This window comes from Aplidium turbinatum, chromosome 11 (genome assembly GCF_918807975.1).
Source record: "Aplidium turbinatum chromosome 11, kaAplTurb1.1, whole genome shotgun sequence".
In the NCBI taxonomy this organism is placed as follows: Eukaryota; Metazoa; Chordata; class Ascidiacea; order Aplousobranchia; family Polyclinidae; genus Aplidium; species Aplidium turbinatum.
The window spans coordinates 17189168-17261256 of record NC_137482.1 but is presented as its reverse complement, the minus strand read 5'-3'; the positions used below and the strand labels follow the sequence as shown (position 1 = coordinate 17261256).

The following is a 72089-nucleotide window of genomic DNA, read 5'->3' as shown; positions in this document are numbered from 1 at the left end:
ACTGAGCTATCGGGGCTATTCGAAAGTGACTTCCGAAGTGAGCATTTGGATCATTGCGATATTTGATAGCCCATCCATTCAAGCCTATCTCTGCGTTATGATTATGACAAAATTGTGGTGTCGCCCATTAAATGACAGACCTCCTTTTCTCTGTGACTGTGATGCTATAATAACATTTCAAAAATTGAGTTCTACAGTATGTCTATGTTCTACACTAGTCCACTGGTATGAGAACTTGTTAAATTTGATCAAAAACTTTTTAAATCCAACTTTTGTAGAAATCTAGCTTTGATGGTTAGTCTATGGTGGATAATATGAAGGGTGTGTGAAAACATTAGGCTATTGTTCTCTACTTAGTTCAAACTTTTATCACATTTGCCTCGTGTTAAAGAATAAAGACATGTCCATTGAAGTGAATCAGATTGTTTCTGCTAGTTTTGCTGATATAGATGTTTCAGATGATGGAAAATTAACATGTGTGAAATGGGAAGATGGACATTGTAGCAGGTAGGCTAAACGTTTAATTCTAATGTGTAATTCCTACTCGTATGGTCATCTAGTGGCTATGATCAGAGTTATTTTATCTCATCTGCTTCTTTTGGCTTCAAACTCATGATCTTATAGCTATAGTATCGCCTGTGAGGATGTTCGATTTCCAAAGTGGTTTATCATGAGGATTCGTTTTCTTGTAAGTAGACAACATACAGTAATGCAATCATTTTATTCTAGTCGAAGCTTCACTGAGGCACCTAAAAGAAATGTAAGTCGACGTGCCTGATGAATCACGCATATCGGACCAGCAACTTCTGAAACATTTTTTTACAAAAAGCTGAAACAAAATTGTTTTTCAAATGTAGTTTAATTAATATTATGATTCTTGATGAGAACAGCGTTCTGTAGAAAACATTCCATCTACTCCTTTGTTACGGACAATTTTCAAATCAAACGTCACATAGAACCGTTGTCTACTGAACCTGACGTCTTACGTCATGGACTGTTGGCTGTTGCTAGAAATAAGCAAAGATTGCATCACCTTTGTCACACCTGTGAAACATTACATAATCGTTAAATCTTGAATTACGAGATATGGTGAAGCCAAATTCAACAGGTGTTTGAATAGCTTCATCCTTTACATATCTGTTTTGTATATGCACAATATGTTAAATCCGATTCCTTGTTCATAAGTTTTAAAGCAAGTGTGACAAAAATAAGAGGCCACTGCTGCCTTTCTCATGTCTCACTTGAGTGGCAATCAGACATTCACAAATGCACAAATGATTTTAAGGTTTACGTTTTTGAGCTTGTCAACTTAAGTAGAACAAGCCCACTTGAAAGTTTTAAAAAAAATTTTTTTTTTGTAAACGTATGTTCTGATTATGATGCTTGCTGTGCTTATATATTTCAGATATCATGCAAAATGGCTCCGATTTAATTGCCACTGTGAGCGCTGTTTACCTGATGTGCACAGCAAGTATCATCTTCGGATCTCCGATTTTCCATTAGATCTTGGTATTAAAAGCATGCAAGTCAAAAGTGAGTCGTGCTACTGCTAGTGTAACTAAATTGATTTTCATACTTTCTACGTTTACAATTGAAAATAAGAAATCTACAACCTCTTTAGCACGTGTAACTCCACAGTTGAATAGGCTAAATTGTTTGGTTAAACCTTGTTAAAAAGTGAAGCTTCTGAAGTTAAAAGAGCCTCACTCTGAATTGGGTAGTGTATGGTTCATTTTTCCCTCTGACTAATGTAGAAGACTGCAAGGTATGGGCTAAATCAGTGATTTTCAACCGGTGTTCCACGGAATACTAGTGTTCCGTGAAAGATCGTCGGGTGTTCCGCAGGAAGTTTATTAATTTAACTATGTTTCATTAGTCACTTAGTGTAACGCAAAAAGTGCTTCGTAGCTCAGTAAAAGTCGAAAAACACTGCGCTAAAGAATTGAGTAGTAGATTGACAATGTTGCATTTTTGCAGATGCATTTTTACATGTTTCTGTTAAAAATAAGACTTATGCTGACCACGTGACCATCCTTCCCATTGATTGGTTGCGAAAATATTGCTATTGCAACGATTGTTTTGAAGCTAAGATATCATGTCGCGATGTCATAACAACGTATTTAAAGAACAAGAAAGACTGTGCTGAGATTCCAACATGGAGCTATTCTGATGTGCACAAAGACAAAGAATTATTCAGGTAGGCTACTTTTGGTACACCAAGGCTGGGTGGTCTCGAACGGGTTATACCCAGGTAGATGTTTAACGTAGCAGCAACGAAAATTAATAATTAGAATTGAGATTTCAGAATCGACAAATCACTAGATTAGCAAAAGAAGTTATATATAGAACTAACGAATGTCTAAAGTCCATCAATTAAAAAATTAATCAGAACTATTCCATAAAAGCAATTATGAAAGTGTCATCAATCATCAAAGCGACTACCAGTACTGAATGCATTGGGCCTTGCCCTTGCTGTTCTAAACGCTTCGTAGAAGTTCTGGTTAGAGTAGGGTCAAATTGACAGTGGAGCAGATGCAGTGAATGTTGGTTTTAATTTACCACAAAATCGGTACAACCTATATTGACATGACCATACGAAGGGTCATATCATTGAATAAACAGCGACCTGATTTAGTCTACTTTAAAGAGATTTTTTGACCATTTTTATGTATTTAATTTCCACAAAAATTGCTATCAAGTTAAGTTCTATATCAAACAAATCAAACATGTTTGTGCTAGGATACTACAATCGATGTTTGCTGTTGGATATTGTTTGGTGAAAAATGCTCCTACGATTCCGGGTACAGTTATTGAGGTAAGAAACATTCTTTATTGACTATAGATTATTCAAGTCAGCCAGAGAGTCTCATGGCCTATAAGTGTATCTGTAAGCTAAAAATATCGGTCATAAAACACTTTCGAGAGGATGATATTTTTTTCAAGTAGCCTACTCTTAAAGCACAGTGGTATCATCTACCGCAAAGGTGGTGTGTAATAAAATCGAAATTTTGCCTACAGCCGATAATACAATGCAAACTAGTATATGATGATAATTTGTCGGTCGTACACTTTGAATTATAGCCTACTTTGGAAATTTGTTCAGGCAGCAAAGTGGATTGCTCCAATACAAAGCAACCATGTGGACCAGGTAAAGTGTAACGCTAAGAATATATATCACTGTTCAAGTTTGAATTAGCTGAAGATTCTATTTGAATAAGGTGAAGATGCTATAATAGCTAAATGGATTCTTAATAAATTACACTAAGAGGTTAGATTGTTGTGTAAATGCCAGCATTTGATGAATGCAAAATAGCAGTACCATCGAATTCGAATTGCATTAAGCAACGAACCAAGATGCAATTTTATACCTGAAAATCTCAGCCAGCAAAATCCGCCCTTTACATGGATCCAATGTCTGCAGACATTGAATCAATGCAAAAATAACAGTTTTTGCAAGCTGTGAGTATATCTTTACCTCTTCGCTCTTCTCTGGTAACAAGTTTGTTACTGTACAATTACTACCCAATGCACAAGTTTGAGTTAAAAAAAAAAGGATTTTTTTGGAAGCTTAACTTAATTATATGATTTGGTCTAGTCCTATGGACTATATATACGCTAAGGCTAAGCTATCGCACTATATCTGTAAAAATCTTGCATTGCAGAAATTTTCGGCTAAACAAGTTTGACGTGAGGTTTCATACATAAAATAATTATTTGAATCTTGAAGGGGAGCACTAGTTCCCATATCTCCAAGTTGAAGAAAACTTTTCCAAGTCAGATTTAACAAATATATTAAGTTATAGTACCGGTAGGCCTAAAGTAGGTTTTCTTTTCGAAATACAGTTATTTGAAATCAAACCAAACGAGGACAAACAAAAAGAAGGAGTCGCTTTCACCGCGGAAGAGTTACCTGCTCATATGGACCAATCGATGTATGAGGTTGAGCCCGGTATACAACTATTGCATTGCATAAGGTAATACGAATCAATACAACAAGCGCATTGTTTTATAACTCAAGCAAAAATACAGAAAATTTTATTTACGTTTAGTTTGAATACAGAAAAAAAAACACGTGCAACAGCTGATTTTCTTGAATCAGATTTGATTCTTGTGTTACTGGAGGAGAGACTTCAATTGTAGATGCATTTGAAGCAGCATCGATTCTACGAGACGAGTCACCAAATCTTTTTGAGACGCTAACTAGGGTTCCTGCTACATTTTCCTCATCAAATAAACCAAACATTGAAAGGGGATACTTCGAACACCAAAAGACACATATTGTTCTTGACTACAATAAAAAGGTAACCTTGGTTCTTGCGTGTGCGTAACACTTGGAAATTCAAAGAGTGACCGACTTAATGTACTTCAACTACTCTTTAAATCTCACAATATTTCCGGTCAGTGAGGTAAATAGCCAGAAAGAAGATTTTAAGGGGGTAAAGGCAACTGTTGGAGAAGCCAATATTTTAATATTTGAAATAAAGTTTAAAAACATTGACATAAAGTTTGTTTAAAAATGTAAGTACTGAATTTAGTCAAACATTTAAGGAACGTCATTCAACATGTAATATAATGCGATTAAAACGTTGTGATAGCAATAAAAAGCTTTTTTTGCTCGGGGCAAGATCTTTTTTTTGGGAAAAGGGGGACAATTCCTTTCCCACACTCCCTCTCCCGTGCCTACGTCTCTGCTTTCGGCTTTAGCAGATAGATCTCTGTGTTAATCCATGTGTAGACAAACCTATAAGTTACAACACCACATTCAAAATAGGTTTTGAATTAGGTGACACTACACACTCGAACTACTACATTTATACTTCATGGATTCTTACCAACTCTGCTGACTCTACAGATGTATAGCACTAGCGTACTTGTCACAACCAGACAACAATGGTAAAATCCGTGATATCTATTAGATTGTAGCAGTGCACTGGAACCCTGTATTGCAAACAACTCTTCAGGTAAAGGAAGAAGATGTTGAAAAATACTATGAAGCTTATAATGGATTCATGGAAATCCTCAACCGAGAGAGAATAAAGGTAAAGAAGTATCATAAAAGTATTAGAAACTTTTTAATTTTTTTTTACGACTTGTATTAAACATATGTGTAATAAGAATCATGCTTTAAACGCATTGGATTAAATTTTGTCAAATGAGTTGAAAGCACAATCAATTGGTCTGAAATATCTACTTTCCAGTCACTAGATAGTGGAGGCAGGAGCGTAACTGACACTTAGTGACAGAAGGTATGTGCAGTAGCCTAATAATGTCACGGAAAACAGCTTTGTTATTTATTAAGAACACTATTGTTTTCGTCACACCATACTGCTCTGTAACCATTGTTGTTGAGACAAAACTAACACCACCACTACAGAATACACAGCAACAACCATAAACTCTCAGCGACAAGCGTTGAGGTTTGACCCTCGAATACAGTTTTAAATGTCAGCACGCATTTGTCTAAACTCTAGATTAAAGTATTATAAACATAGGATAAACTGTAAACAACCTAGATGAAACTCCAAACCCGAGTTAATTTGTTTTCAGCAGTCAACGCGATCAATGGCAATGGCTAATGGAGCCAAATACAACGAGCTACTTAACAAAAAGCAACCAAATAAACAACCTCATGTTATCAATTATAAATTGGAATTAGTTTTGCCCTTGCCAGATGTTCTTCCAGGTGTAAATCGAAAGCTATCAAAACCATCCCAATCTTTGTACAGCAATTTTATCCGTATTTAATACTTTCGCCTTAGCCACCCCTTAAGTTAGACCAGCTTTAGAGTTGAATGTTTAGCAACTTTTCCGTAACCGTAATACATCCAGCGAAAAAGTTTGAAAACAATTAAAATAAGCCATGCAAAATCATTGAATAAATTCGGAAATAATTTGGCAATCGTCAGCTTCGATGGTGCATGGTTGAGAGTCATTTAAGCTTCATTGCTTAATGCATGACCCAAAAACTGCGCTGACCTAAAAAAAAGTATTTGTTAAACTTTTGCGACCATTTAGACTCGACTTCGTCTCGAAGAAGGAGACATCTTGTTCATTAACAACCGTCGTTGTACTCATGCAAGATCCAGTTTCAACCTTAATGGAGGAAAACGGCATATGCAGGTAATTTGTTTTTATTTGGTCAATGATTTTTCATGGCTTATTGTGGTGGTTCTCAAACTTTTCCGCTTGAAGCATTACGAAAAGTTGCTAAACATGCGATGCATCAGTGATAACCAATTTGTAAAGAATAAACAGCAGTTGGAATAGACATTAAAGTTTGCATTTCTACACTACTTTACTCAACCAAACAGCACGTCTTTTAATTGCTTGTTTTGCCTCGGCTCTAGCACTAGCGCATCTTACAATCTGTAAATACCCAAATATTATTCTCTGATGTCCAAAAAAATCTAAATTGGAGCTTTTTTTCTAGGTTGCTTACATCAATGCTGATTACGTGAAAAACAAATACGTCACTCTAGGGAAGAAACTGGAGATTGATGTAATTCCGCCGAAGATTGGGAATTCATCTTCGTATTAAAATTCTCCAGTAGCCTGCAGTTTTTCAGCTACCGTATAACCATAGCCTATAGCCAGTATCATGCAATTTATCATATCCACCCATGGTTTTCATCAGCGATTTTTTACGTGCATTAATCCTTGCGGTTAATTTTGCCCTCTTAACCGTAAACCAGCTTCTTTTTTTTGATTCACGACAATAAAGTGAATATTGAATAGGATTGTTTGAAGCTCTCAGTGACAAGAGGAAATGACACCCAGACAGAGTTTTGCGTTAAAGCAAAACGAAATATTTCAAGATAACTTGTTTCAAACAACCTTAAAATGGAAGCAATTCAATTGAATAATATGAGGTGTTCTACTGGTGCAAATTAAGCTGAACTATCACCAGATGTATACAGTGACAATCTGCTTTTATTCCGACGTTTCGTCAATCAGACACGACTGACTTCTTCAGGGGGCTAGACCAGGTAGTAACACCTGTCTAGCATGGCAAAACACAGGACCATGTTGCTGAAATCAACTAAACATGCAAAATGAAAATTCAATTTCTAGACAAAAAACTATCTTTCAACTTTTAGAGTTGCTCCAAGTTATTTTATGATCTGAAGTTATGGCATGTATGCAAGGAGCAGAATGTTCCGGGCGTTGATATTTGAAAGCTCTTTTGTGTTCAATAATGCGAGATTTAAGATCTCGCTTTGTTTGGCCAACATAAATTAAATTGCAATCATCACAAGAAACTTGGCACACTATACCTGAGATTTCGCTTTGTTTCAAGGGGTCTTTTAACAACGACAAAAATTTACTTATTGTCAAGAAAATCAGTATGATATTATTTTTTACTTTTCCCTTGGAAATTTTTTAGAAGTTTTTTACTCAAATGCATGGCCTAAGTGTGAAAAGTTTCTCAATTGGAAAATTAGTTAATATACACCTGCGCAGTGAACATACAAGTGGACAACTGCACAGTGGACAGTTTTCTTTTGGTAAAGGCCACGTTTATAAACAATGTTTGTTATTTTTGAGCTACTTGCAGTCCATGTGCATTCAATGTCTACTGTCGAATTTCAAACAACGAGCTGTTAATGTTGATCCAACGGCTTGTAACGTAAAGTTATATCGAATGTGAAATTGTAAAACGTGAACTTGAAGTTTCTAGTTTGAGGCGCTTTTGCATTTTCGTCAGTGACGTTCACAAATACAACACATTGCGCCGATCGAAGAAGTTCTTCAATTTCAAAAAGTTTTAAAGTCCTACTTACTACGATAAGCAGTATCAGTTGAAAGTAGGCTATTGTAGAAGCAGTCACTGTGGAGAGTGGTAAGGCGTTGGAGAAAAGTGTCACCCTGTACCAGGTTATTGTAAAAGAGTGAATATATTATTGACTGGTCATGTCTGATAAAATTGCTTGTTACCTTCTCGTTTTGACAACTCTATGGATTTTTAATCAAGCAACAAGTCAAGGTAAGTCTTTGCACTGACGTGTGGAATAGACTCGCCAACTTACTCCATCAATCACTGTAGCAATTTAACGTTAGTGTGATTTCATTCAGTTGAAATAAGTAAAAACAAAGTATTACCCAAAAAGCAAATCATCCCCTTTTTACATTGATTCAACGTCTACAGACGTTGGTTTGCTGGCTGGGATTGCTGAAGAGGCTGATTTGCTGGCTGGGTAATTACTCATCCGGTTAATCAGTGCGTGTTTACATTGACCCGTGGCCATGATTGACCCAACGTCTGTAGACGCTGTACAAAGGTATGGTTTGTAAACTGGGTTGCTCAATGATCACGTTTCTATAAACAAGTTGTCTTTTTTTCAATGCTACTTGTACAAAAGAATTCTTTTTAATGCCAACCTTTGCCATCAAGTTGACGCTTATGTCTTTCTTTTTGTATGGGCACTGTGTATGATGAAACCGCAACTTCGTAATCAAAAGATTAAATCAGGTTTTCGCCTATAGGCATAGAAGTTGCATTAATACTTCAAAACACATCTTTTAGGAAGTTGATAAGAACTTGATAAGTAGGATACTATAGAATTCCGCGAATGAGTCACCCCACCCACACTATTCGTTATTTAAAGTATTAAACCATGGTAACAACTCATAAAACAAAGACTTTTTCGGAATATTAATACAACACAACAACGCGAATCAGGGGATTTGCAACTTTTACGGCAGAGCTTAAATAACCGCTAAATGACAAATAATATTTTTAATGTTTTTGCATTTTCATCTTTGCTGATAAGCTATAGTGAGACATTTCTAAATCCAAGCGGATTGTTGTGCGTTTTGCTTCCTTGGAAAACTAACTTGTAAACACAGTTTGTAGGAGTTTTGAACGTCACATCATTTCTAAGTGAAGTTGGTCAACCATGTCAAGGTTTTGCTAACTTTGACGTTATTTGTAAGGTTATTGCGTCATGTAAGAAATTTGGCAAATTTAATCGTTGGATGGAGAATATAAATGTTATCAGTAAAAGTAAAAATTATCATAATTTTCAAACTCGAGAAAATTCATAACCACAAATTAATTTTTCTTGTTGTGATGTGTTGTGTGCCACCAAAGTTTTGAAAATAAGCAGTAGAGCTATAAGATAGTATAATAATGCCTGTTTTTTTATAGAACACGTCAGCGTATGTTAGACACAATATGATAGGATATATTGCTTGTTTACTGGAAACTTATATGTTGGTGGATGAGTAGTGTTTTTGACAAAAATGATAAAAACATCAGAGAACGTGCTATTTCTAATTAAATTTTTGCGAACGTCGTATAGCCAATGAGAAGTAACTGACCACACAAATAACCATCTGCATGTGTTAATTTGACAAGGTTTTGTCAACTAGGCTACATGGTTTATTAACCGGCTGTTATATCGCATTGCGTGGTGACTACTACTTTTACGTTTCTGACATTTATGACAAATAGGCTGTTTTCGATAGATATATATTTGGGAAATTTCAAAAAATTGCGTAGATTTCAAGCATTTTTTTTGTTTTTCCTTTCTTTAAAATATTTTTGTACAGAAGACTACTGCTATAATAGCGACAAATAGAAAAAAAATGAATTATTTTCTAACAAAATTAATTTCTAACATTTCTAACAAATGCAAAATTGCTATGGAGCATCGTCATTTGATAGCTTGTTTATCATTTCCTCAAAATTGCTTTCACATTTTCTAACAATGAAACAACAATGATGTCGCATACGTACAAATGAAGAAATATTCATTGAGATCAAAATAATGACTGAATTGCCATAAAGCTGTCATTACACGCAATGTGTTAATATCTGGTTACTTGAAGTGGGTAGAAATAAAAAGACAGAAGTGACATCAGCAGAGAACATCATGTGATAAAACGTTCGATTTGTAATTTGTTTCAATGTAGTTTTTGTTTTCTGTAAATGTTAAAATAAACGTGAATACGTCAAATCTGATTACGTTACTCGGTTCCTATACGTCAACAAGACAATCTCTACCGCAGATCTATCTTATATCAGCATACAGAAAAGTAGGCTACAGTTCTTTGAAATATTTCGCACTTGAAATGCTTATCATAACCATTCTATCTATTAGGCTATCAAATGGGGAATTGGGGATATTTTCATCACTTGTTTTCTCTTCTCCAGCAGTAATTCTTAATATTTCATTTTTATTGAAATGTGGGCCTCGTTGATTCGCTTTTTATAAAAGTTCGTTTTTCTTCCGGGTAATTTTTGTTCTGTCTAGAAAACGAAATCTAGAAACAATTTTTGGAGGCACCGGAGTCTCAACAAGCCAAAAATTTTGAGAGTAAATGGGCAGTGGAATAAGGGTTCGAAAAAGCAACCAGTTTGATAAGGACTGGGTGCTGTCCACCACAAGGTTTTTCAAATTTTGTTTTGGTAAGAGAAAAGGACTGGTCAACCTACTCGCAATTCTGCCAAAGACCTAATATAATATTGAGTAGCATGTCTTTTCTTTTTTTCCCTACGATACTTCGTATCAAGTATAGGACCACGATCATCATTTATTGCAGCCTTTCGACGCAAACAAATGATCACATGTTTACCTGACATTCCAACTACGTTTAAGTATTTTAGCTTACAACCCTCACAATTATTCAAGTCGCTTAGATTTTTCATGCGGTTAAACACTTCTAGAATCTGATCATAGAATCGACAAGGATCAAAGTAAAGCATGAACTGAAAGGAAAAAAGTGAGTTTTGAAAGCTGGAAATTAAAACTTCTTCCTTGTCGATTCTAATATTGTCAGGTTCTAGTAGCTTAAGCTTACGGTATAAAATTTGTTGGTACTTGTATTTTGTTGCAAACCGTTAAAATGTATTGTTGAGGTGATAACCATTAGCTAATTACGATTAGAAGTTGTGTGTTGCTTTTAGTATGACGAATTTTAGAACCGTTCAAGCTGTATCGAATGTTGTCTTCTCAAAAGGACATTGTATTTTGTAATTTTACCCTCAATAAAATGTTAATTATTTGCATTTCTGCACTAACGTTCAACGCTTTGAATACAAGTTTACGACTTTCAGCCATTGTTATTGTGGTAAATCACCGAAGACTTTCAGCGTCCTCTTTGTCCGTTAACAATTAGGTAGGCTAATGCCTAGCCCAGGGCCGGATTAAGGGTGTATGGGGCCCTGGGCTGAGCTGAAAGTGGAGGCCCTTATCAAGTGACATTTTTTGCTAAAAATGAATGGTGGAGTGGGGCTACGACACGAGCCCAGTTGCATGTATTTGTGGCACCGAGCCCCAAACAGCGGACCAGTGGCGTAGCCAGAAAAAATTTTGGGGGGAGCCAAATATTTGATGAATTGAAGAGAACAACAAAGTGTTTGATTTAAAGCCATCGCCACTTGATGTGCAGTGGCGTATCCTGGTGGGTTGAAGCAATAAAAGTGGTAGGGGGGTTAGAGCGTGCCGAAGGCACGCGTATTCTAGGGGGGTCCGGGGGCATGCACCCCCGGAAAATTTTTGAAAAATTACACTCAAATAATGGATTATAGCGCTTTCTGAAAACACTTTTAGAGTAATATTTGTATGAAATTTGTTAGCGGATAAACAGCTATTAACTTATTAAAGATAACTCTTACACACGAACGGGCAAAAACTGCGTCTAAAATTAGAGAACACTAAAAACTCAGCTACACAAAACTCAATAACTACACAAAAACCCAACAGAGTAAGCCATTCTGAAATTGCTTCCATAAATTAGTTCAAAGAAACGTATTTGTGCGATTTACGATTTGCAAAATTTATTGGTGTCTTTCTGTGTGTCTAAAACAAGTCCTTGGGGGTGTTAATAGCCAGATGTCTTGGAAAACGATAAGTTATAAATTTCTACAAACTTTATTAAATTTTCAACAAAGGGCTCAACTTTGGAATCCAAACTTGGAAAATTTGGAGGGGGGCATGCCCCCTTGCGCCCTCCCTGGCTACGCCTATGCAGCGGATCACCTTCTTGTTTGCCCTCGGCTTGCAACACGGTGCAGTAGGTGGGACCTGTCAGTGTATAACTCCGTTGCGGAAGAATGTGTCAATTTGTGGTGTATCAACGAACTTTAGAAAACTCGATAGAAGAAGAACTGCATCATATCTAACTGACCATCTTGTATCAGATAATGTCTTCAAAACAGGCAAACCATCTAGGAATTTTCGATGGACTTGCCAACGATGAGTAGACGAGACGAGCCATGAATAAAGGCTTTGCAACAATTCAAAAAGCTCAGCGGCAGAACGGCATGTTTCTACAGGACATTTAGGCTGGCGATTAAATTAAGTGAATGTGCTGTGCAAGGGACATAATGAGCTACACTACATGTCTCGCGCAGAAGACCTTGAAGACCGTTATACTTGCCACTCATATTGGCAGCACTATCATAACTTTGACCCGTAATCCGTACCATTTTCGGATATGAAAGTATCAAATAAATATGTTTTTTGTAAAAAGAAAAGAAGAAAAATTGAATAACTGGGCTTGGGCAGGGGTGCTGCAGCACCGCAGCACATTTGGGTGAGCCACCCTTGCTTGTTTGAGATACGAATTAAAGTAGTAATCTCCAGCTGTGCAACTAAAAAAATTAGTAGATTTTTTTCTTTGAGGTGGGGGCCCCCAAAAGTGGGGGCCCTGGGCTTCAGCCCAGTCCGCCCCCCCCCCTTAATCCGGCACTGGCCTAGCCTACCGGTGGGCGTGGTGATGGCAGCAGTAGGCTACGTCTCGTATGGTGTCCGACGTCTTTTTCGTAAACAGTTGTTCGTATTGTTCGTAAAATTAACTCTTCGTAACACAATTCTTTGTAAAGCATTTCTTCGTGCATGCAATTGACCGTAATACTAATTGTTCGTAAATCAGTTACAATTCTTTACGAACAATTAATTAGGGTAGCGTCACTAGCGTGCATGCTAGAGATGTGCTAGATGTGACGTGCTGTAGACGAGCAGACAGAGTGTAGAGTCCATGATTCAGAATGGCAAGGAAAAAGAAAAGCCAAAACTTTTGTATGGTGACCAGCTTTATTACAAATATTATAGTGCACTTAACGCACAAGGGCAAGAAACTACTTATTGGAAATTTGAGCATTTTTAAAAGAAATGTCTTGCACGAGTAACAACAGGGGCGCCGAAACAATTTTTGACTGGGGAGGGGGCAGGATTATGAAAAAGGGCACTGTTGTTTCTGAAAGGCCAATTTTTTTAAAACTTTTAAGATAAGACATAGCGATAATGCTCATCTATCAGCTCACTATCGAGTAATGATACAAGTGTCCGGTATACAAAGAAGGACATCATGCTATGTTATAACCCAGCTAGAAGTTTCACGTGTATTACACGTAGATTCTACGTACCTTGGGTCGTGTATTATACGTTAATTTTCACGTATAATACACGCATATGTGTAGACACTATTTCACGTGCATTACACGTATATCTGGTGGTGGATTTTACGTGTTTTACGCCCGCATTACACCTAATTTCCTCGTATCTGACAACACTAATACACGTGTTTTCCACGTATATTTGGTAGTGGATTTTACGTGTTTTACACCCGCATTACACCTAATTTCCTCGTATCTGACACGTAGATTCTACGTTCCTTGGGTCGTGTATTATACGTTAATTTTCACGTATAATACACGCATATGTGTAGACACTATTTCACGTGCATTACACGTATATTTGGTGGTGGATTTTACGTGTTTTACGCCCGCATTACACGTAATTTCCTCGTATCTGACACGTAGATTCTACGTACCTTGGGTCGTGTATTATACGTTAATTTTCACGTATAATACACGCATATGTGTAGACACTATTTCACGTGCATTACACGTATATTTGGTGGTGGATTTTACGTGTTTTACACCCGCATTACACCTAATTTCCTCGTATCTGACACGTTGATTCTACGTTCCTTGGGTCGTGTATTATACGTTAATTTTCACGTATAATACACGTATAAGTGTCGACACTATTTCACGTGTATTACACGTATATTTGGTGGTGGATTTTACGTGTTTTTACACCCACATTCTACCTAATTTCCGCGTACCGTATCTGAAATCAACAATTTAACACATTTGTATTTATTTAACACATATTGTTATAAGAGGCTACTGTCCAATTGTGACCCTTCTAGCACTCATTCGGAGAGTTAACGCTTGTTTTGAACTTTATTTGGAATTAGAGAAGAAAAAGAGCAATAGCAGTGGTGGGAATCGAACCCGCGTCAATGAAAGCCAACCAGCTGACAAAACCCCTAAGCCAACCAGCTGACAAAACATCCATCACTTAATTTGCTTTGTATCATCTTCTTTTCGCCATTTTTACGTCACTTAAACCGGAGCTTATGATTGGTTGGCGGTTTCATTCTAGTCATTTTTAGTGGCAGAATTTCGACTTGTTAAAGTGTCTACCGTACCAAACCTTAGTAAGTAATTGTTTAATATCAGTAAGCGAGACCACTTAAATTTACACTAAGAACTATCGTTAAAAGATCACATTAATTTGCGACTAAAAAATGTCATGAAGTTTCCTTTTTACATAACGTAATAAAAACGTGTAAAAACACCTACAAAAACACATAATCTAACTTATATCCTAAAAAATGCGGAGGAGCGTGGTTGACACCAATCCACTTGAGTGGAGAATTCTTTCTGTTTATACCGTCCTTGGGAGGTAGTTTTACCTAACACAGATTAAAAATTGCCCAAATGAACGAAAGAACTTCAACACGTTTAATATACGTGGAAAACACGTGTTACTTTTCAACAGATGGAAACGTGCAATACACGTGGAAACAACATATAATCAACATACAAAAAATTCCGGTAAAACATCCTTCTGCTCGGGTAAACATTTCTTCTCTTTTGTATGCCCTCTTCTGGGTGTAATTTTACCTTATATACCTTAAAAATTAGTCAAATAATCATAGGAATTTGAACACGTGTAATATACGTGGAAAACACGTGTTATTTTTGCAAGAGTTATATTCAAAAAAGAATCCCTGATAAAACTTCTAGAATCATATATACACACTAGTCATACTAAATGATAGCTAAAATATGTCTCTAAAAAAATGTTTTTTAAACAAGTGAATTTGTGTTGGTGTACACAAACTCCTTAATAACACCTGAATTCTATCTAAGATACCATACTACCTAAAATCAACCAAAAATCAACGTGTAATATACGTAGCTTTCTAGCTGGGAATGATGTAACCTACTGTGTTACAGAATTTGTGCTGTGAATATTAGTTTGAGCTTTTGATTGAAAGCTTTGGATTAACGATTTCAAAAATATTTTCATTGTCTAATAGCCTACCTCGAAAACTAGAGCCAATTCGAAAAAACTAAGTGCATTTTCGGAATCAGGGGCCTTGAAATACTTTAAAATGTCTTCACCTTTTCTGCCAAGTTTTTTTTGTTGGCCTGTGTTATAATTAGGCTAAAAGCGAATAGCAGAAATTGTTATATTGCAAAATGTGCAGTAGCTTACACGACTTTAAAAGGGCACCATTTCCCCCCTGTCCCTCTACGATGCCCCTGCTCCCCGCTTCCGGCGCCAATGAGTAACAACTGAAAAATTTGTTTCTCGGCAGCCGATTTGTAGCAAGAATTGACAGCGATAGTTGATTGGATGGTCTGAATGGCTTAGCGTGGAAGCTACACCGTTATGGTTGGCGAATCGCGGCTGCTCGCTGTACTAGTGAGTGCTCAGCCTTGTGCTGGTAGCCGGGAGGAGCGCCCCTTTCTTCACAATGTCCTCTGCCCTGGCGCCTGCTGGTTTTGTTGGCTCTTTCTTTGTTTCCACAAAGATAAGAGTTAAACTGACTGGTAGAGCGGTGGTCGAATAAATTTGTGGCAGAATGCGGTGCGATACTGATGAGCCCAGCCTCATGGGCGAAACACGTGTCTATCGCTGTCAATTCTTGCTACAAATCGGCTGCCGAGAAACATATTGTTGATTGGATGGTCTGAATGGCTTAGCGTGGAAGCTACACCGTTATGGTTGGCGAATCGCGGCTGCTCGCTGTACTAGTGAGTGCTCAGCCTTGTGCTGGTAGCCGGGAGGAGCGCCCCTTTCTTCACAACTGAAAAATTGTTTACAAACAATTGACCTATCACCTGTTTACGAACTGTTTTACGAAGAATTAATTTTACGAACAACTGTTTACGAACAATTGTTTTACGAACAACTGTTTACGAACAATTCACCTATAACCGTCTCGTATATAGCAATTGAATATATTTCTACTGTCAACAAAATAAGTAGGCTACACATTCTCTTTGATGAAGCGTGATAGGCTACCAAAAAAATACTGCAGCCTACTGCACACACTTGTTTGCTTAATTCTTTTAAAGCGAATTGTAACTGGAGCAACAATGGTAAACTCTAATAGCCAAATCTAACTAGTAGGCTACTAGTCATATGAGATCGCATTAACCTACTGGCATTTTGCGTTTTGCAGAATGCAAAACTTGTTCTGTTCCTGTCTATCAAAGAAGAACATGCCAAAGTACTTCACTGAGCGCGACTGAAAGGGAATGCAGGGATGCCGGATGTTGCTATGATGGAGGAAACTACTTCTCTTTGTTTTACAGAGTCAGCAAGTGTTACCTTCCAAGTGACACAAGTACAACGTGTTCATAATATTTAATTACGCTTTTTTACGTCAAAAAAATTATGTTATTCATTGCGATTTAAGATATTTTCTTCTTTCCGGAAGACTTTGTGCAGGCTATCAAAATTATATTATATTTCTTTAATTAAATGTTTTATACGTATACTAGCCTATAGCCTAATAGTCACATCAAATCATTTCCCCTACTTCTAAGTTTCACTCAGAGTATGACCAGTCCAAACAGAAAAGTTGGAAAACTTATTATTGAAAATCACTTTTGTCAGATCTTCTCATTATGTTTTTCTAAAACAAACATTCTTACCAGCTTGTCCCGCGTTCACTTGCGACATTCCTCTAAGAGAAAGGAGAAGTTGCGGAAATATTAACTTTCCACGTTCGTGTGAATTGGCCGGTTGTTGTTACGATGAAACTGGTTCACCTCGTTGCTACGGAATACAACGTGAGTTGGCTAGATACTTGTACATAAAACACAAGGTAGGCCACCGAAATCAAGTCATCAAGATGTAGGCTACAGGATGTCAAAGCCAAAGTGTTTAGGCTAAGGAAATTTGACTGATCCCGAAAAAGATAAAAATATTTTCTGACAAGTTTTACCCAGCCAAAGTGAACAACAGAGAAACTCGGGGCTTCATTGCTTCTACCTCTCGACGAGAGGAAGGAACTTAATTGGCGGCTGCGTAGCTGAGTGGTGAGAACGTCTGCGCGACTTTCGTAAGGACGTGGATTCGACACCGCCCCAGAGCACGCGGCTGTGTCTCGGCAAAGACACTTAATGGCAAGCCAAAATAAGGGGAGCAGCTGACTCGAAGACTATGTGTCACTTCTACTGTCTGTTGTATCGCATCAATGGGCGCAAATAGAAACACGATTATTATTATTAATGATGATGAAAGTGAACATGCGCATGTCTTGATGATATAAAAATGCAATATTTTGTCACCGGCTGCCTTTTTGATTGTGCTTAGGTTACTTTTTTCACAGCATTCAATCGTTCTTCAAATACATTACTCGGCGTAGTGTCCACCACCTCGTTCACTATCGTACCGACAACATCAACGAGAAGACCTGGAGTATGGTCACGATGGGCCGCATGGACTCCATGTTCTGAGACATGCTCCATAGGAACGCGCACAAGACGAAGAATTTGCATTTTTCGAAGTAAATAATTATTTTTTTATGCATATAAAATAACTGCAGGTAGGCCTGTAGGCAGGGTCATGTGAGAACCGTCTTAGCCCCCTTCCGAAATCCACTAGTGGGCCCCTATGTTTTGTGATTGCTCTTAAAAATGAGCGAGCGAGAAAATTTTGCAGACATGGAAAAAAATTCCATATTATATAAAAGTTACCGTACATGTCAATTACAAACCGAAACACGCTGCACGAGCTAAATATGCGTGCGGCCCTCAGCCGGGGGGTATGAGCAGCAAGTATGGCCTTGCGTGCGTTAAGCTATTGATTATCGAGTTTACGTAGAAGTTTCTATTTTGAATAACCTTTTTCTATTTTGAATAGTCAAAAAGCATTATATAGATTAAAGTGACTGGCAGGCCCGGATTTAGGGGGGGCAGAGGGGGCAGTTTCCCCGGGCCCCCCGACTTTTGAAGGGCCCCCTATGTGGTTAAAATTTGATTTTGTGTTATTTTTTTTTTCCTTTTGGCCTTTAAAGTTTCTGCAAAATGCTGTGCAGTACTGGACTGATGCTACTGTAGACGTAGAGATGGTTTTTCGCGCCGTAGGCTTGAAAAAATTTTTGCATGGGAGCTCCCCGATCTAAAAGTGCCCCGGGCCCCCCATCAGCTAAATCCGGCCCTGGAGACTGGGAACCCCGACCGGGAGGTACGGGGGGTGGTTAACACGGCCCTGCCTATAGGCATAGGCTACCTAACTCTAAGGTAGACTTCTTTTACGTTGTTAGGTTCATTTAAAAAAAAACAATTATTGTAAAATAAATTTCATTTGAAGTTGTCTGATCTATGGTGTAATGGTGTCCGACAGGACATCAGTGACTGCTTGTACGTCAACATGAATATGCCACCCTCTCTGAATGTAACCCAAGACGTGTTATTTTGAGGTGGATGGACGATAAAGATCGCTAAGTTAAAAAAAAACGTCAAATGCGGGAAAGCAAGAGTGGCCTGCAAAAGTTTTTCATAATAGTGACAAAGGTGTGGCTTCACACGAAACAATAACAATTAAACGCAAATTTTGAGAAAGTCAATTTCTTCTCCTTCGTGGGATAATGCACATTGACACCAGTTTCTTGATAACTAGCCTATAGTTCTCCTGCAGACTACAGTAAACTCCTTTTTTGTTTTTCAAGATGCTCTTGATGTGACATCACATCAAAAGCGGTTTTAACTAATCTAGCGCTTCGACTGGCTTCAAAAAAGAAAAAAATATTTATCAAAATGCAACTTGAGTGGTGATTGCCTCTCAAAAATTTCACAAAAAATGGATTTTGCACAGTAGCCTAAATGAAGCTGCGATGCATAGAAAGCAACACCAAGAGCGAGGAAACCGAAAGAGCCGCTGCATAGTTTTCATGTCATATGGCATTATGTAACTTTTTTCTAAGAAAATTTACACTGATAAAAATTCCTTAGAATTTAGTATTCCTATTGCCTATAGATTTATTTGCTTTTCGAAGTAGGCTAGATCTACTCACGATACATCGAAATCCAACCTCAAAATTAATTCAAAAAATGAAAACTGAAAGGTATAAGGTGAACTCTGCTAAAACCAATTATACTTTGCTATTTTTTCAAGGTCTTCTTATGAAGATTATTTATCTACCTGAAAATTATAAGGTTAGGCTAATTCTTCTTTCTCTGGAGCTGCTGATATTTTTCAGCCCGTGAAGTTTCTTTGACGTTGTGCGACGGAGAAGCGTCAAACACCGAAGATTGTAACACTGGTATTTGTCAAAACTGGGGTAGCTGGGTGAATTACGGAATCTGCACTGCTCCCTGCAATCGGTTTGGAACAGTTCGTGTCACAAGGTACAAAAACTTACACGCAAAAACATATTAAACGTAGAAGGAAAATTGTTATCAGTAAACTTAGTGGATCTAAACAGAGGTGTGGTACTTCGTGTCGGAGCTTACGTTCTTCCCAAAAGGAAAAAGTAAATTTGTAATCAAAACTAAAAAGTCTGCTTGCTTAGCGTCCTACTCCGAACTCAAAATCTCGACGGTTTCACAAAGGGCAAGTATTTCTCAATTCCGTATCAATTTAGTGCCTTTATAATTATACTGATCTCGCTGAAAAAGTTTTAAGCCAGTAGTAGGCCTAGAGAGAGAAAATGCACGTGTCCATAAAAATATGTTAATTGTCCTTTAGAATGACTACATTAAGTTTGCGAATAAACCATAGCGATCTATATACACAGAACTTGCCAACGTGCAAACTGGAGGCCGATGTAATTTCAATTTTGAACTGGAAACTAAATTTACTTTATATCCCTTTGAAATGATAGTTTTGAGAATCGGAATTGCCAAAGTGTGATCAGTGATCACTGAATCTCAAATCATCTAAAGTTTACATTAAAAAAATGTCCATGCCTGGAATAAACCAACCAGTTGTGCTGATAGAACACAAGCACGTTACAGGTGATCATGGTCCTCTCGCAGGTAGTAGGTGTGGCCTTTAAACGTTTATTGCAACAACCCTTTCAAACTTTTTTTTATCTGGAGCCTCTTCATCAGAGGATAATATTTTCTTGTCATAATGTTCGCAATGTGAAGCAATTCCATAAAACATTACTGACCCAAAACTGTGAAACATAAGGAATGTAACCCATGTTGATTTACTGCAAAGGAGTTGTGAAGGCTCTGGAAACCCGGGACCCTCCCAGTGTCGATTTGACGTTCGATCATGTGGAAACGAACGATGTCAATTTCAATGGGGCTTCTGGCTCCCGTGGTCTCGGTGTAATAGTGTTGCTTGTGGACCCGGAACCAGAGTGAGGTAAGCTGATGAATTGACTGTTATTTCCTTGAAGAATGACAGGAGTCAGTGCGTTAAGAGATCTTTTAGGAGAAAAATAGGTCATCAGTAATTTTGTTTATATTTTGGTTTCAAAAGGAGTTGTCAGAAAATGTTGCACATTCAGAAATTTGTAGGTTTGACAAAACAAACGTTTCCGAGCGTTATGCACTTATACCACTTATAGTAGATTGCCTATTTATCTGCCTGTTAGCCTGCTACCTACACTATTATATCGATCAGTTTTATGGGGTATAGCTATTGAAACGTTTTCCCTTTTTGTCATCATTTGCTTTGAACAATAAACGCTGGTTTGCTTTCTCGGGTAATCTGTTCGATCAGCACTTGTTTTTTATTGTCAGATATAGGCAATGTGCCTTCAATGGCGTATCTGTTAATCCAAGACGATGTCAAAACACGCGACGTACGGCACAATCGCCCAATCCTCAACAAGATGCGACGGTGGAAACGGGTTTCTGCAATTCTTTTATGTGCAATGTTTGGACAGCGTGGACCTCGTTTGGAAGATGCTTATGTGATCAAGACAGTAGGCCTACTGCCGCGGCCCGTCGATCAACGAGATCTTGCTTTAACGAAAGAACTTCACCAAGAAATGAGCAAGAAAGGACTGCCTACAATGCTTGTGCAATACGCCGTCTACGTTGCTTTGCGGATTCATGCGAAGAAGAGCAACCTGTTGCTGTATCTACTGATCCAATAACTTTTGAAAATGCCAACAGACCAACACCGCCGACCACAGCCAACCGCGGTATCGGTCCGCCGATCACCATAGGCTCAAGAACTGTTCCAACTGACGGGCCGACTATTTTGATACCTTCCACAACTGAATTCCAAACGACTGCACAACTAACTACCACTTTGACAACTACGTCTACGCAAGCAGAAGCAATAATTTCAAGAGTGGATGCTACTCCAGAAATAACATCTACAATCAGAGCGACTACTTCACCAACGACTGTATTGACGCAAACAAGTAAGTGTAGCCGAATGTGCTACCAGCCAGAGCACTGGAGAGCAGTAATAATTATATCAAACATTCATTATCACTTCAAAACTTTAAACAAATAGTTTGAAAGTGTGGAAACAAACTACTGTTTAAGCTGGCTCGAAACAAAAATTTCTACGCAGCACGTTCTTTTGTCGTCGCTGCATGTGCCATTGCCGATGCGGCACTTGATGCACCATAGGTACTGAGCTTGAAAGTCTCACAAGCGTATCCCCTTGCAGTGTCACAAAATTTTCTTGGTTGCCCAATTGATTTATTTTAAAAGGAACAAAATAGTTGCTCGCTGTCTGACATGGCCATCCATCCCTTCTGCGAAAGGTTCCACGTAGACACAGGTCTTCATATGTTTCGTTTCTTATGGTGTGTCCGAGGGTCCTTAGCTCGCTCAACAATGAAAAAATTATGACAGCAAGTTTAATTTCATGGTATTTTGTTGTTGTTGGTACAAAAATTACAAGGTAATCCTTAAGCTTTGATTAAGATCATAATATGCTACTTTTGTTTTTGTTTTTAATTTTTCTTGATCGTAATTAGTTCAAGATAAGTGACCTCGCATCTTGCTATGCATTATAAGTTTATCTTTAAAAAACTTTTCACGCAATAAATTCATAATAAATCAGGCGTACCTTGCAGCGTCACAGTCACCCGAGACGACGCAACCAGTCACTGAAGCGTCAACAACTTCTCGAAGTGAGGTCCAGCTCGAGTGGAGTCCATGGTCATCATGTTCAGAATCCTGTGGACCTGGCATAGAAGTCCGAATTCAAGAGTGCAGGACCAGGTAGATGGAGATCACATGGTGTCATAGGAAGATCCAGAGTATCGCTATTGTTTCAACATAAAGTCACCGCCTATATGTTGATTTGTTGATTTATAGCCTGTCGATAGATTGACGTTGGTTTATCAGCAGGATAATTATACCCTGACTGAGAAAGAAAATTTTATGCTTTAGTAGGCTATGGCCAGTTGTAAATTTACTATTTTTTAATGTTTGCTGATTTGTTTTGGTAGAGATGGTACTGTGGTTGAAGACTCCCCAGAGTGCAGCTTTCAAGACAATGTTGAAAGAAGAGGTTGTAATGTCGATTATTGCCAACAGTGGACGGAATGGGAAGATGGGGAATGTGTGGTTAACTGCGCTAACCCCACGCTAGGCTTTGGAATCCGGCAACGTTCACGATCCTGTGGGGACGGAACTCAGCAAGCAGGTTTTCAGTAAAAACAATTAAGCTTAGTAAAGATATAATTTATTCCTATGATATTTGTTTTCTAATGGGGCTCATGAAAATGTCAGTCAATGTGTTAATGCAGCAGGGCCCAAACGTGTAGTCAGGTTTGTCTAGAGACTCTAGAGGATTTGTCTTATGTGATGTCACGACAACCAAGCGATTACCTTTTGCTTTTTCTGTTGAGAAATTTTTCTCCTTGTTACTTAACTCAGTTATAAAATGTTATAGTCATAAATGTAGGCTATAGGCCTACCATTTACAATGCATTGGAGTGGATGTTGTTCCTTGTGTCAAGTTGTGTGTATCATAACCTCAGCCTACTTTTGTTTTATCACAGGGCCAAGTGAATGCTCCCTCGAAACTTTGCTTTGCATATCTCTCGATTTTTGTTCAACGTCCTCAACAGAAGCTCCTCTGACTACATCTGCATCATTTTCAACTTCTATGAGCTCTACATTCTCTTCAGCAAGCCTTTCTCCTCAAACATCTCCTGCAACAATCTCTACTTCCTCGACCCCGACGTCGTCGTCCCCATCAATCATTTCGTCAACATCAGCATTTATTCCTCAAATCCGGTGGAATGAATGGGAAAAATGGAGTACTTGTTCGCAGTCCTGTGGAAGTGGATTACGTATTAGACGTCGGACTTGCATGGTGGAAACTCTTTGTGAAGGAAGCACTGCACAAACTGAATCGTGTAACAACAAAGTTTGTAACGTAAGAACGACGTAGGTTACTAGAACTTTTATACCTGAAAACAAACGAACTGCAACTTTTCATGCTATCGGTACGTTATAAACTATTATCTTGATCAACTATATCATTTTACCAAAGATCTATTATTGCATTTGCTTACAAATGGCAATAGGCCATCACTGACCATCAGAGTGACTTCATTAAAATCAAGTATGCCATGGGCCTGGCTTCATGTGTACAATGACACAGTAGTCATTATAAATTAATTCTGTGGTGAAAAGATAAATTTATTTACTTGCAAAGGCGTGGTCATTATGGTCTAACACTTGCACTGAAAGATGTGGCGGAGGAAGATACATTGAAGAAAGACGCTGTCAAAGCAACATGGAAACTGGGCCGGTGGAATGTTATCGTCGTGAAACTACAGATCAGTGCAATACTCAACCCTGTGGTAAGCGCAACCCATAAGTAGCTGATGGTTTAGTTTTCATTTGGTGACATTTTGGCTTTCAAAAATAGAGCATGTTTGTTGCTAATTTTGTATGTATCATGCATGCCGATTGCCGGTATAATTAGGTAAGATTTTGTGGGAAAACAGGCGTGCTGGCAACTCCTAACATTTATTGTGTGACCCCGTGAAAGGTTGTGATCCCTAGTTTGAACAGCCCTGCTGTAGTAAATAAAGAAATTTTTAACGTAGGCTAGTGACTGCTAGTTCCTTTTTGTTATCGAAAAAAGCTTCAGCTTCACTGGGTATGGTTTATACGATTTTCAAATTTATACAACCTAGACTGCTTAATTTCTTAACAGTGAGACAACAAGATGACATACATATTTTTAGACAGTAATTTGGATATGCTTTTCCTTCTTGACTCTTCTGACTACGTTGACAATTGCAGAAGATTGCGAAGAGAAAACTATTCTGTTCCTATTTCATCTCAACTTATCAACGAGGACGTAACTCCGGTTTACGTCAAAATGAAAGAATTCATAACGCAGTAAGTTTGATTTTTCATCAGTTTGCATTAACTTTCAAAAGTTTCAAGAGAGATAATAAGTTAGTAAAACTTTACAGATTTATGGAAGACTGGAGATATGTGGAAAATCAGAAAACAAGGGTTGGAATTCAGCTGATCAGTAAAGCATGCAGTGCCCAGACTGAGAAAAATCTCAACGCTCGGAAATATTTTGATGATAGTCACGAAGACTTCACTGCTCAATACGTAATCAATATAGCCTATTTCACTGCGTTATGGATAATATTCGTCGTTTGAGCCTTTGGGCGAGTATCGATCCTTTACTGCTCCAATGTATCGATGGGTATAAGAATAAAATAACCTACTCTACCGTGACAGGCGTAAAAATACACTTTCTCTTGCTGTTAAAGTGTCGTAATCAAATCAAAAACGGATTTTGTCCTTCATTTGCCACTTTTTATTGAAGAAAGTGAAAGAATGGTTGTTATTTTGCAGTAAATACTAACACAAAATCAAGCAGTAGAAATTTCACAAGAAAATAGTTTTAAATTACCCAAGTTACCTTTTAGGCTACTGCTATCTTTGTTTCTAAACTTTTTTTATCGGTAGCCTATGCTTTGATAGTGCAAGATAGCGTGCAAAAATAGTGGTAGCCATAAGCAGACAGTCAAATGACTTTTGCAATGGTAAAGTTGCACAGTGGAAACACCGAAAAACACGGTTGTCCAAGCCAGGGTGTACCCAAAGTTACATTGCGTTGTCTATACATTCTTATATAATTTATGCGTTCTTGTTCAATCCCAGATTGACTTGCTTTCGTACGAATGCGGGTCATTTTTTCTGGACTTGGCTTTGACATGCGCTGAAGAAAACATCTTCACAGAACAGAAAGGAGACAGAGGAAACGTGCCAAACGTTGTTGTTGCTCTTTTGAGTAGAGTACCGTCTTACATTCAACCAAGTGGTGAGTGAATTTACTAACTATCTCCTGCACACCACAAAGATAAAAACAGGAAAAGGTACCGTAATAAATTACTTTTGCGGGCAAGCAAAATGTATAAACTGACTTCCTTTTTTTTGCTTTCATTTTACATTGAGAGTATTATCCCCAATTGGTTAATGCGTGACTTCTGGAACGAAGAAGCTTCAAGATCAAGCGGCGCTGGTTCGACTCTCGGGGCGTGCGCTTGAGCAACGCACGTTAAGGACTGCTCTTCCTTCAGCGGCATCTAATGGATGGAACAATTCCCCGGCAACAAGACTTCAACAATCGGAAACTTTACTCTGTCAATCTCGGTGACCGGGCCTGCATCAGTGATTCAAAACTACTACAAGTATGCGAAACTGATAGGATTAAGCTCTGCAAGAAGCTTTCCCAGTCGGAGGATAAAGATTCAATCAATCAATAGGTGAAGTAGGCTACCGTAGCAATTATTTTTTGCAATCTTTTTTGCATTATTCTTTGCCAAAGTGTACGCAAAAACATACAATTTAGCGCCAGTGCTGGTTTCAGTACACATATAAATGACCCTAAGGCTATATTGAACTAAAGCAGGACTTTAAAAACAAATTATATTGATTTGTCTATATCGACACTTCGTTTATTGGACACTTTTTGGTTTGGTTTCCAATCTTTATCTTCGGACTGACAAAGCCTTGACAGGTTATTCCTGGTAGTTTCCCCATACTTGTAGAGGCTTTTGACGCAGGGCCAGTTACCGAGATTGACAGAGTGAAGTTGCCGATTGTTGTTGCCGGGGAATTATTCTATCTATCCACTAAAAAAATTCTACGTAGGCTTAAGGTGTTTTTTTGATTGCTTTCCCTACGTTATAAATGACAAAACTAGCAGTAAGTTTTTGAATCAAGCAAACGTAAAAACATGAGAATGCCCAACGCAAATGTGCACAAACTTCGCAGACTTTCTACTTTCTGCCATCTCTCGTCGTTTCGACCAGTCTGGAATCACTGCCATAACCGCAGGAGTGACACCTTTGTCACGACTCTCGCGCGCCTCGTCGAGGAAACGATACGAAGATATGTTGAAGGCGGTTTCCTGCCAGGGAGAAGAAGATTGCCCTGAATATATTGGATCGATATGGGATGAAAATCAAGGACGTCCAGCCGAAAGGATACGAAATGCACTTTTGAACAGAAAGAATATTTAGTGGTGTAATTGCTTTCTATTGTAATCTGTCGAGGTTTTGGTAAATTTCAAAAGTGCACTAGTATTTACAGTGTCTTGTTTTACAGCTGAAGTTTTTTTGTAAATTAACATTACTGATGGCTTTATAGAAGGAAAAAATCTACGTACTTTGCTTGTGTTCTAAATGAAAGCTAAACGTAGCAGTATCTGCTCCGTTAGCTCAGTGATTACGCGGTGCTGGTTCGACTCTCGGGGTGTGCGCAACAACTCCCAATTGTTGCAACCAGAGAAATGTCTTCATATCAGGGTCTATGAGATCCACATGTTGTGCAGGTCAAAACATTTAGACACCAATCACAATGAGTCTTGAGAACTCCAGAAAATTGTTTTAACCTCCAATAGCCCACTGAAAGCGTGCACTCAATACGCTAATGCCTGCTTTGTTATTTTCTAATCTTACAGTAAAAAGTGATGTGAAGTCATATTTACTTTCATTGTTTGGAGCGACATGCCCGAGAAGTTACTGATTTGTTTATTTTTACTTGTTGGCCTTTCTGAGTCTGGTTGTATTCTTTGTAGATTCTTCTCTTATATTAAAGGCCTATTCGACAGATGTTTGTAAGCGCAATCTCACTTGTTACAGTTGTTTCTTGCGGTGTGACTTGGTGTTTGTATGTTTGTGTTTACAACGTTTAGTAGCTTTATCTGTTTATACAGTGATCTATAATGTACCTTACGCATGGGTTTATAGGATCAGAGAACTTAAGGCCTGTCCAAATATCACACGATAGTCTCACGATGTAAACCGTAATATTGCGTTGCATAGGCATAACATTAGTGAAGAAAATGGCCTCATGCGTGGAACCGTTCCTCATAAAGCAACTACAAAGGCCTGCCGCGACTAAACAGTAATTTGTTCTCATTAGCTCGACAAAACTCAAGATAGGCAACTGTAGTGAAAAGAACAAATCAGGTGCAAAAGTTTTCTTTTGATATGAAAAATCAATTGCAAGTTTGCAGATCCTTTTCAAACCATTTATTTCAAGAAATTGCACAGATATAGCTTTCACAAAGACCAGTGAAAAAGGGCTTTTGAAAACATTCAAAATCTGTTTCAATCAGTGCTTAAAGGGTACTGAAAGTGTTTCGAAGAAAATGTAGAGGTGTTGCGTCTAGAATATCTCGAGAAAGTTGTTCTACTTATTCAGCAGAATTTTTGTACGCACTTTATGACAAAGCATGAGAAATCTCGACTTTATTAATACGAGACCACGTGACCTACCTTTAGTGGACCGAAAGTGAAGATGAAATGTGATCGCCAGAGAGAACATGGCGCAGTGTGACGACATAAGCCAGCCTTCGGAGTTCGGATGAAAGAAGCATGTAAAAACACAAATGTTGTAAATCGTTTAGTACACGTAGCAGAGTGTTTCAAGGGGTGACACAAACGAAAGCTTTTCTAAAAAAAAAACTGCATTTGCGCAGTTTTTTTTTTGCAAAATTGTTATCAGAAGCGGCTAAAGCACAGCAGATCACGAAACAATTGCTTGGCTTATGACATCACAGGTGCACTCTCAGAGACTTCCATAACAGCAAATCAACTCTTTTTACACTGATCCAACGTCTGCAGACGTTAAATGAAGGTAAAAAACGATCGATTTTCTGCCAGGATTGTATTGTATATACGCGTTTGCAATCACAGGAGTGAAGAATTAATTTTCTGCAACATATACAGGTAATGAAAAAAAAACTGAGTGAGGAGACAAATTAAATATTTTTGTTTGAAACAAGGCGCTCATAAAACCTCCAAATCAATATGTCGAAGATCTGAGTTTTTTTTCTTCAGTTCGCTTTCAATGCGATCAACTTGAACGCCCAAAGTGTCAATCACGTGTTCGCCGTGACGTAGGATGACTTGCTCAAGTTCTTCCAAGGTTTTGACGCTGTGGATCTCACGGAGGACTTCTTCCATGTCCACCGTGGTGAGGTAGGCTCGTGTGATCTCCCGGCCGTCGAAGTCTATTTCCGCTTTGAATTTGAACTCATCACCATTCAATTGCGTTGCCTTCACGTCATAAACACCTCTGGAAAGATAAAAGACTGAGGTAAACCTTCACTTTTAAATGGATCTTCAATATCAGTTTGTAAAACGGAGCCAAGCGAGCAGTTGGGAGTCATCACAGCGGCAGCAAACTGTATCAGAGAGGAAAAAAAGCAACTTTTTCATCGAAACGGCTGTGGTCTGATGGTGAAGTGTTGAGTGACGAATAAGACGAGGGAGCAAACGTTTGTGCCCACGTTCAAATGTGCCATTAAGTGTCTTATCAAAACACAGTCGCGTGCTTTAGGTGGGCAAAGAACCAACCTCCGTTCGAGGACCGACCATACGCAGTCACCACTCGATGACGTAGTCGACATTTCGAAACACTGCTTAGTGCAGGGGTGGGGAACCTTTTTAGTGTTGCGGGCCACATAGAATGAGAAATAACACAGGCGGGCCACTAAAAATTTCGAAATTTTATTTCCAGATAAAAAATGCAGGCAAGTAGACAATGATTTATTTCACTTTCACAGCTAGCGGGATGGCTGAAAGCTTTTATTTTTCGTGAGTCGTGTGATGTCTGCTGACACGAAAGATGTTGCAACTCTTAACTGCATCTCCACGTTTTTATCAGTCAGTCTGGAGCGTAGCCGACTTTTGTTAGATTCAATTTGGAAAAAAAACTGCTCGCAACGGTAGGTGCTTCCAAACAGAGACACATATTTCAAAGCATGTTTCCGCATGACTGGAAAATCATCGGCATTTATGTACCGTTGATAAAAGTTGAGCAGTGGAATGTTTTGGTACATCGCTTTGAACGTACCGTCACTCTGGAGCTGTACTATTTCATGTTGGAAGTTACTAGGAACATCAGTAGCGGGCCACATGAAACAGTCACGCGGGCCGCATTCGGCCCGCAGGCCGCAGGTTCCCCACCCCTGGCTTAGTGCGACAGCTTACAACCATTTCTTAATGAAGCTCTTTAGGTTAGGAAGGACCAATTCAAATAATTGTACGTGAAATTTGCGTTTAAGTTCAAATGATATAGCAAAGTAGACACTTAATGAACCACCGAGGCGATCAAGGCCATTTTACATGCAAACAAACGATCACAAACGTACAAAAGCTAAAAAGCCAAAAACAAGTTCACGTTTACAACAAACCTAACTACGGCGTCGTCTTCAAGGATTTCTTGCAATTCTTGAACTTTGCTTTGTGGAATAGAGCGACCGATCAAAGCATTAGAGTTGGTCGAGACGAGGAATGAGGCAACCGCTCCCAACAAGCAACCAATGGTTATGGAACCAATTGCGTCATAGAGAGGGTTGCCTGATGCAAGTACCATGGGGTTAGATTGGGCCTACAGATATCTTAACGATATTGAAATAAAACGAAAGGCGGCCAAGAGAAAGGAAATGGCCACCCTACTCTTGTTAGTGCCGAACGTTTAGTACAATGAGAACCTTAACTTCTCATCCCCAATGCTTGGATCAAGTATGGGACTCACCTTATTGGTATAAACACTTCAATGAATTAGAATACCTTCTTCGTGTCATATTTCAATCAAATTTGTTTGAATTGCTGAACTAATTATCATAAAAGTTTTATAGAAAAGATCAACTCGTTTTTATTGCCTTAACTCATTCCCAATTGAAGTTGTCGAAACATACAAACTTGCTTGTACGACGTACGTTCAAGTTTAAAACATCATGAGGGGATGTTTAGATATCACATGACAATTGTGGGGGAGTTAAACATCATATTAGGCGTTATCTCGGTTAAAATAAACAAGAAAATAAGGTTATGAAATGTTTGAACAACACCATAGAAACATCGCTGTTGATTAGTCAAACAAGTAAATTATTCAGGCTTGGCAAAGAAAGACAAAGCTTCAGTTTTAAAGTGAAGAAATCAATTTGCTTTTACCAGAAGTATTGTTTTCGTCGGTACTTGGCAATAGCGCTAACCTGTATAGTGAGTGGCTGCAATAGCAACACCTGCAATCGTGACACCAACCACTGCAGCAGAGTCCTCCAGCAGAACAACATTCGTGCTCGGATCTCTGGACTCTTTCACTGAGGAAATGCAGGTAGACGGGTTAGATAAGCGCGACCCATCATTGACTACTGTAAAGTTTTGCGAAAACTCAAAAAATATATTTTCAATATTTTATAACCTAAGGTGAAGCACATACTGGCGAAGTTTGTTGTATGAGTTAGAAATGCGAATTCAAGCAAAAGTATCGGTTCTTGAGCGTTCAAATTACCTAATCAGAATTGAACAACATCGTCATAGGCTTCCTCAATCCTAACCGTTTCTTTCAAACCATTGTTTCGCAAACTACTTAATGGTAGAATGGTGTCATCAGAAAACAAAGTAAAATCTACTGTCAGCACCGCAAAACCGTGACAGCAATTCCTCAGCCTGACAGACTATCAAAATTGTTTTTAATAAGTTTAGAAGAAAAAAATACTATTATGCTAAAATTTGGAAAATAAACTCCAGCTAAAAACACACGTTCAACCAGATTTTATACATTAAAATTCATTTTTATACAAATTGCTACAACAAAATCCACTCATACCATAATCCCAAAACGAGAGCTCATGCTCTTTCGCATTCTTCTTCGTCTCTTGTATAGCCACCAGCAGGGAACCGGACTCTATCAGTGCAGCACCAAGCAAAACAGCAAACGACTGTGCGCCATACAATCGTGTTATAAAAACAAGTTTTTAGTGGCAAAGTGGTTCAACATTACGTCTGGTAAGCCTGGGTTCGATTCTATGTCGAATCACATTCAAGATTTTAAAGATGGTGCCGGTTGTGTTGTTTTTTACTTATAACAATGAATACAAGTCAATGTAGTAATGAGCGAGTATCCAGAACAGGATCACAGCAAGTAAACCCTGGCCTACCAAGTAAACCAAGTCAAAGTAAGTAAACCCTATAGTAACCCCCAAGTAAACCCTATCAAAAAAACTTAGCTGTGATAGAGAGACAATATATAAACCACTACATTATCATGTCTCGCTTTGTTTGTCTCAACAACTTAAATCCAAACTGACCGAAATTGACGAAGCGTCCATTCCAATGGTGGGATGCAGGAGATCTTGTATTCCGTGATACATCGTTGCTCCACTGCCCAGACAGAATATACCAACACCGGAGATTAAAGACATAATATGGCGCATGTTGCCAAAACCATATGGATGCTCTATGTCGGGTTTCTGCAGGTATAGATGACTAATAAATATTTCTGCAGCCGGGTAATGCCCACGATAGAGCCTCCTAGTTTCCACGCGTGTCGAACAATTTTTTTTTCTGAATTTACATGAGAAAAATTAGGTATTTAAATAAAAAGCAAAACTACAGATTAAAAATCTGTCTTCTTATTCATGAGACACTGAGACATCTGTTCCAGTCCAAACCATCAAGCACTTTCGTTTCCATTAATCAATCAATTTAGTTATTTTCAAAATAGCATCATTAAAAAATAAAACGCTTTTAATATCGTCTAACTCTAAGCAACAGATGTCGTCATAGCGGACCGTAAAGGCAAACACAAATCCCACACTTAATTAAAATATATAACGCCTATGCTTACTTTGAGGGATTCGTTGACTCCCCAGAGCAGAAGAAGTTGGTTGCAGGTGTCAGCGAGAGAGTGCAGGACTTCAGAAAACATACTTGCGCTTCTTGTGGACAAGAAGCAAGTCAGTTTGAAGAAACATATTGTAGCATTTCTAAACCATCAGCATTGTTGTAAGATTCCTTTAGTATTAGCCTACATCAAAATTACAAGTTTGAAAGTCAAGCCAGTCGCTACTTTTACCTCAATGCGAAGACCGGAGATGTGCAGCCGGAATGGCCCGTTTCGGTGAGTCCGATCCCTATTCGGTGACTTTTTCAAAATTTTTTTTTTAAATTATCGGGTACCGTAGCCTAATTATTATTGCCATTTTAGGGTTAGGGGTTAGAGGTTAGAACTTAGGAACTCACCGAATCGGACTCACCGAATAGTACATGTGAACAACTTTGATGAGTTAAAGCTTCTGGCTACAGCATCTCGAAGCAAGCTGAAACTTATTACTTTGTCGACTGTCGGTTTTTTGTCGCCTGAGTGGGCGAGTGCTGAGTAAACCAATGTTGGTTTGAATTTATGCACTTTTCAAATAAAGCAAAGTTACTCACGCCACTGCAGCATAAGCGACTACTTTTCCTGGTCCACTTTTCAATAAGCTTTGAGGTTTCGCTTCTTGCTTTACGTCACCAAACAAGTTAAACTGCTTCGAGTGTTTTCTTTGCATCTTCTTGATTCTTCGTTGTTCTTTTTCTAGTGCTTCCAAGCTTCCCCAAACCTTTCAAAGACTTTAAATTAGTTATCATGTTGGGATAACAAAAGTAAAGCAAAAACAGATAACCAGTAACCTTTAGAACTGTTGGAAACAAAAACATTTCACATTAAAGTTATGTTAGGTGGTTGTGGTTCACGGTTTTCCTTCCTTTGTTCTCCGAATTGCGAGGGTTGGTCGTTTTTTTTTAAACATTATGACGTTGGACAATTTTAGTTAAGTTGCGAAAAATAATTCCTTTGTCTTGGCTTCGTTTCGAAATCCACGTAATTACGTTCGTTATGACTTATGGGTTCCAAACAAAAGGCACAAAAATCTCAAAAGTAATAACTTTATGTGTGGTCTTGCGCAATGTTCAAAATGATGGGACCAGTTGACTGGATGACTACGTGTTTTTCGCTGCTTCCAGTAGTCTGTTGTGTTGCATAGGTATTAGGTACGTATTTTGCTGGGTAATGTATGTCGTCGCAATGGGCGCAAAATAAAACATGATTGGGCGGAACATGTGTCTATCGCTGTCAATTCTTGCTACACTCGACTGCCGAGAAATACTCAGTGGTTGTTAGTAGCACTATCATGGGTGGCAGCTGACTTCGGTGACCTTTTGGTCTTTCGATGTTATCTTTGTTGTGTGAATTATTTGTGTTTATTGAATCTTTGTTTATTCGCCAACGGATCAAAATAAGCTGAATTGAACTATTATGTTGTTTTGGAGTTACGATTTGATTTTTGTTTGACCTAGTTTTAGTGCATTCACCTTTTCTGCCAATTCTTCTACATCCTTTTCCAGGTAGGCCAGTATTGGTTTGTTTGACCCAACATAAGGACTACGAACACGAATTTGCCGTAAAGTATCCAGGTCGCTTGGAGACAACATGTATTGCTGCATCGCTCGTACAGCGGTGATTGTGTTGTTTGCAGTGTATTTTTTGGTATAATCACGACGCATCAAAATGTACCTCTTCATTGTTGATACTGCAACAAGACAAATTAATTGGTTTCCAAATCACGTTCTACAAAACAAAAAAGCAAAATTTAATGGTCGGGACATTCGACTGAATCTAAATATCATACTGCATTGTTGCAATATTGCTGATGATAACTTTTGTACCTTTATCTTTGCTTATAGGTTCTTGAGGTGTTTGGCCAGGAAATTCTTTATCTTTTCCATGGCTACTGGACGGTCTTATGATGCTTCTCCATGGTAAAGTAAGTGAGTTAGGAGTGAAGAGTTTCTTTGAATATGAGATACAGGTTGACATTTCAACAGAATATGTCACAAATTCTTTCTTTTTTAAGAGAGTTTGCTGACACACACGACTTGTCACAAGGAAAAACATTCTAAATATGTGAAAACCTGGTGTGATGAAAACAAAACATAAATTAATGTCATAAAGTTGAAGAATGTCATTTAACGTTTTAAGTAAGTGGGAAAAAGAGTAGCCTACTGAAAACAGTACATTACATGTATGGTAACTGCAAACTGCAAATGAAAGACAACACAAAGATCCAATCAAAAACATGGTATAAAAATACCAAGTTAATTTAGTACAACATCCAAGGATTCAATACATATCACCAGTCAAAAACGTAATTACCTTAAAAAAGCTTAAAAGTTTCCAATCTATGTTCCACCGGTAGTAACATGTTCAAATCATCAGCTATTTTTATTGTGTGATCTAAGGTAACTTGAAGTCGTTGAAGGGATGTTGATATATCCGCAAGCTTTTTGGTGTGTTCAGCGTGTTTCGCAAATGCTCTTTGCCGCTCAGTCAATCTTTGCATTACAATGGAGCTGACTTTATCCACTTCCTGCAACCAACACACCAACTCAATATTTAAAAAATGACTGACATGATGAATGACATAAAAATGACGCAAAGAAAGTGGATGACGTAGGATACATGTCAATTTTATGTCAGCAAACATTTTAATCTAATGGTTCAAACATTTTTTTGCTAAATTTCATTTTAATTTATTTTTCTTTGTCAGAATGCAAAAAAAACGATATTGTGGAATAAAATACAAAATTCTCTAAATCAGGTTTGACAAACCTTTTTGCGGTCGCGGGCCACTTTGCCAATTGCACATGAGTTATCGGGCCACACAACTTTTTAATCGTAACCTACTATGAAATCTTTTAGAAGCAACTCAAGATATGATTTATGAAAAGTAACAAACGGCAGATGAAAGTAATAAAACCCACACAGTGGAAATTATCTGACACAGAATCGAAACATACAACAGTAAAAAAATAAAAACATAATAACAAATCACTTGAGCAAAAAGGATAGAGCAACAGTACTTGCACTGATAATAAAGACAGTTTAATGTTCGAAGCGTTTGCTTTCATAGGAGTATGATTTCTTCTTCTTTTGGCTCTATTCTTTTTGCTCAAGTTGACTAAATGTTTCGACCATTATGCTCCAAAACAACAAATCAGTTAATGAAATTTCTTTTTCAAACAACAAACAAAAGCCCATGTGAATCATACAGCTGAAGCTATCTAATGCAGCATTGAAGCATAAAATATTAAAAAATAGCCTTGAAGCATTGAATTTTTTTGCTTAGTGGGATTTTTGGAAAGTATTTTGCTTGACTAAGCGTTCAATATTAGGTCAAACAGACGATGTGGCAACTCTCAATTATTTTCTAACTTTGAACCCTGGAAGTTAGTGTTTAGGGCAAGAAAATAGCAAAGGAAATGTGTACCAGAAAGGCATAAAACAGCTTTGAGATGTCTTTTGTCTTTAATGCATGAGCCAGGCCTTAAAACTCGTGTTTTTTTCCGGCAGCCATCGTGGCCTACCGAGAGCTCCTTCTCGGCGGCCAAATCTGCGTGCTTGGAGGCCAAAATACAATAACGATAGCACAAGTAAATAGCATTAAACTTGCAACAATGTTAAAATGATCACTTAGCGTTGTTGAAGTCTGGGCGACGTCCTGCAGTAGAATCATTGTACCACGCATTAAATGCTTTATCGGGATTGTAATCTGGTTTTGCGGGACCATCTAACGACTCTAAATTGTTTTAACTGCTCGCAGCTCAGTAAACTGTTTCAACTGCATACCGCCTTTCATAAAACCTGACCATTTATTCCGTTATGATGTCACCATTGAGGGTGTGAAGTCACTAACCCACAGCGTTCTCAACTATGAACATGAAGACACGTGTTTTACCCACGGATGTCAACTAACCTAGTTCTCCTTTTTAACAACGATTCAATATCCGACAACATTGAATCGATATAAAAACGACAATATTGCCAGCCGATGTAAATTAGCACTTCGGATTAACACTTCGTTAAAATAAACATCGGGAATTGCAAACAAAACTTACAACGCTGGTGATCGCAGCTGGATATATTCAATACAACAGTAGTGACTATGATGCGCTGACCTGATTCTGCGTCACTCTTTGATACTACATATTTTCGACATTTAATCCACGATCATTCTATTGCGAATTTAAATAATTGGCTAGAAGAAACCGGCGGCCAAACTTGGCCGACGGAGGAGGTAGCACCGGCGGCCATTCAAGCACTACTTAGCGGCCATGGCCGCGATGGCCGCCGGCTGCTTTAAGGCTTGATGAGCGATTGTCAAATTGTTTTGCAGGCCGCACAAAATTCTTTGACGGCCACATGCGGCCCGCAGGTTTGTCACCTCTGCTCTAAATAAACAGAAGTTGTTGTTGGATTTTCAAAAAATTGCCGAATAGGGAACTCGCCGAAAAAGGCTGTTGCTGAATAGGGAGCTCGCCAAATAGGACTCGCCGAAACAGGCCATTCCGCAATCTGCATGCTGCAAATACTAAAGTGCTTGAAAAACTTGAAAGCTTTCTAGTACTACATTCTAGTACACCACTACATTAATAAACCAAACAACTTCCAACCTTTATGCAAATCACCAAGGGCAGCTGATCAAATTTGACTGCTTCTGAACACTGTTCAAGATGATTTTGCAGATCAACACACAACTTTAAGCACGATGTACTGTCTATAGGCTTCACCAAATCGTTTAGAAGTGGCCGTGGCTCTGATGTACTGGTAGCTGTAGTAAGTAATGGTTCGAAGGTAGGACAGTATTCAAGTTGACTATGTGCTGGTTCTTTCTGTAATTAATAAAATCATATATATTTGAGAGACAAGAAGCTTTTTTTCTTAGACGTAAAGTCACATTGTGTTTGGAAAGTTTTTGATATTGAAAAGCTTATAAAACACAAAAGTAACACAAAAATCCAGTAAAATGAAAAGCATAAGTCTGAATCTAAAAAATTGAAACATTGTACATACAGCAGTTTTCTACTTAATATAGCCCCTAGCTAATGCATCATAAAAAAATTAACTGAAACCAGATGCAGGGTAGCATACCATCATGGCAGGCCTTAAAACTCGTGTTTTTTTCCGGCAGCCATCGTGGCCTACCGAGAGCTCCTTCTTGGCGGCCAAATCTGCGTGCTTGGAGGCCAAAATACAAATAACGATAGCACAAGTAAATAGAATTAAACTTGCAACAAGGCCAAAATGATCACTTGGTGTTGTTGAAGTCTGGGCGACGTCCTGCTATAGAATCGTTGTACCACGCAATAACTGCTTTATCGGGATTGTAATCCGGTATTGCGGGACCATCCAACGACACTAAATTGTTTCAACTGCATACCGCCTTTCATAAAACCTGACCTTGGCATTTATACCGTTATGATGTCACCATTTAGGGTGTGAAGCATAGGCGCCTAACCTGGGGCGTGGGGGCCAGGCCCCCACGCATATTTATGCGTAGGAGCAACTTTTTATGCTGCATTGATACATAAAACAATAGATGAACTAGCGATCGGCAGCAGGAAAACATTTTTAAATGCAAACCGCAACAGCTTCGCGCTAAATAATCACTAGAACGAGTAGCGATGCTACAAACCCACACCAGACAAAAAAAATCTGTCATTTTTACATTGATTCAACGTCTGCAGACGTTGAATCAATGTAAAATGACTGATTTTGCTGCCTGAGATACAGCAAAAATCTACCATATTGCGTCGATTCAATGTCATCAGATGTTGAATGCACCCAAAAACAACATAATTTGCTACGTTAACGCAGCGTGCGTTTAGCTTTATGCGCATGCAAACAGACTCGATGTCGCTTTCGAAAGTCGAAACCTCTGCAGAGAATTGTCGCGGCAGTGAATCGCTTGCTGTGAAAATGAACTTGAAGTCTCGGCCCGAGGTAACCACTAACCAACGTAACAAGGGCTGGTGCAAACCGCATTGCGCACACATGGCATAATCAACGCAACAATGGACTCGCGCAAACTGCATGGCGCACACACGACCGTTGCCATAGAAACCCGATCAAAGGCGGGGAATATGGGCATTTTTTGTTTCATCTGCAACACGAAAACGGGCGTATTACAGCGAATTGAAACTTGAAAGCTGGTCTGCGATAAGTTGCGATATTGTAGTGAAAAGGGAGCAATGTCAAGTCGAAAACTTAATCAAACGTCTCTCCGTAACTATTTTTCAAGAGCTGTTTACGGATGTCAGCAACTTTTAAATTTATTCAAGGTGACGTGCTGTTGAATTGATGTAAACATGAATGATTTTGCTTTCAACAGGTATATTTTCACGGAATGGCCTGTTTCGGTGAGTCCGATTTGGTGAGTCCGATCCCTATTCAGTGATTTTTTTAATTTTTTTTTTTAATTATTGGGTACCGTAGCCTAATTATCATTGCCGTTTTAGGGTTAGGGATTAGAGGTTAGGGGTTAGAGGTTAGAAACTCACCGAATCGGACTCACCGAATAGTAGCAGACCCATATTTTCAAGCGTATGATCAAGTTAGTATTTTCATTCCATTTACAGACAATACCTTTTAGTAAACCTTTTCGTCTCTTATTTCATGCTAATAAATCTAGTTCGTTGCTAAACTTTATGTTGTGCTTAGCTTAAAGAATCGCAGTCCATCAACGCAGACGCATAGCATGTGTTTTGGTCGAGTTTTGTTATAATAATGAACGGTAGGTCGAACGTAGCGATAACTCCGAGTGTGGCAATAAAAGCAATTCTAGTGTGACGACATAATTACGTCATCCATCTGCATGACATTTCGCCGAATTTACGTTGCTGCTGGTGAAACACGCTTTCGCCCCCACGGCCAAAAAAATAGTTAGGCGCCTATGGTGTGAAGTCACTAACACACAGCGGAAACATTTTTCAACTCTGAAGACACGTGTTTTCAGCTCAAATGTCAACTAACCTATCCAGACAACAAAATCCGTCATTTTTACATTGATTTTATGTTTGCAGTTGTTAAATCAGGGTAAAAATGACGAATTTTGTTGTCTGGGAAGTGGGTAGTTCTCCTTTTTAACAACGATTCATTGTCCGACAACATTGAATCTACATAAAAACGACAATATTGCCAGCCGATGTAAATTAGCACTTCGGATTAACACTTTGTTAAAATAAACGTCGGGAATTACAAACAAGACTTATAATATAGCTGGTGATCGCAGCTGGATATTTTCCATACAATAGCAAATGTTTCCACACAATACAACAGTGGTGATTATGAAGTGCTGACCTAATTCTGCGTCACTCTTTGATACTAGATATTTTCGACAGTTAATCCACGATTATGCTATTGCAAAGTTAAATAATTAGCTAGATGAAATCGGCGGCCAAATTGGCCGACTGAGGAGGTAGCACTGGCGGTCATTCAAGCACTACTTAGCAGCCATGGCCGTGATGGCCGCCGGTTGCTTTAAGGCTTGCATGGCATAAAAGCACTAATTTGAACATAGCCAATTTACAAGCTTTCATCACAAAATCAATTAGGCCTATTGTATTTATGAGCAAACAAGTTCTGTTGACATATCAGGTAGGCCTAATATAAATCTAAACTGAAGTTTTGTCATATTCCAGTTAATATGCCAAGTCAATTAAGTGGAAAATTGAGGTAAGCGTATTTGGCTTTAATAGCATTGTCTAACAAGGTCATATGTAGATATAAAAGAAAAGTAACTTATTCGGAGCTTAATATTCTGCATTATTATTGTTTTTAATAAAATTGCAAATCCTTATGTTCACCTCTTTTTGCTTTGTATTTGAAACAACAACTATTCCACGATCTTTCTCTTTTTTTTCAGCACTCGGTTCATTCCCCATTCTTAGAGCTCATTGCGAAAAATCTAATTCATAAACAAGTCTAGTTTGGATAAAATAAACATTGAATTTTAAGTATAAATTTTAAGTATGATATAGGTTTATTGGTATATGGGAGCTGGTATTTTCTTTGAAGTGGCCAGAGCAGCGGTGTCGTAGCCAGCCTAAAATGTTGAGCTGTACCGAGTACTAAATATTTTGATTTTAATCAACAATACTTTGCTTGACACACTTCTCATCTAAACATATTATTACTACAAATGCTGAGTTGAGGAACTGATTTAGTAATTTAAAAGAGAAGTCAGTAGCTTGTATCAAAATAAAATCCACCTTTCCTTAATATGGCATGATTCTGCGGTCAACATCCAGTACCGTAGCAGAGTAGGTATGTACGTACAAAGGGATGCAACCTATTTCGTCCCCTGAACACTTCGTCCTCCAATTTCGACTCATAAAAAGATCAAAAAAATATAGAACAAAGCCGAAGTCGCTGATCGGAGTTTCTGCAAACATTTTAAAAAAATTTTCCCCTTCAATTAATCATTGAATTTTTATGGTTGATTGATTGGTTTATTTTGTTGTGCAATAGTATAACAGCAAAATCATTATATGATGCAGCACGCTTAACGAACACAATTGAAACAAAGAAAAATACAAATGTGCACTGCATCTTTGAAGAAAATCAAAACGGGAAGCTGCGAAGTGACCATGACGGTCTTCGAGTCAAGCAGCCACCCTCAGCCAAGTCGATGATAAACATCTAATAAATATTACACTAAATTATCTAGCCTACGGTATTACACTAAATTATGGGCCACCACATCAGTTGTAATGGAGGGGCTACAATGTTAATTTGATAACCCTAACCCGAAAGTGAGGTTTGCTTTATCAACTACTATTTCAAGATGCTTAACATGGTCAACTGTTTCGGCAAAAGCAACTCCATCAGCGACTTCGGCGCTTCTGCAATCTGCGGCTTCTGTGTTTTTACCACCGTCATTCTGGCAGAATAGTTTTTCCGCTTTTCGCCTAAAAAAGTCATCCGTGAATAAGTGCGAGGCATAAAGTGCGACCTGACATACCTTCGAAAAACCTTAAGTAAAACAATAACTCGCAACACGTGCCACTTAAATTTTACATGCATCGGATTCAGTATTAAATTACCTTTGCAGGGATGTGCACCAATAGGTGGGCATTTGGAAGGAACTATCAGCAGAACGCTCCAAAGATGGAGGATATATTTACAATAAACATTAAAATAATACGATTTTTGCATAATAGACACCACTTCAAACATCTTCGAATAGAACTATAATCCGCAACACGTGCCACTTAAATTTTGCATGCATCGGATTCAGTATTAAATTACCTTTCCAGGGATGTGCACCAATAGGTGGGCATTTGGAAGGAACTCCCAGCAGAACGCTTCAAAGATGGAGGATATATTTACGATAAACATTAAAATAATATGATTTTTGCATAATTGACACCTCTTCAAACATCTTGAAATAAAACTTTAATCCGCAACACGTGCCACTTAAATTTTGCATGCATCGGATTCAGTATTAAATTACCTTTCCAGGGATGTGCATCAATAGGTGGGCATTTGGAAGGAACTCCCAGCAGAACGCTCCAAAGATGGAGGATAAATTTACAATAAGCATTAAAATAATACGATTTTTGCATAATAGACACCACTTCAAACATCTTCGAATAGAACTATAATCCGCAACACGTGCCACTTAAATTTTGCATGCAGCGGATTCAGTATTAAATTACCTTTCCAGGGATGTACACCAATAGGTGGGCATTTGGAAGGAACTCCCAGCAGAACGCTTCAAAGATGGAGGATATATTTACGATAAACATTAAAATAATATGATTTTTGCATAATTGACACCTCTTCAAACATCTTGAAATAAAACTTTAATCCGCAACACGTGCCACTTAAATTTTACATTCATCGGATTTAGTATTAAATTACCTTTCCAGGGATGTACATCAATAGGTGGGCATTTGGAAGGAACTCCCAGCAGAACGCTCCAAAGATGGAGGATATATTTACGATAAACATTAAAATAATACGATTTTTGCATAATAGACACCACTTCAAACATCTTCGAATAGAACTATAATCCGCAACACGTGCCACTTAAATTTTGCATGCATCGGAATCAGTATTAAATTACCTTTCCAGGGATGTGCACCAATAGGTGGGCATTTGGAAGGAACTCCCAGCAGAACGCTTCAAAGATGGAGGATATATTTACGATAAACATTAAAATAATATGATTTTTGCATAATTGACACCTCTTCAAACATCTTGAAATAAAACTTTAATCCGCAACACGTGCCACTTAAATTTTGCATGCATCGGATTCAGTATTAAACTACCTCTCAAGGGATGTGCATCAATAGGTGGGCATTTGGAAGGAACTCCCAGCAGAACGCTCCAAAGATGAAGGATAAATTTACAATAAACATTAAAATAATACGATTTTTGCATAATAGACACCACTTCAAACATCTTCGAATAGAACTATAATCCGCAACACGTGCCACTTAAATTTTGCATTCATCGGAATCAGTATTAAATTACCTTTCCAGGGATGTGCACCAATAGGTGGGCATTTGGAAGGAACTCCCAGCAGAACGCTTCAAAGATGGAGGATATATTTACGATAAACATTAAAATAATACGATTTTTGCATAATAGACACCACTTCAAACATCTTGAAATAAAACTTTAATCCGCAACACGTGCCACTTAAATTTTGCATGCATCGGATTTAGTATTAAATTACCTTTCCAGGGATGTGCACCAATAGGTGGGCATTTGGAAGGAACTCCCAGCAGAACGCTTCAAAGATGGAGGATATATTTACGATAAACATTAAAATAATGTGATTTTTGCATAATTGACACCTCTTCAAACATCTTGAAATAAAACTTTAATCCGCAACACGTGCCACTTAAATTTTGCATGCATCGGATTTAGTATTAAACTACCTTTCCAGGGATGTGCATCAATAGGTGGGCATTTGGAAGGAACTCCCAGCAGAACGCTCCAAAGATGAAGGATATATTTACAATAAACATTAAAATAATGCGATTTTTGCATAATAGACACCACTTCAAACATCTTCGAATAGAACTATAATCCGCAACACGTGCCACTTAAATTTTGCATGCATCGGAATCAGTATTAAATTACCTTTCCAGGGATGTGCACCAATAGGTGGGCATTTGGAAGGAACTCCCAGCAGAACGCTTCAAAGATGGAGGATATATTTACGACAAACATTAAAATAATGCGATTTTTGCATAATAGACACTACTTCAAACATCTTGAAATAAAACTTTAATCCGCAACACGTGCCACTTAAATTTTGCATGCATCGGATTTAGTAATAAATTACCTTTCCAGGGATGTGCACCAATAGGTGGGCATTTGGAAGGAACTCCCAGCAGAACGCTTCAAAGATGGAGGATATATTTACGATAAACATTAAAATAATATGATTTTTGCATAATTGACACCTCTTCAAACATCTTGAAATAAAACTTTAATCCGCAACACGTGCCACTTAAATTTTGCATGCATCGGATTTAGTATTAAATTACCTTCCAGGGATGTGCATCAATAGGTGGGCATTTGGAAGGAACTCCCAGCAGAACGCTCCAAAGATGGAGGATAAATTTACAATAAACATTAAAATAATACGATTTTTGCATAATAGACACCACTTCAAACATCTTCGAATAGAACTATAATCCGCAACACGTGCCACTTAAATTTTGCATGCATCGGAATCAGTATTAAATTACCTTTCCAGGGATGTGCACCAATAGGTGGGCATTTGGAAGGAACTCCCAGCAGAACGCTTCAAAGATGGAGGATATATTTACGATAAACATTAAAATAATACGATTTTTGCATAGTAGACACCACTTCAAACATCTTGAAATAAAACTTTAATCCGCAACACGTGCCACTTAAATTTTGCATGCATCGGATTTAGTAATAAATTACCTTTCCAGGGATGTGCACCAATAGGTGGGCATTTGGAAGGAACTCCCAGCAGAACGCTTCAAAGATGGAGGATATATTTACGATAAACATTAAAATAATATGATTTTTGCATAATTGACACCTCTTCAAACATCTTGAAATAAAACTTTAATCCGCAACACGTGCCACTTAAATTTTGCATGCATCGGATTCAGTATTAAATTACCTTTCCAGGGATGTGCATCAATAGGTGGGCATTTGGAAGGAACTCCCAGCAGAACGCTTCAAAGATGGAGGATATATTTACGATAAACATTAAAATAAATATGATTTTTGCATAATTGACACCTCTTCAAACATCTTGAAATAAAACTTTAATCCGCAACACGTGCCACTTAAATTTTGCATGCATCGGATTTAGTATTAAATTACCTTTCCAGGGATGTGCATCAATAGGTGGGCATTTGGAAGGAACTCCCAGCAGAACGCTTCAAAGATGGAGGATATATTTACGATAAACATTAAAATAATACGATTTTTGCATAATAGACACCACTTCAAACATCTTCGAATAGAACTATAATCCGCAACACGTGCCACTTAAATTTTGCATGCATCGGATTCAGTATTAAATTACCTTTCCAGGGATGTGCACCAATAGGTGGGCATTTGGAAGGAACTCCCAGCAGAACGCTTCAAAGATGGAGGATATATTTACAATAAACATTAAAATAATATGATTTTTGCATAATTGACACCTCTTCAAACATCTTGAAATAAAACTTTAATCCGCAACACGTGCCACTTAAATTTTGCATTCATCGGATTTAGTATTAAATTACCTTTCCAGGGATGTACATCAATAGGTGGGCATTTGGAAGGAACTCCCAGCAGAACGCTCCAAAGATGGAGGATATATTTACGATAAACATTAAAATAATACGATTTTTGCATAATAGACACCACTTCAAACATCTTCGAATAGAACTATAATCCGCAACACGTGCCACTTAAATTTTGCATGCATCGGATTTAGTATTAAATTACCTTTCCAGGGATGTGCACCAATAGGTGGGCATTTGGAAGGAACTCCCAGCAGAACGCTTCAAAGATGGAGGATATATTTACGATAAACATTAAAATAATATGATTTTTGCATAATTGACACCTCTTCAAACATCTTGAAATAAAACTTTAATCCGCAACACGTGCCACTTAAATTTTGCATGCATCGGATTCAGTATTAAACTACCTTTCCAGGGATGTGCATCAATAGGTGGGCATTTGGAAGGAACTCCCAGCAGAACGCTCCAAAGATGAAGGATATATTTACAATAAACATTAAAATAATACGATTTTTGCATAATAGACACCACTTCAAACATCTTCGAATAGAACTATAATCCGCAACACGTGCCACTTAAATTTTGCATGCATCGGAATCAGTATTAAATTACCTTTCCAGGGATGTGCACCAATAGGTGGGCATTTGGAAGGAACTCCCAGCAGAACGCTTCAAAGATGGAGGATAAATTTACAATAAACATTAAAATAATACGATTTTTGCATAATAGACACCACTTCAAACATCTTCGAATAGAACTATAATCCGCAACACGTGCCACTTAAATTTTGCATGCATCGGATTTAGTAATAAATTACCTTTCCAGGGATGTGCACCAATAGGTGGGCATTTGGAAGGAACTCCCAGCAGAACGCTTCAAAGATGGAGGATATATTTACGATAAACATTAAAATAATATGATTTTTGCATAATTGACACCTCTTCAAACATCTTGAAATAAAACTTTAATCCGCAACACGTGCCACTTAAATTTTGCATGCATCGGATTTAGTAATAAATTACCTTTCCAGGGATGTGCACCAATAGGTGGGCATTTGGAAGGAACTCCCAGCAGAACGCTTCAAAGATGGAGGATATATTTACGATAAACATTAAAATAATATGATTTTTGCATAATTGACACCTCTTCAAACATCTTGAAATAAAACTTTAATCCGCAACACGTGCCACTTAAATTTTGCATGCATCGGATTCAGTATTAAATTACCTTTCCAGGGATGTGCATCAATAGGTGGGCATTTGGAAGGAACTCCCAGCAGAACGCTTCAAAGATGGAGGATATATTTACGATAAACATTAAAATAAATATGATTTTTGCATAATTGACACCTCTTCAAACATCTTGAAATAAAACTTTAATCCGCAACACGTGCCACTTAAATTTTGCATGCATCGGATTTAGTATTAAATTACCTTTCCAGGGATGTGCATCAATAGGTGGGCATTTGGAAGGAACTCCCAGCAGAACGCTTCAAAGATGGAGGATATATTTACGATAAACATTAAAATAATACGATTTTTGCATAATAGACACCACTTCAAACATCTTCGAATAGAACTATAATCCGCAACACGTGCCACTTAAATTTTGCATGCATCGGATTCAGTATTAAATTACCTTTCCAGGGATGTGCACCAATAGGTGGGCATTTGGAAGGAACTCCCAGCAGAACGCTTCAAAGATGGAGGATATATTTACAATAAACATTAAAATAATATGATTTTTGCATAATTGACACCTCTTCAAACATCTTGAAATAAAACTTTAATCCGCAACACGTGCCACTTAAATTTTGCATTCATCGGATTTAGTATTAAATTACCTTTCCAGGGATGTACATCAATAGGTGGGCATTTGGAAGGAACTCCCAGCAGAACGCTCCAAAGATGGAGGATATATTTACGATAAACATTAAAATAATACGATTTTTGCATAATAGACACCACTTCAAACATCTTCGAATAGAACTATAATCCGCAACACGTGCCACTTAAATTTTGCATGCATCGGATTTAGTATTAAATTACCTTTCCAGGGATGTGCACCAATAGGTGGGCATTTGGAAGGAACTCCCAGCAGAACGCTTCAAAGATGGAGGATATATTTACGATAAACATTAAAATAATATGATTTTTGCATAATTGACACCTCTTCAAACATCTTGAAATAAAACTTTAATCCGCAACACGTGCCACTTAAATTTTGCATGCATCGGATTCAGTATTAAACTACCTTTCCAGGGATGTGCATCAATAGGTGGGCATTTGGAAGGAACTCCCAGCAGAACGCTCCAAAGATGAAGGATATATTTACAATAAACATTAAAATAATACGATTTTTGCATAATAGACACCACTTCAAACATCTTCGAATAGAACTATAATCCGCAACACGTGCCACTTAAATTTTGCATGCATCGGAATCAGTATTAAATTACCTTTCCAGGGATGTGCACCAATAGGTGGGCATTTGGAAGGAACTCCCAGCAGAACGCTTCAAAGATGGAGGATAAATTTACAATAAACATTAAAATAATACGATTTTTGCATAATAGACACCACTTCAAACATCTTCGAATAGAACTATAATCCGCAACACGTGCCACTTAAATTTTGCATGCATCGGATTTAGTAATAAATTACCTTTCCAGGGATGTGCACCAATAGGTGGGCATTTGGAAGGAACTCCCAGCAGAACGCTTCAAAGATGGAGGATATATTTACGATAAACATTAAAATAATATGATTTTTGCATAATTGACACCTCTTCAAACATCTTGAAATAAAACTTTAATCCGCAACACGTGCCACTTAAATTTTGCATGCATCGGATTCAGTATTAAACTACCTTTCCAGGGATGTGCATCAATAGGTGGGCATTTGGAAGGAACTCCCAGCAGAACGCTCCAAAGATGGAGGATATATTTACAATAAACATTAAAATAATACGATTTTTGCATAATAGACACCACTTCAAACATCTTCGAATAGAACTATAATCCGCAACACGTGCCACTTAAATTTTGCATGCATCGGAATCAGTATTAAATTACCTTTCCAGGGATGTGCACCAATAGGTGGGCATTTGGAAGGAACTCCCAGCAGAACGCTTCAAAAATGGAGGATATATTTATGATAAACATTAAAATAATATGATTTTTGCATAATTGACACCTCTTCAAACATCTTGAAATAAAACTTTAATCCGCAACACGTGCCACTTAAATTTTGCATGCATCGGATTTAGTATTAAATTACCTTCCAGGGATGTGCATCAATAGGTGGGCATTTGGAAGGAACTCCCAGCAGAACGCTCCAAAGATGGAGGATAAATTTACAATAAACATTAAAATAATACGATTTTTGCATAATAGACACCACTTCAAACATCTTCGAATAGAACTATAATCCGCAACACGTGCCACTTAAATTTTGCATGCATCGGAATCAGTATTAAATTACCTTTCCAGGGATGTGCACCAATAGGTGGGCATTTGGAAGGAACTCCCAGCAAAGAATGCAACTGAAGTGACAAAAAACAACATTATTGACGCAAAAACCGACACTGATGACGCAAAAACTGACAATGATGACGCAGAAACTAAAAATGACGAAACAGATGGTGTTCATTGACGCTATGACAACCAGATACCTTCAATTTCCGATGAAACATTGAATGAGTTAGGAAACTTTGCCGAACCAATATCACAAAAGCGTGAACGACGTTGTGAATGGGTTGATGTGACTAATAAGTCGTTTTTCCTTACGTTGGATGAATGGAAAGAGATGACCCTCAATCGCACCAAGCATCGATTTTCCTCCAGTCTGTATCGCGATGTTATATGCAAACAACTTAGAAAAATTTATGACAGTTGCGTTTTTTGTTTTAGAAATAATTATTTGGTAGAACCAGCAGCGGTTGAATCCTTAAGTAATGGTGATTCAAAATTTTACAATGGTCATACCAACGTGTATTGCAAGCACTCGGGTTGTTGTGGATGCTCAGTAAAAGGGGATGTACGTATTTTTTCATATGTTGATAAAGTTGAAGTTGTCGTAAATGTGATGGGGAAACGTAATCATGAAATGCATTGCGTAAAACGTAGGCCGGTTGCGGGGAAGCAGCGTAAATTACTCATGGAGAAATTACAATGCAAACATCCCAGCGAAGTTGGCAGAAAGTTGGTGGATGACTTAACTGAAAATGAACTATATCACGGTGCATACAATTTTGCTCCTGCCTCGTCTGTTTTGAGAAATATAAAAAGTGAAGGTAAGCTTTGCAATAGATATTCTAAAAATTGGATGTATAACATCAATCGCTTGAAGTATGAGTTTGAAAAAAAAAAGCGAATCTTTATAAGACGCATAACTACATACCCCCCTGGCGTTATATTGTATTCTAATGCACAAGTGAAACTTTATCGAGATTTATGCCCTGTAGATATAATATATTTTGATGCGACAGGAAGCATAGTTAAAAGGCAGGAAGGTGAAAAAGATTTTCAAATTTATTCGCTTTTAGTCAGAAGCCCCTACGTAGGAGGTCCAGCGCTCCCAGTGGCAACAAACATTGCAACGAATCATGATTCTGAAAGCATACGGAGTTTTTTAGGTAAATTTCTAATGGACACTGTGCAAATTTGTGGAAAGGTAAAAAAACCAGCGTTAATGATGATTGACGGATCAATGGCTATGTGGAATGCTGTACTAAGTGCGATGTGTAATGAAACAAGGTTAGGTTATTACAACAGATGCTGGCGTGTAGTTTCAGGAGAGGCGACAAAATACGACTTGGAAAAAACTTTCGTTCATAATTGTTTGAGTCACGCCATGCGTGCAGCTAAAATTATGGTTAAAAAATATTACAAACCTAAGAAACACACATTAACAGTTATGCATTGGATTTCTTTGTTATTTGCATGTACAACCCTGTCTGAACTAGACGAAATAATGGAAAGTATTATTTGGGTAACCAACTGCGAGAGTACGTCTTCCAAAGTTGACTATCATTTTAACAGACTGCATCAGGGCTTTAAATTTTCAGAACTTTTGTCAAACGTAACAAACGAAATAGAAGAAAACGAAAAAGACGAACTCAACGACTATTTTCATACCAGTATGCGTGACGACCAAAAACAAGAATTAAATTCTCCATTTTACTTACGCTACCACAACCAACTTATGGCGTTTCTAAATTCTTCTGACTTTTTGGATCACCTCAATGATCCTTCTCATTCAAAGTTGCAGCACGAAAATGTTTACATGGATAAGAACTTTTGTTTAAAACTTATTGTAATTATTCTGAGTAGAATATGTACCACTTCGCAGCTAATTCTTGGAAATTTGTCCCGGCATTCGTCACATGAACGGCCAAATTACCAGGCTTACTCCCAGTATTCTTTTTGGTTTAAGCAAGTCATCTCATCCAAACTTAAAAATATTTCTCGGGATAATTTAACACAAGGTATCATCGAGCAGCATTTTTGGGATTTGAAACAAATTTATTTAAAAGGAAAACGTGTTGTAGGTATCGATCATTTTGTAGAAGAGTACGAAAACCAAATGAGAATGAGTGAAAAAATATTTTCTGCTCATTATATTCACCAGGGTTACGAAAAAAGTTACATTTCGGCCAAAACGTATGCTGATCAAGCTTCAAGTAAACATTCGAAACATCGCACTAACTTGGTAGTTTCAAAATTTAGAAAGCCAAAAAAACGACGTTCAGATGGATTTTATACTACAAATGAATCTAAAAAACATATTCGATATGTCAATGCTGTTAGCGAGTCCGCACCCACAATTTCTATGTGCAATGCGACTGCTTTTGCCCACTCGAAATGCAATTATGCAAAGATTCGTGACTTTTGGACAGCAACAGCCAAAGATTTTGAATACATGGCTGAATTTTCAACTTGGGTATGGAACGGTTTGGCAATAAATCGTAACTGTTTGTCGGATACCGCCGTTGTAATCGATAAAAACCACGAAGTGTCTTGGCTAGATTTACTCACAGCATGTAACAATCCTTGCAGTAAAATTACGAACGAACTTGCCAAGCATTACCAAAATTCTTCTGCAGTTGGTTGGTTAAGCAAACGTCTCGTAGACGCCTACTTTTTACTAAAAGCCAGTGAACCAAGAAACCAAAACGCCATAGGGGTTTTAGATTGCGACTCCACAGGGAAGATTTTGCAAAAATCCCCAATAAAGTCCGTGAAATTTTTCAAAACAGCGATGACAAAAACTGAGGAAAAATTGCTACCGGTCGTTCTCCTTCCTTTCTTGTGCAATGGCCACTTTCGTTTGTTACACTTTTCCACCCAAAATAAATTCATACATTGTTACGATTCTTCGAATAAAGAAATGAGTACAGCCTTTTCAAAGTTTCTACATGATGGTGCAGATTTCCTAGTAGATTTCTTGGTAACTAATCAGTTATACACAGGGAATTACAGTGTAAGTTCTAAACATATCGTGATGCAACCGGACAGTAATACTTGTGGGGTGGCAGTTTGCATAACTGCTGATATTCTTTGCAGCGACATGGATCTGAAATCTCAACATTCAAAAATGGATCTTAATTTTTTCACATCTTATCGACATTGGATGATTTATTATATTGTTTCAAATGCTATAAATGTTCATTCTGATTTAATAAATGCATTCAAATGTAATGCCAATTTACCACTGGGCTTGATGAACGTAGGAAACTCTTGCTGGTTTAATGCTGTATTGCAAGCACTTAAATGTGTAATAGCAGCATGTGATGTTTCAATGTTGCATTATGAAAACGACAAACATATTGAAACACTGGACAAAAATATGTTTCTGTTATTACGTAATCTTGTTGGTAATGCGACTGTAGAGGAAAAACAAATTAAAAATGCTTTGAATGATATTAAAAAAAAATTTCCATTGGGGCGTCAACATGATCCAGCAGAGTTTTTTGCCGAGTCATCATTACCATTGCTATTGAAGCACTGTGACGTGACATCGATATCGAAATACGTCACAGTTCATCAGTGCAATTCTTGTGGCAGAAAAAGTAGGCTTGATGAGAAAAGAAGCGAAGAAGTCTTGCTGATGTTACCAATGTATGATTCTATTCAGGAGAATAATTTTTTATCGCTTTATATTAAAACGTTTCTCAATAGTAAAGAACTCTCACTTTGTAATAATTGCAAAATGGTGATTCATACCACAAATACAAAATTTTTACGTTTACCCAAAGCTCTAGTTTTGTGTTTAGCTAGAAATACTGGCCTGCGCAAATCCAAAAGACAAGTCAAAGCAGACAAAAATTTAACTCTTGAAGATGCACACGGGCTTCAATATAACTATAAACTCGTAAGTGTCATTGCACATTTAGGTGAGGAAAAGGAGAATGGCCATTATATCTGCTATTGCATCGAAAAATACAATGCGGTTTGGAAATTTGATGACAAATTAGTTCGATCGATTTCATACAGTGACATGGTAAAAACAATACAAGATTGCGGATACATGTATTTTTACGTACAAACTAAAAGCGTAAACGATACAAAACGTGAATAGACACATACACATTTATAGAAATTTCAAACAAGAGTGGTGAGGAGACTATTTGTGACACATGAGTTAAAACATTTACTATTTTTGCATTTAACTGATGTCAATGATAATTCAGTAAACTAATCTGAAAGCATTGTCTTGTGCTCTCAATTTCTATAGTCACCATGCTACGCCAACATGTCTATAGTTATCATTATTATTTGTGTCTTTATCGAGTCACAGACTTAGTTCTGCATTTTAGATCGGCTAACTTGTTTATCAACATTTACACGTTTTAGTAGCCTATACTTTGGTTTAGGCTATGCAAATTGAAACTTTTAAGAGGTAGGCCTAGCCTATGTACTCAACTTTTAAACAATAAGGGTTCCATGTAACAACAGCGGGTTAAGTTTGGTGCAAAAATAGTAATTCTCGAAATATGTTATTATTCACCAATATAGCAATTGTGCTGATTAACCAACTTATTTCAAGAATTACTATTTTTGCACCAAACTTAATCTGCTGTTATGAATAGGATAGCCTACAGATCTACCGAAAAACTTCGCTCCAACTAATTCTCCATTGTCTAATTTAGTGGTTCTCAACCTGGGTGCCATTTACAACAGCCTACTCTGGGGTGCCGCGAGCTATTTCTCATATTCATTTTTATCTGTTTTCACATTAATTAGCTAGAATCATTGTTGCTGATAAGAAGTTGGAAGCACGTTTGCTTTTGTTACATCATTAATCAAGGGCTTTAATAAAGGGCTTTTTTATGATCTAAAAAATCAAAAGATATGACTTTATTTTTTGAGATACAGGGTGACCCAAAAAGATTCGTACCCATGTTTTATTCGATTTTTTCACATTTGGAACACATCTTGGAAAAGCCATAAATTGACTAAAAATTGACAGAAAAAACTAAAACTCTGGTCAATGGTCTTTCATAAACTGAATAATGTGTGGTTGTAATTTGAAATAAATAGCTTTTCAATCAAAGTCACAATTGAAATTTTCATGGGTACGAATCTTTTTGGGTCACCCTGTATATGACAATATATGACTTTAATTTTTAAACATCAAGTTTATGCTAATTTTCATAATTAAGAATAACATATTCGAATTCGAATAACATATTCGAACAACGAACCCAAACTTTTACGTTATATCACTTCAAAATCTCAAGAAGAATTCAAATGTCTAACTCTAATGCATCTAAGTACAATTTCATTTATTGGACCTATATGCATATACAATGTTTGCGTCTGCAAAATTTATGTTTGGATATAGCATTGATTTCAAAAAGGAAAATCATCGCTCCACATATGCTAAAGTAGGAACAATTTTGCCATACAATGATGGAGAAATGTCTGGTCTACTCACCTTTACACTGTTTTCTAAGCGTTTCTTGATGTTTTTTCTCCATTGCACAGAGTAGCCTAATGGTCTATGTTGAAGTCTTTGTCAATTACAGCGAAATTGCGAAAGCAGTCGTTGAATTCGCTATAGCAGAAAAATCAATAAATGCTCGCCTATCACTCATTACAAAAGCGATTTTTTTTTGTCACTAATGTTACTTTTTTTTAGTTGTACCAATTAATAAAAAAAGTGTAAAACCAAAATTTCATGGTTATGGGGTCAATATGCTTGTCCGCCCCGTTAGCTCAGTGGTTACGCGCCTGGCTCAAGATCATTCGGCGCAAGTTGAACTCTCGGGGTGTGCGCTTGAGAAATGCCTTTTTAGGACTGCTCTCCATTCAGCGGCACCTAGTGAATGGAATATTTCCCCGGCAACAACCCTGGCCTAAATTGTAAAAACTGCAAATGAGAGCGATGTGGAATCATTAGTAGAAAGTGCACTTGCATACAACCTCGCCAATATCAAGTTTAATGTAAATCCTGACACAATTAATTGTCACGTATCTATGCATGGTTGTCGTCATTGTTCAGTCAGATTCACACCAGGCAGGAAGAATATGGCTACTGGCGATAGGTCCTGCCTCAACAAAAAACCTAGCGACCGCATGAGGTTGCCTCAATGGCGCGGTAGGAAAACCTTGTATATCACACCGATAATAGTTCTATTCGAAGATGTTTAGAAAAGTGTCAATTATGCAAAAATCGTATTATTCTCTTGAATATCGCAAAAACTTCCTCCAGCATTTTTGAACCGTTCTGCTGGGAGTTCCTTCCAAATGCCCACCTATTGATGCACATCCCTAGAAAGGTAATTTAATACTGAATCCGATGCATGCAAAATTTAAGTGGCACGTGTTGCGGATTAAAGTTTTATTTCAAGATGTTTGAAGAGGTGTCAATTATGCAAAAATCATATTATTTTAATGTTTATCGTAAATATATCCTCCATCTTTGAAGCGTTCTGCTGGGAGTTCCTTCCAAATGCCCACCTATTGATGTACATCCCTGGAAAGGTAATTTAATACTGAATCCGATGCATGCAAAATTTAAGTGGCACATGTTGCGGATTAAAGTTTTATTTCAAGATGTTTGAAGAGGTGTCAATTATGCAAAAATCATATTATTTTAATGTTTATTGTAAATATATCCTCCATCTTTGAAGCGTTCTGCTGGGAGTTCCTTCCAAATGCCCACCTATTGGTGCACATCCCTGGAAGGTAATTTATTTCTAAATCCGATGCATGCAAAATTTAAGTGGCACGTGTTGCGGATTAAAGTTTTATTTCAAGATGTTTGAAGTGGTGTCTATTATGCAAAAATCATATTATTTTAATGTTTATCGTAAATATATCCTCCATCTTTGAAGCGTTCTGCTGGGAGTTCCTTCCAAATGCCCACCTATTGGTGCACATCCCTGGAAAGGTAATTTAATACTGATTCCGATGCATGCAAAATTTAAGTGGCACGTGTTGCGGATTATAGTTCTATTCGAAGATGTTTGAAGTGGTGTCTATTATGCAAAAATCGTATTATTTTAATGTTTATCGTAAATATATCCTCCATCTTTGGAGCGTTCTGCTGGGAGTTCCTTCCAAATGCCCACCTATTGATGCACATCCCTGGAAAGGTAATTTAATACTGAATCCGATGCATGCAAAATTTAAGTGGCACGTGTTGCGGATTAAAGTTTTATTTCAAGATGTTTGAAGTGGTGTCTATTATGCAAAAATCGCATTATTTTAATGTTTATCGTAAATATATCCTCCATTTTTGAAGCGTTCTGCTGGGAGTTCCTTCCAAATGCCCACCTATTGGTGCACATCCCTGGAAAGGTAATTTAATACTGATTCCGATGCATGCAAAATTTAAGTGGCACGTGTTGCGGATTATAGTTCTATTCGAAGATGTTTGAAGTGGTGTCTATTATGCAAAAATCGTATTATTTTAATGTTTATTGTAAATTTATCCTTCATCTTTGGAGCGTTCTGCTGGGAGTTCCTTCCAAATGCCCACCTATTGATGCACATCCCTGGAAAGGTAGTTTAATACTGAATCCGATGCATGCAAAATTTAAGTGGCACGTGTTGCGGATTAAAGTTTTATTTCAAGATGTTTGAAGAGGTGTCAATTATGCAAAAATCGCATTATTTTAATGTTTATCGTAAATATATCCTCCATCTTTGAAGCGTTCTGCTGGGAGTTCCTTCCAAATGCCCACCTATTGGTGCACATCCCTGGAAAGGTAATTTATTACTAAATCCGATGCATGCAAAATTTAAGTGGCACGTGTTGCGGATTAAAGTTTTATTTCAAGATGTTTGAAGTGGTGTCTATTATGCAAAAATCGCATTATTTTAATGTTTATCGTAAATATATCCTCCATTTTTGAAGCGTTCTGCTGGGAGTTCCTTCCAAATGCCCACCTATTGGTGCACATCCCTGGAAAGGTAATTTAATACTGATTCCGATGCATGCAAAATTTAAGTGGCACGTGTTGCGGATTATAGTTCTATTCGAAGATGTTTGAAGTGGTGTCTATTATGCAAAAATCGTATTATTTTAATGTTTATTGTAAATTTATCCTTCATCTTTGGAGCGTTCTGCTGGGAGTTCCTTCCAAATGCCCACCTATTGATGCACATCCCTGGAAAGGTAGTTTAATACTGAATCCGATGCATGCAAAATTTAAGTAGCACGTGTTGCGGATTAAAGTTTTATTTCAAGATGTTTGAAGAGGTGTCTATTATGCAAAAATCATATTATTTTAATGTTTATCGTAAATATATCCTCCATCTTTGAAGCGTTCTGCTGGGAGTTCCTTCCAAATGCCCACCTATTGGTGCACATCCCTGGAAAGGTAATTTAATACTGAATCCGATGCATGCAAAATTTAAGTGGCACGTGTTGCGGATTATAGTTCTATTCGAAGATGTTTGAAGTGGTGTCTATTATGCAAAAATCATATTATTTTAATGTTTATCGTAAATATATCCTCCATCTTTGGAGCTTTCTGCTGGGAGTTCCTTCCAAATGCCCACCTATTGATGTACATCCCTGGAAAGGTAATTTAATACTAAATCCGATGAATGTAAAATTTAAGTGGCACGTGTTGCGGATTAAAGTTTTATTTCAAGATGTTTGAAGAGGTGTCAATTATGCAAAAATCATATTATTTTAATGTTTATTGTAAATATATCCTCCATCTTTGAAGCGTTCTGCTGGGAGTTCCTTCCAAATGCCCACCTATTGGTGCACATCCCTGGAAAGGTAATTTAATACTGAATCCGATGCATGCAAAATTTAAGTGGCACGTGTTGCGGATTAAAGTTTTATTTCAAGATGTTTGAAGTGGTGTCTATTATGCAAAAATCATATTATTTTAATGTTTATCGTAAATATATCCTCCATCTTTGAAGCGTTCTGCTGGGAGTTCCTTCCAAATGCCCACCTATTGGTGCACATCCCTGGAAAGGTAATTTAATACTGATTCCGATGCATGCAAAATTTAAGTGGCACGTGTTGCGGATTATAGTTCTATTCGAAGATGTTTGAAGTGGTGTCTATTATGCAAAAATCGTATTATTTTAATGTTTATCGTAAATATATCCTCCATCTTTGGAGCGTTCTGCTGGGAGTTCCTTCCAAATGCCCACCTATTGATGCACATCCCTGGAAAGGTAATTTAATACTGAATCCGATGCATGCAAAATTTAAGTGGCACGTGTTGCGGATTAAAGTTTTATTTCAAGATGTTTGAAGTGGTGTCTATTATGCAAAAATCGCATTATTTTAATGTTTATCGTAAATATATCCTCCATTTTTGAAGCGTTCTGCTGGGAGTTCCTTCCAAATGCCCACCTATTGGTGCACATCCCTGGAAAGGTAATTTAATACTGATTCCGATGCATGCAAAATTTAAGTGGCACGTGTTGCGGATTATAGTTCTATTCGAAGATGTTTGAAGTGGTGTCTATTATGCAAAAATCGTATTATTTTAATGTTTATTGTAAATTTATCCTTCATCTTTGGAGCGTTCTGCTGGGAGTTCCTTCCAAATGCCCACCTATTGATGCACATCCCTGGAAAGGTAGTTTAATACTGAATCCGATGCATGCAAAATTTAAGTGGCACGTGTTGCGGATTAAAGTTTTATTTCAAGATGTTTGAAGAGGTGTCAATTATGCAAAAATCGCATTATTTTAATGTTTATCGTAAATATATCCTCCATCTTTGAAGCGTTCTGCTGGGAGTTCCTTCCAAATGCCCACCTATTGGTGCACATCCCTGGAAAGGTAATTTATTACTAAATCCGATGCATGCAAAATTTAAGTGGCACGTGTTGCGGATTAAAGTTTTATTTCAAGATGTTTGAAGTGGTGTCTATTATGCAAAAATCGCATTATTTTAATGTTTATCGTAAATATATCCTCCATTTTTGAAGCGTTCTGCTGGGAGTTCCTTCCAAATGCCCACCTATTGATGTACATCCCTGGAAAGGTAATTTAATACTAAATCCGATGAATGCAAAATTTAAGTGGCACGTGTTGCGGATTATAGTTCTATTCGAAGATGTTTGAAGTGGTGTCTATTATGCAAAAATCATATTATTTTAATGTTTATCGTAAATATATCCTCCATCTTTGAAGCGTTCTGCTGGGAGTTCCTTCCAAATGCCCACCTATTGGTGCACATCCCTGGAAAGGTAATTTAATACTGAATCCGATGCATGCAAAATTTAAGTGGCACGTGTTGCGGATTATAGTTCTATTCGAAGATGTTTGAAGTGGTGTCTATTATGCAAAAATCATATTATTTTAATGTTTATCGTAAATATATCCTCCATCTTTGGAGCTTTCTGCTGGGAGTTCCTTCCAAATGCCCACCTATTGATGTACATCCCTGGAAAGGTAATTTAATACTAAATCCGATGAATGTAAAATTTAAGTGGCACGTGTTGCGGATTAAAGTTTTATTTTAAGATGTTTGAAGAGGTGTCAATTATGCAAAAATCATATTATTTTAATGTTTATTGTAAATATATCCTCCATCTTTGAAGCGTTCTGCTGGGAGTTCCTTCCAAATGCCCACCTATTGGTGCACATCCCTGGAAAGGTAATTTAATACTGAATCCGATGCATGCAAAATTTAAGTGGCACGTGTTGCGGATTAAAGTTTTATTTCAAGATGTTTGAAGTGGTGTCTATTATGCAAAAATCATATTATTTTAATGTTTATCGTAAATATATCCTCCATCTTTGAAGCGTTCTGCTGGGAGTTCCTTCCAAATGCCCACCTATTGGTGCACATCCCTGGAAAGGTAATTTAATACTGATTCCGATGCATGCAAAATTTAAGTGGCACGTGTTGCGGATTATAGTTCTATTCGAAGATGTTTGAAGTGGTGTCTATTATGCAAAAATCGTATTATTTTGATGTTTATCGTAAATATATCCTCCATCTTTGGAGCGTTCTGCTGGGAGTTCCTTCCAAATGCCCACCTATTGATGCACATCCCTGGAAAGGTAATTTAATACTGAATCCGATGCATGCAAAATTTAAGTGGCACGTGTTGCGGATTAAAGTTTTATTTCAAGATGTTTGAAGTGGTGTCTATTATGCAAAAATCGCATTATTTTAATGTTTATCGTAAATATATCCTCCATTTTTGAAGCGTTCTGCTGGGAGTTCCTTCCAAATGCCCACCTATTGGTGCACATCCCTGGAAAGGTAATTTAATACTGATTCCGATGCATGCAAAATTTAAGTGGCACGTGTTGCGGATTATAGTTCTATTCGAAGATGTTTGAAGTGGTGTCTATTATGCAAAAATCGTATTATTTTAATGTTTATTGTAAATTTATCCTTCATCTTTGGAGCGTTCTGCTGGGAGTTCCTTCCAAATGCCCACCTATTGATGCACATCCCTGGAAAGGTAGTTTAATACTGAATCCGATGCATGCAAAATTTAAGTGGCACGTGTTGCGGATTAAAGTTTTATTTCAAGATGTTTGAAGAGGTGTCAATTATGCAAAAATCGCATTATTTTAATGTTTATCGTAAATATATCCTCCATCTTTGAAGCGTTCTGCTGGGAGTTCCTTCCAAATGCCCACCTATTGGTGCACATCCCTGGAAAGGTAATTTATTACTAAATCCGATGCATGCAAAATTTAAGTGGCACGTGTTGCGGATTAAAGTTTTATTTCAAGATGTTTGAAGTGGTGTCTATTATGCAAAAATCGCATTATTTTAATGTTTATCGTAAATATATCCTCCATTTTTGAAGCGTTCTGCTGGGAGTTCCTTCCAAATGCCCACCTATTGATGCACATCCCTGGAAAGGTAATTTAATACTGAATCCGATGCATGCAAAATTTAAGTGGCACGTGTTGCGGATTAAAGTTTTATTTCAAGATGTTTGAAGTGGTGTCTATTATGCAAAAATCGTATTATTTTAATGTTTATTGTAAATATATCCTCCAATTTTTGAAGCGTTCTGCTGGGAGTTCCTTCCAAATGCCCACCTATTGGTGCACATCCCTGGAAAGGTAATTTAATACTGAATCCGATGCATGCAAAATTTAAGTGGCACGTGTTGCGGATTATAGTTCTATTCGAAGATGTTTGAAGTGGTGTCTATTATGCAAAAATCATATTATTTTAATGTTTATCGTAAATATATCCTCCATCTTTGGAGCGTTCTGCTGATAGTTCCTTCTAAATGCCCACCTATTGGTGCACATCCCTGCAAAGGTAATTTAATACTGAATCCGATGCATGTAAAATTTAAGTGGCACGTGTTGCGAGTTATTGTTTTATTTAAGGTTTTTCGAAGGTATGTCAGGTCGCACTTTATGCCTCGCACTTATTCACGGATGACTTTTTTAGGCGGAAAGCGGAAAAACTATTCTGCCAGAATGACGGTGGTGTATTTTTCTCTCTCGATCTTTTTAAGGGAAAATTTTGAAATGTTTGCGGCAACTCTGATTAACGACTTTGCTCTGTTGTATTTTCTTCTCGATCTTTTCAAGGGACAAAATAGGTTGCACCCTGTACAAAACCGCCATTAAGCCGGATTGATGCAGTGTTGTACGTTGACGGCGTCAACTTTTTGTTAACGCTGAGGCTGGCGCCGTCAATTTATTTTTAGTTGACGGAAGTGAAAGCGCCGTCAACTATTTTGCCGATTTTAAGCGTCAAGCGCTATGCGTCATTTTTTGTTTTCATGGAAAATCTCGTTTCACAATGAGAGTTTTACAATGTATTCTGGCCAGCGCAACTCATCCGAATTAGCCTACTGCCTTTCGCGTTGGTTAGAATGGCTCCCTGGAATACAAGCGGAGGAAGTTCGCTAAATGGTGATCACTCATATCGTGAGCAGTATCGAGAACGAGGGATCAGAGAGAGAAAGCGAAAAACCAATGAATGTCAATCGCGGAGGTTGAAGATACTTTATTTCAAGAGCTCTATGTCCCTGAAAAGAGCGATGTTGGTGCAGTGGACCCGGTTAAAAGATTTATATAGGCTACACCATCACAGCACGCTTGGAACAGTGATACCTTTCCGAATAAACGTTTTCGAGGCTTGTTTTTGAAATACAACACATCAATATACCATCCAGCGCTGCTGTAGAACGCATGTTTTCACTTGGAAAGGACATTATGCGTTCCAAACGCAGCAAATTGTCGGACAAACATTTTGAAATGCTTGTGTTTCTACAAGGCAAAAACTAATAGGCTAAGCAGCCAATTAGCCTACAATACATTCTCAAAAGTCAAAACATAATAGGCCTACTTGCTCTTTATTTATTGCTATTGTTAGCCTAAACTTGGTTGAAATACTTCTGTTTTGTGAGACCCTGGCTGAAATAGCGCTAGAAATTAGCGTTGCCGCTGTCAATTTCTTTAAGAGCTTACGCAGTACTTTACGCCGTAAAGTTTTTAGGCAATTCGCGCTGACGCTGTCAATTTATTTCATTGACGCGTACAGCACTGGATTGATGTCTAATATTGTCTAACCCTCTCCATATGGAAAACAAAGGATGAAAAACTGTGGATTAGCAGACCTTGCACATATGACTAAACCGGAATATTTTCTTGAATATCATTTGAAAATCTTCCACCGACTTTCCATTGTAGGCTACTGCTTTCGAAAGAAGTAGCCTATAGTTCTTGTGCAAGGGACTCTGTGTCAGAGAACTCAAAATAATCGTCTACCACAGGGGTCACCAACTTTTTTTGCATGTTGGCCACTTTGGCACTAAGGAGAGCTGTGGCGGGCTGCACTAATAAATTTTTAGATAGGAGGACTCTTATGCTAGAAAAGAACGCATTTCGTATCCATTATCCAGCGTTACATGTTGTTCATATTTATCTTAGAATACCGCAGCAACAAAATTAGTCGAACAACGCTACTGCCAGGCCAAACTCCTTTAACAACACTTTTGACTTCTTTAACAATGCCTAAAAACGAGGCCACTTGTTTTGCGCACTTATAGCGAAACGAGCGGTTTCATTAGAATATTCATCGCCAAGCAAGGGTGGTGTTGTCACTTAGCTTCACAAAAGATATCTTGCAATTAACAGTTTCAGTAAACAACGAAATGTTTGACACATCGCAATACAGGCAACAATAGTGACCTGCAAACATATCAGCAAAAAAATAGGCTCCAATAACAGGGAGAAAGAAACCAGGCACCATGAAACAAACGCTTGTTGAAATCACCTAAAAAACGTTTCTATTGTAACTCATGAACAGTGTTTCCTCTAAACAAGCAACGAGTTGATTTTTCATCCTTTTTGTGAGAGTCTATAAAACCGTGTCTTTGATTAATTATTAGGCAACTGTCACTTGCGGTGCTTATCAGCATGGCAAGAATTGTTGATTAACAACATTTTGCTGTAGCCTACTAAACTAAATATTTTCATAAGCATAATACTTCCACTTTGTAGCCTACGCGTTTTAATCAACCACTGGGACAGTGTGGCTAGACATCGCATTGAAATAACTTTAGGCGACCCCCACCTAGAACTACAATCTGATTGGTCGGTCGGTGGAATCGTATGCAAAGCGAAAATATGCTTCCCGGAAAGCAGTGGTGCCGAAGTTAGTTGAGAATTGGGAGAGATAAATCTATATTTTATCAAATTTTTGACAATTTTGAACATTGGGGGGATGCATATTTTTATACACAATTTTAGTGGTAGGCTACCAGTGTTGAGTTTATTAAACAATCACCGGACCTCGGTAAATTAGCTGCTAACGGCATAATATACAGATAAGAAATCATGGAGATAAAAGTGCTACCAGTGCTATTGTGAATGACTGCTGCAAGATTAAGACAAAGAAAGATTGGTAGCCTACCTCCAGCGGGATTTGAACTTATAACCGTATAGCGTAGACAGCAGACCAGAAGCAACAATTTCTGGCAAAGTTTTCGTGATGGCATGATAGTTGACCACCGTTGACTGTATCGGTGTCACCCTGCACAACCATCTCGCTGGGGCGGGCACAATGGATGCAGTTCGCTTCAATGAAGGTCGATCCTTCATTGTCTAGCTAGCGTCAACTCCAAGACAATTTAGAACTGCGATCAAACATCAATAAAAGAAAAACAACAGAAATTCGAGATGCTTGCTTGAAACAACTAAATCGAAGTAACGATACAACTTCATAGCAAATATTTTTTCTAAACTATTTGGGGAGATGCTGCCAAAATATTGGGGGGATATATCCCCCCATCCCCCCCTACTTCGGCACCACTGCTGGAAAGTATTTTTTACCTTCATGCTCTTTAACTTCTCAAAAAAAGCATTTTTGGTTATAGCCTACTTGTACTTGTACGCTGATACTTTCCGCGGGCAGCACAAAAAAACTCGGCGGGCCGCCATTTGGTGACCCCTGCTACCACATGTGATTGTAACTTTGCACGAAAAAGTGATTATTGTAGAATTTTGCAGTGCTCAAGATCGGTCGATTTGAAATAGTCAACAAGATTTTGCAGCGCGCTGTCAATGACTGCAAAACACTCTGACCGATATTTCGTCTCTGATTTTTGAAGTTGAGGAGGTTGACCATGGCCATGTCCCTGCTGAAGTCACGTAAAAATGTTGTCCCCTCCTTTCAATAAATTTTAAACGTTATTGACTAATAAAAGTGTGACATTCGTTTAATATTTTTCCTTTTATGTTCTAAAAACAATGTAAAAATATGGTGGGGACATGTAAAAGGATGATGGGGACATGTCCCCGCTGGCGCTGTTCTATAGGCTAGGAATCGGCGAAATGTACAGCAAGGATGGCAGCGAAAAACCGAAAGGCAGTGGCGTAGTTAGGGGGGTCGGGGCAGGGATATCTAGAGAAGGGGATATGAAGGCTCGCAGCGATTGCCTTATTCTCATGACACTACCAGGGCGGTAGTTTGTAGCACGTTAAAAATGCGGTTCTTTTTGGAATTGCAGAAAGTTTTGTAGTGCAACTGGTACAATGAGCTACAGAAGACAGTTAGCAAATGTTACGTAGAGCATATTTAAAGAATACTTGTTTACAAAGACAGTTAAAAAGTTACCAGTAAGCTGTTTTTCTTAACAAAGCCTTTGCAGTAGGCTAGATGCCAAGCAAGTATATGGGTAGTTGAATTAACAAGCAACCATTAGCATGCTGTGAATATCCAGGCCTGATTCTAATAGCGCAATGCAAGTTATCATAACAAGATTTATTAAACTACTATCGGTGCCAATTGTCATTTTACGATAAACAGAGATTATTCACGATAAACAAAAGCCCTTCTATTGTCAGACGTAATAAAAGCCTTCGTATCCCCTTCTTTAGATATCCCTGGGTCGGGGGGGCGGACCGCCCCGGGCGGCACGTCTGGGGGGGGCGGCACTTTCAGACAGGACGTTTTGTTTTTTTGTTGATAATGCAAAAGTACATGGAAAATAAAAGCAAACAGAATGGCAACGTTCAAAACAGTGGTGTAGCCAAGTGGGAGGAGGGGTTTGGGGGTTACAACCCCCCCTTTGGCACGCATGTAACGTCACGATATTGAGAATGATGCTTTCAGTCTCTATGTCTCTAAAACAAAGTTTGCCTAATTTTAAACAAAACTCCATTAAAAGAGCGAGTTTTGCCAATACCAAACATTCAAATATCTCAGCCAGGAATTAGCAACAAGAAAACATAGAGACTTAGCTTTATTAAGTTACCGAAAAATTCCCAAGAAAACATGATCTTATCCTTTTGCTATGCCACCGAACAGCACCATTTTACAGGAATATTTATACTATAGAGGATTTGTACCCACATTTTTGTTGAAAATGCTCTCAGAATGCACCAAATCCAAAGTAATTTTTCAAAATTTTCTGGGAGAGGCTCCCCAGACCTCCCGCCACTGGGTGTCGTCTTTGGCGAGGACGCCGTCGGGCTTCGCCCGCCGGCCCTTAAAAACCCCTCCATTTCAAAATTACTGGCTACGCTACTGGTTCAAAGCATACAATAATTCCACTTTAAGTCAATTAAAAAAATTACATTTTCACATGCTGTTTCTTGAAGGGACGGCAAATTCTGAATCCGCCCCGGGCAGCACATTCCCTAGCTACGCCACTGCCGAAAGGTTATCAAACTGAGCTGCCACCCGAACATATAAGCAAAACACAAAAAATTAAGAACATAATACAATGAAACAGCAAAAACAAAGCAACCTAAAGACCATGTGCAAGGAAATAAGTACTGTAGGCCTAGTTGATATGTTTTAGGAGTGATTACTGTACAATTTTTTTAGGAAACATTTATATATTAAAATTTAAAAGTACTGTAAGATCAATCAATCAATCATTTTATTTTTCGTCATTAACGCGTCCGGGACGAAAAAGATACTAACTACAAAAATCGATATAAACCTACCAGCACGTTAACGAACGGATGTTTCTTTTAGTATTTTTAAATTTAAATAAAAATTTTAGTAAGTTGATCCAGGTCAATTTCAAAGCAACTTGCTTTTTTAAACCTCAACCTTTGTATTTGTCTTCTTTTTTCTCGGAATTTTTAGCTTTGTCAACACTCAGTGTTTCTTTCGCCTTGAAAAAAATTAACAACACTGATTTTCAGAATCAATCAAGGTAAAAAACGTCTGGCAACTCTTATTACTTTTGCTTTTGCGAATTGCAGTTTTTTTGCAGCAGCAGCAGCAGCACAGGCACAGGAAAAGTTGCCAGGTTGGCTTTTTTCGAGCCAAATTTCTCAAATCTAGCTTTTTTTTAAGGCCCTTGGCTGGAAGATTTACGGTTTGGCTTTTTTTTTTAAATTTGGTTACTTTTTGGCTTTTTTTGAACTTTGGCTTTTTAAACAGTTATATAGATTTTTTTTACTTTTTAGATGCTGAACATATAAATCTGCAATCTGCCTATTGCAGCAGACAAATGCAGCATAAGGTCTTACCAAAATTCTACACTTGCACTCCCAAGCTTTGTATAAACGACTGCATGATGTAAATGGCAACCTAAACCCTATGGAGATAATTGATTTTGGTGCTCATTTTTTGATGGAATGTGCCAAATATAGAGATGTTAGTACAGTAGGCCTAGGCCAGGCAATTCTAACTTTGTAATTTCTGAAGTTGAAGGTGTAAAAGTTAAATGTGCCTGATTTTCCATTCAGGCAACTTTTATACCTTTCAAGGTTTTGCCACCTTTTCCCATTCATTAACGTGCTGGTAGGTCTATATCGATTTTTGTAGTTACCGTAATATCTTTTTCGTTCTGGACGCATTAATGACGAAAAATAAAATGATTGATTGATTGATGTAAAGCAATGCTTGAAGAAGCTCTTCAATAAGTCACCGAAAGATTGCCATCATCTCAGAAAATATTTCAAAATTTGGTCCGTGGACCTAAGTCCTACGTAGGCTACCTATGTTTTAAGTCAAACATCACGAGCTTCTTTTCTTACTTGCCTTTTCTTCATCTTGCTGAAACTAATTTTACTCTTTTGGAAGACCAATACAGAAAGATAATTTTTGTAGATTGGAAAGAAGAAGAACCATTTAAATCAAATAATCAGCTGCTATGCAATTGCAACATACATAATTTTGGTTAGGAGTCGTGAAAAACTCTCTAATTAAAGAGTTGGCTTTCTATGCGCTAAAATGCTTGGCAACTCTAGTCAGCAATGCTGTTGTTGAGAGAATTTTCTCACTCCTTACGGTTACCTGTTGTAAAACTATGCCAAGGAACAGACTGCAAATCAACACCTTGGATTTGATTGTCAGAATTGGGACTGATTTAATTTTTTCTTTAAAATGCTGCAAAGACTTGGCAACTGATAAAATGCTTAAGTTGTTCAATGCGTACATGTATTGTACACGCAAAGTGACATCTTGCAAAACTCTACTGATGGCTTTGAATCGTTTTTGTAATTTTTTTCAAATATGATTCATGATTTCATGCCAGCACCAAATGTTTCCACCTATATGTTACGTGCACCCTCACGTCCTAACTTATAAGTTTATTTTAAATGTGCAACAGTTTTTTAACCACTCCCCATCGGTATTCGCGTGACGCGATTTTGACGCGTAATCGGCATTTTTTTCTTTTTTTTTTCGCGTTTCTGCATTTTGCACTGTCTTATACAAAAAGTAGTGTCTTGTATAAAAGCAAACATTGTCAGTGATTGACATTTAATTTTTACATCAAAATAAAAGAAAACTTTGGAAAATGAATTTTGTAGGCGGGTTTAATAATTTTTTTGCACGGGGGGGCCCCTGATCTAAAAGCGCTCCAGGCCCTCGATCAGACTAAACCCGCCCCTGTGGAAAAATACTTCAGTTCACAACAAAAGAAATTTCGCGTTGCCTCCTCTTACAGCTAAGCAACCACTGGAATACCTTCAGGTCGCTCATGCGAAACAGCAGCCAATCTGCTGAAACAGTAGCTCAGAAAGCTCACATCACAGGCAACACAGAAAGCTCACATCAGAAAGCTCACAAACAAAATTCCGCTATAACGTTGATTTATTACAGCTGGAATCATTGCCTGAAGATAACAGAACCATTAGGTGACTCCCCTCTCAACTGCTAGCGAAGGACAGCAAAAAGCGACTACGGCTGTCAAACCAAGAAAAATCTGTTGGGAGTTGCCGACGTCCGACGAATTGGCACGGAAAAAATGTCGGCTGTAGCCGACCACCGAGTGGAAAGTGGTTAAAACAGGCTTTCTAGGTCTTTAATCAATATTTCACACTCTTTTTAAGAGTGCAAGACTTCTTACTGTTTAGTTCAAGAATATTTTGAAGAGCCTTTTCTTAGCCAAACATATTTTTGTTCTGGCTATGCTCTCTGCATCCTGCGAAGTAAAAAGTGTTACTTTGTGCTGTTAATTCGTCCATTTAATAACACCAAGTATGTGATAATAACTTGTTTTTAGTACTTGATGGTCGTGCTTGTGCTTTGTTTGGCTTTTTTTGGCTCTTCTCAAAAGATATTTGGCTTTTTTATTTTCATTTTGGCTGGAATTTTAGTCAAGTTTGGCTTTTTTTTGCAATTTTGATCTGACAACCCTGAGCACAGGTGTCAGCCTGTCAGGTGTGTACACTATATAATAAAGTAGGGAGAAACGTTTTATTTCGTCTTTTGCGAAAATTAGTATATGGCACAATTATAAACAGTGCCAATAAAAGAGCACCTTAAAAATCTAGATTTTGCAACAGACAGGAAGCAGCGAAAGACTATATATAGGTCATCTAGATTCTAGTCCAGTGCTTCCCAACCTTTTTTTATTTCGCAACCCACTTTTAATGCAAGTTTTATTGCGTAACCCACAATGAGATATGACATCTTTATTATGGCATCTATACTACTGGCGTACGTTCTGAAATAGTTAATGCGACACAACACACCTAATTGTTACATTGTTTCACAATTGTTAGGTAATCTTAATGTAATAATTTCTCAATCTAATTGAAAGCAGGGTACACAATTAATGGAAATGGAAAGTCAACAAATGAAGTGAAGATAAGAGTAGCGATGGCCAAGGCGCAGTACTGTTCAAGACCAAACTGCAGCTTGTGAGATCCATAGTAATGTCGGTACATTTTAGAAAATTTTAACATTCAATAAAAATGCTTTAGAAATGCTTTGCGACCCACCTGAAATAGTTTCGCGACTGTTGTTGACCACTGTTGAGTCGCAACCCACCGATTGGGAAGCACTGATCTAGTTAGTAGGGTACCGTATCATAGCTTATTGTGCGAGTCTGTACGGAGTCAGGTTTTCTGGACTTGTGCTTCATTCCGAAGGGAACTATGTGACTTCAAACTGCGTTCCTGCTCAAAATATTTTGAGGAAATTGACTCAATTCCAACTGAGAGTGCAATCCATAACAGCAGATTTGTATGTTAAAAGTAAATGCATGAAGTTGCAAAGTATTAAGCATTATGTCCCGTGGAAAGCTCGTGTGCCAAACAAAAATCCTGCAGGGGCCAGATTTGGCCTCAGGTCATACTTTGGGGACTGCTGTTTCAAGTGAAAAATTTGTATTTCATATTCCTCAAACTTCAATACAATAGATTTTCACAGATTAGCTAATGCAAGTAAGACTACCAGTACCTATTAAAGCTGTTCGGACTTTGTGTTTGTTGCTTATGAGAAACATTTTGTATATTTACGGTAATTGAGAAAAATAATTTGTATTTTATGTATCATAGCTTCAATCATTAAACTTTTATGTTGCATCATTTATCCAAGACAACCTGTCTCTTTGTATAGTTTCAGATCAAGCTGATCTACGCTACCTATAAAAGGGAAGCATATATATTGTGAAAGTATTAATCTGTGCAATTGTTCAACATTTTAGGAATCATGTTCTCAAGAACATTTACCACCTTCACTGCGGTAAAAGTAGAAACACATTTTATTTGTTATAACATACGTTCTGTATCGGTTTTGCTGTCGATATCTATTTAAAAAAAGTTATACTAGCCTACATTCTAAAGCCAAACATTCAGTAGTGGCTGATGACTCATCTGCCTGTAACTGATTGATTGTAATAAAAATTGCACAATGATTGGAATAAGCTTGGGAGTTTGTAATTACTTTTATATTTGTGTTTGTTTACCAGCTATCTAAGTTTTAGCCTGGAGTTTGTGTTGTCCGCACAGTTTACTACAAGATATTGAGACTGATGACCAATTTCATTTCAGTTGTCATGAACTTGCAAAAGGCAAATATTAATGCATTTTTTTCTTCAGAGAGTCGCATGTGCAGGACAAGTTCGATTTATGTCTAATGCGGAACGTCTCACACTCTGTACACAAGAAAATGGCATTCGACGGATCGTGCTGAACAATCCTGAAAAAAGGTATGTATACCATTTGTAACTGAAAAAAGGTCACTGTTTCCTTACTTTGCTTTTGCAATTAGCTACAGCATTAAATACGCTGTTTTTATTAAAAGTACAGTGCAGTAGCCTGAAGAATACTTGGTCCATGGTATCTTGATCATGTTTTTCCTATTGTTTTAGACTAAATGAACGTAGCTTAAAGCTTGTTATTTCTTCCGTTTTATTAAGATTATAATTATCTGTTTCGGTGTGCACTGTTTGATTCAATAGCTCACAGGATGCTGCCAATGAAGAATTGAGCCCATCTAACTATGGTGCTAAAATAGTTACAAGGCGATTAGATGCTGTCAGTCCTCTTTGCAATATAGAATAGATGTATATATATATTTAATTTTTGTATTTGTATCTGCTTAAATAGGGTAGTTGAACCACTCGGCATGCTTCAACTCACAAATACATTTCAGCTATTGCCCAAGTCAGCAGATGAAATTTTGATCTAGTTTAGGAAACGCTTCAAGGTCATCGCTTGCTAAACTGAATTTGCTGACTTGTTACATGCCAAGTATCGGCTTGGTCAGTTTTTACTTGCTTTAAAGGTTTATCATTTATTACCTATTTCAGCCACTTGCTGAACTGTTACTAACTCAGTTGTCACTTGCTCAACTGCAATGTGCTGAGTTCACAAAAGCTGAGTTGTAGGAGACTTCTTAAAAAGCCAATAAAACATCTCTCTCTCTTTCCAATGAGCTATTGGGGAGAGTGGACTAGCACCATGGGATGTATATATGTTTCTGCAGGTTGGTTTACCATCTATGCAGTTATGTTTCTACTTATGTCACTATGTGGTCTTTACTAAAACTGGACTAAAGTATTTTTATTTTAGAAATGCCCTTTCTCTGAAGCTCATGGAAAGTTTGAAGGAAGATTTACTCAGAAATGTTCGAGATTTGAATTTAAGAGTGATCATCATCTCTGCTAAAGGGCCTGTGTTTTGTGCAGGCCATGACTTAAACGAATTGGTAATTATATTCTTTGTAAAACTTTGTTTTGGTTACTTTAAATTGAACAATAGGCCTTGACAGTCCATGAACTTAATAAGCAATCCTGCGAGCATAACTGAATGACAATCTTCAAATATCACCATTACTCTTGTGTGAAGATGTTACTGGAAATCTCTTTGGAAAGAATGTGATAATCTCTTCCAGAGCGTCTTCACATACAAACCATTGTTATCCACTACAAACCAAAGTGATCGATTTTGATATGCAAATCACTGCTCTTATATTTTCCAGTTTTCCACAAATAAGATTTTAATTTTATGTCACCTGAACTTTTAGATGCTTAATGCAATGTCTAGCTTCTCTAAAGTAAAAAATGATCGCTCGCATTTGAATTCTAACGTAACTCCAAAAAGCTGAAAAAATAGCTGTCCAAATCTAGTTACTATCTGTGTCTTAAAAAATATTACTGGCTTATATACGAAAGCCAGTAATTTGCTAGAGGTTTACTGCAATTCTTTAAAAACAATTTGATTTTATAAATGGTGAGAAAGTCTTCCATAAATGAGTTATTTACAAATGTATTAAGACCTACAAATGTGTTCACAAGAATTGTTAAGACCGATGAAGTAAGAACCTCAG

General features: G+C 37.7%; 4 protein-coding genes across 4 annotated transcripts in view; 3 read left to right on the top strand and 1 right to left on the bottom strand.

Moving 5' to 3' along the window:
* Positions 1–400: 400 nt before the first annotated feature.
* On the top strand, positions 401–6737 carry LOC145780268 (gamma-butyrobetaine dioxygenase-like). The gene is made up of 10 exons (XM_082591971.1): positions 401–507; positions 1406–1533; positions 1978–2197; positions 2740–2815; positions 3104–3148; positions 3844–3974; positions 4100–4301; positions 4917–5039; positions 6016–6120; positions 6431–6737. Exons 1-10 carry the CDS (start codon positions 401–403, stop codon positions 6536–6538), a joined length of 1245 nt encoding a protein of 414 aa, XP_082448097.1. The 3' UTR covers positions 6539–6737.
* Positions 6738–18651: 11914 nt separating this feature from the next.
* Positions 18652–27454, top strand: LOC145780267 (uncharacterized). The gene is made up of 12 exons (XM_082591970.1): positions 18652–18682; positions 19522–19669; positions 20487–20636; positions 21017–21648; positions 22315–22462; positions 22693–22889; positions 23248–23627; positions 23910–24057; positions 24448–24604; positions 24682–24829; positions 25388–25547; positions 26504–27454. Exons 1-12 carry the CDS (start codon positions 18652–18654, stop codon positions 26749–26751), a joined length of 2547 nt encoding a protein of 848 aa, XP_082448096.1. The 3' UTR covers positions 26752–27454.
* A 294-nt stretch (positions 27455–27748) lies between these two features.
* On the bottom strand, positions 27749–34857 carry LOC145779479 (proton-coupled zinc antiporter SLC30A9, mitochondrial-like). The gene is made up of 10 exons (XM_082591081.1): positions 34721–34857; positions 34234–34479; positions 33880–34097; positions 32962–33128; positions 32375–32513; positions 31836–31997; positions 31355–31466; positions 30738–30845; positions 29934–30099; positions 27749–28813 (listed from the first exon to the last, which is right to left on the bottom strand). Exons 2-10 carry the CDS (start codon positions 34460–34462, stop codon positions 28525–28527), a joined length of 1590 nt encoding a protein of 529 aa, XP_082447207.1. The 5' UTR covers positions 34463–34479; positions 34721–34857; the 3' UTR covers positions 27749–28524.
* Positions 34858–69866: 35009 nt separating this feature from the next.
* Positions 69867–72089, top strand: part of LOC145779835 (enoyl-CoA hydratase domain-containing protein 3, mitochondrial-like) — a 4680-nt gene continuing 2457 nt past the window's right edge. The window contains exons 1-3 of the mRNA XM_082591491.1: positions 69867–70001; positions 70358–70467; positions 71333–71468. Coding sequence (XP_082447617.1) covers positions 69969–70001; positions 70358–70467; positions 71333–71468 — 279 coding nt within the window. The 5' untranslated portion in view covers positions 69867–69968. The remainder of the gene's footprint in view (positions 70002–70357; positions 70468–71332; positions 71469–72089) is intronic.

Bases quoted from the DNA above. Each gene is read 5' to 3' on its own strand.
- LOC145780268 (XM_082591971.1), top strand. From the start codon at position 401: ATGTCCATTGAAGTGAATCAGATTGTTTCTGCTAGTTTTGCTGATATA. The intron at 508-1,405 runs GTAGGCTAAACG...TATATATTTCAG, and splicing joins GAAGATGGACATTGTAGCAG to ATATCATGCAAAATGGCTCC. The intron at 4,302-4,916 runs GTAACCTTGGTT...GATATCTATTAG, and splicing joins TTCTTGACTACAATAAAAAG to ATTGTAGCAGTGCACTGGAA.
- LOC145779479 (XM_082591081.1), bottom strand. From the start codon at position 34,462: ATGTTTTTCCTTGTGACAAGTCGTGTGTGTCAGCAAACTCTCTTAAAA. The intron at 31,998-32,374 runs GTAAGCATAGGC...CTATACCTGCAG, and splicing joins GAGTCAACGAATCCCTCAAA to AAACCCGACATAGAGCATCC. The intron at 31,467-31,835 runs GTCAGTTTGGAT...TATGGCGCACAG, and splicing joins TGGACGCTTCGTCAATTTCG to TCGTTTGCTGTTTTGCTTGG.
- LOC145780267 (XM_082591970.1), top strand. From the start codon at position 18,652: ATGGTGTCCGACAGGACATCAGTGACTGCTT. The intron at 18,683-19,521 runs GTACGTCAACAT...GATATTTTTCAG, and splicing joins CAGGACATCAGTGACTGCTT to CCCGTGAAGTTTCTTTGACG. The intron at 22,463-22,692 runs GTAGATGGAGAT...TTGTTTTGGTAG, and splicing joins ATTCAAGAGTGCAGGACCAG to AGATGGTACTGTGGTTGAAG.